The sequence below is a fragment of the Tripterygium wilfordii genome, chromosome 7, assembly GCF_013401445.1.
Source record: "Tripterygium wilfordii isolate XIE 37 chromosome 7, ASM1340144v1, whole genome shotgun sequence".
NCBI lineage: Eukaryota > Viridiplantae > Streptophyta > Magnoliopsida > Celastrales > Celastraceae > Tripterygium > Tripterygium wilfordii.
The window spans coordinates 13539134-13611222 of NC_052238.1; the positions used below are offsets into that span (position 1 = coordinate 13539134).

General features: G+C 34.7%; 4 protein-coding genes across 4 annotated transcripts; 1 reads left to right on the forward strand and 3 right to left on the reverse strand.

Moving 5' to 3' along the window:
• Positions 1-5444: 5444 nt before the first annotated feature.
• Positions 5445-15620, forward strand: LOC120002271 (RNA polymerase I-specific transcription initiation factor RRN3). Its single transcript, XM_038850960.1, has 16 exons — positions 5445-5672; positions 6150-6333; positions 8036-8119; positions 8225-8296; positions 8373-8444; positions 8527-8763; positions 9140-9250; positions 9334-9447; positions 11422-11544; positions 11654-11722; positions 11893-11999; positions 12853-12936; positions 13039-13126; positions 13990-14109; positions 14318-14502; positions 14914-15620. Exons 2-16 carry the CDS (start codon positions 6220-6222, stop codon positions 15212-15214), a joined length of 1881 nt encoding a protein of 626 aa, XP_038706888.1. The 5' UTR covers positions 5445-5672; positions 6150-6219; the 3' UTR covers positions 15215-15620.
• A 6711-nt stretch (positions 15621-22331) lies between these two features.
• On the reverse strand, positions 22332-22907 carry LOC120002619 (spore coat protein YeeK-like). The gene has a single exon (XM_038851379.1). The coding sequence runs from the start codon at positions 22905-22907 to the stop codon at positions 22332-22334; it is 576 nt and encodes a 191-aa protein (XP_038707307.1).
• Positions 22908-27814: 4907 nt separating this feature from the next.
• Positions 27815-28423, reverse strand: LOC120002620. The gene has a single exon (XM_038851380.1). It carries the CDS (start codon positions 28421-28423, stop codon positions 27815-27817), a length of 609 nt encoding a protein of 202 aa, XP_038707308.1.
• A 26970-nt stretch (positions 28424-55393) lies between these two features.
• On the reverse strand, positions 55394-71996 carry LOC120002753 (ctenidin-1-like). The gene is made up of 2 exons (XM_038851547.1): positions 71336-71996; positions 55394-55627 (listed from the first exon to the last, which is right to left on the reverse strand). Exons 1-2 carry the CDS (start codon positions 71899-71901, stop codon positions 55609-55611), a joined length of 585 nt encoding a protein of 194 aa, XP_038707475.1. The 5' UTR covers positions 71902-71996; the 3' UTR covers positions 55394-55608.
• Positions 71997-72089: the final 93 nt, after the last annotated feature.

Consider the following 72089-nt stretch of genomic DNA (forward strand, 5'->3'; position numbering starts at 1 on the left):
CGATCTTTCATGCAAAAGAATCAACAAAATGACGACTGTTGGCCATGTTTTCACAATTTCAAGCACGAAACCTGCAAGTCAATGAGGTGGAGCATACCACAGCCTTTTAGGACACCCACATCCACTTTTAAGAAGGAGTACGACTAGAGAGATACTACCATCATCCTCATGTTCATGAGAAAGTTTCAGTTATAAAGATCACTAACACAATCACTCAAGCAAGAAACAAGAAAGCAATTTTCCATGTCGTACCCCGATAGAATATGTGAGGAAAGTACCAAAAAACAGGAGATGTCACCATGATCATCACCAGTATCAATCAGAGTCCTCAGGCTCAACATCTTCAAATTTTTACTACTTACTTGGAGGGTAAATGATACATTTGTGAAGGTAACTTTGTGCTTCGATTATACAATCTTTTGTATATTCCGATTTCTTTACTGTAATTCAAATCACGATAGACTTCGATTTTGTTTACCATGGCTTTGTTCGATTCATGTTAGCTTGTAACAGTTTGTTGTAGCTCTAGATACCAATATTTCACGGTTACATATTTTCTTGTTCTTGATGCTTGATGATTTCTTTATTTTTTTCAAAAAAAGACTACTAAATTATGACAACTTCATTTTTTCAAGGTTTGGTGCTCTCAATTTCATTTGTTGCTAATGATTGAGCATCACTCTTTGTCTTTGGATCTTCACTAGTATCAGCCAAGTCAATAAAAGCATCTCTAACTTGTAAAGTTTGATATCGTATTGCTTTAACACTCTCAACACGACTTTCCCAACGTGTTTGTGAAAATGGTTTGAGAGTGAGATTTTCAACATAAGACATCAAAATATTCCACCGTTTTGTGGATGATGCAAATAATGAATATATGCGTTAAACAACTCCAAAGAAAGATATAGCTCTTTCACAAGAGTTGCCCATATCACAAAGTACAAGATTAAGTCTATGACAACCATAAGGTGTGTAAAATGCTCTAGGATTCTCCATAAGCAACCTATTTTGAACACCTTTGTGTTTCCCTTTCATATTTGATCCATTATTATATCTTGACCTTCTTATGTCACCAACATTAAGATCAAAAGTATTTAAAATATCTTTGAGCATATTAAAAAGCCCTGGCCCCGATGTATCATCTACCTTTAAAAAATTCCTTAATTTTTATTGGTTAGACAGAAATATCCACACATCGCAATATTAGAGACATTTGTTCTTCATGACTTATATCAGGAGTACAATCAAGTTTAATAGAAAAATATTTTGCCTTCTTTACTCTTCCTATAATTGCACTTTTAATTTCATTGGCTTAGAGTAGGATCAACTCATTTTGTATTTTTGTACTAAGATAATGGCAGTGAATTGATTTATTTTTAACTCGTTGAATATGTTCTTGCATAGTTGGTTCAAACTCTCCAAGCATCTCAATAAAACCTCAAAAGTTTCCATTTCTCCCTTCATAAAGCTTCTCCCTATGACCACGAAATGCTAAACTATTTCTTGCAAGAGTATTTACAAGGGCTATTATTCGTATTAACACTTGTTTCCAATGCTCTTTCTCCCTATCTATTTGTTCTTGCACACTTTCATCAATTGTTTCAAGTTTATATGATGCAGCGCGACGTGGTGGGAAGAACACGTACTTGGACCGGTTGATTCGACACACAAATACCAGATTTAAGGCTTCAAAACTTTGTTTATTCTAGCAAATACCAAAGAATTGGAAAAGACTAGCCGTCTCTTAATTTTATTCAATCAAAAACTGAAATTCCTCAATGAGGGTTACAACCTTAAATAGTAAATTAAACGAAACCCTAGACATTTCTAATATGAAACAAATTCCTAAAAGTAAATATATAAAAGTACTCCTAATAAAAAAGATACTAGACTCCTAGAAAAATAATACTAATTGATTTACAAACAATTGATTTCCTAAAATACGAAAATAAAGTATTTAATTGAAATATCTCAATCTCAATCTACATCATTATCCCCTTGTTGGAGAAAACTCGACCACGAGTTTTAAAGAATTGCAATAAGAAAACTCTGGATTTCTTCATCATTGTTATTGCAACAAAAGAAAAAGCCTCCAACTCATGGCACTTTAAACTCTTGATTAAATTCAGAAACAACATTAATAAAGAGTCTTTTCCACGTGGGTCGTCAAGCCATTCTGGAATAATAAACTCCACATGTCGTATCTCTACAACAAGTCTTTGATGAAATCCTTCTTTAGCAACAAATTTTGTAGGTTTTTTCACACCAACAACTTGTTCTAATAGAACCTCCTCTATATCTTCAGGATAATCAGCACTGGTTCAGCCAAGTATGACTCTGACTTCCAATTTGCCTCCGAGTCGTCAACATTGTTGTAATCATCGAAGATAGGATCTCCAACTGGATCGAAGATCAATTCTTCTACAAGAACTACCTCTGAATCGAAAATATCAAAAACATCTCTTCCATGATCGTAGACCTCCTCACTCAGAACCTATCCACCACCACGATTTTCATGTTCATAGGCCTCCTCTTTCGGAAGCCGCCTACTACCATGACCTTCACAGACTCCATCAACTCTACCGTCGCGTACCATGATTGTGAAGGAAGACCTCGCTCCGATAGCAACTGATGCAGCGCGACGTGGTGGGAAGAACGCGTACTTGGACCTGTTGATTTGACACACAAATACCCGGAACAAGTCTACTTAAATCTGTTAATTCGACACACGAATATCAGATTTAAGGCTTCAAAACTTTGTTTATTCTAGTGAATACCAAAGAATTGGAAAAGACTAGCCGTCTCTTAATTTTATTCAATCAAAAATTGAAATTCTTCAATGAGGGTTACAACTTTAAATAGTAAATTAAACGAAACCCTAGACACTTCTAATAGACAAATACCTAAAAGTAAATATATAAAAGTACTCATAATAAAAAAGATACTAGACTCCTTGAAAATAATACTAATTGATTTACAAACAATTGATTTCCTAAAATACCAAAATAAAATATTTAATTGAAATATCTCAATCTCAATCTGCATCATTATTCAACCTCACTTGCAATTCCATCCATTTGGTCATGCAAACTAGGTGTTCACTACTAGTTTCATGAGCTTTAAGTCGTTCACTAAGATGTTTTGTTATTGAAGTTGAACCAACACATTTAAAGTTATTTTATTTTTAACTCTTCTTCGAAAATGGTGAGGTTTTATTTATATGTATAATTATATACCTCACTTAATTATATACATATTGAATGTTGATTATTGAAAATTGAAAATAGAAATTTAGAAGTTCAAGTCAAAAAACCTAAACCTAACTTTACCCAGTTCGTAACTTTACCCAGTTCGTAGTTCGCCACTGCCTCTTGCCCTCTTCGGCTCTTTTTGCCTTCTCCGGTTAGCCACTGCCTCTTTCCCTCTTCTTGCCTTCTTGGCTTTCCTTAACTGTCTCCGAACATGATCACACACATCTATATGTAGAGCATCAGATGCGCAACCTCCTCTCTGGCTTGCTTGCTTTATCTCGATTCTTTCTTCATTATTTCTTCTCCATTTCCTTGTCTTGGTCTCTTTCCCCCTCTAGTTCCTTCTCTCACTACTGAATTTGGTGTTGCATGTGTTATGCTTGATTATGTTTATGTGATTGTGCGAGTTTTTCTTAATCTTGTGGTTAATTTCATTATTGAAGTTGTTTTATGAATTAATTGTGTATCATTTTCTGTGGATCTGTTGATGAATGTCAATTTTTTTTTGAATATTGAATTTCTATGCACATCAGATTAGTTGCAGTGCCATATATGACGGTGGTGGCGACTGGCGAAGGCAGAGCCAAGTCAATGAACTATTAAGTATTAACATATATCTTATAAGAAAATACTGAGAATGTTTAGTGAGGTTGTAAGTTGGAGTGTAGAGGGTGATTGTAGTTCGAAAACCTGTTGTTATTCTTTCATTTCTTAAATAAAGAGAGGCAGATTTTGAATCAAAATCTTGATCTTCATCAGAATATTCATCTGTGCTATTCTACTCTCTCTTTTTTGTCGGTTTCCAGGGACAATTGGTAACAGGTTATGTGGGGTTTATTTAAATGGATGGTTGAGATTCAATGATAAAATCTAACGATTCTGCACGAAACTATCTCAACACGGGATTGGACATAATAGAATTGTGTTAAACCCATATCTTTTGCAGCCTAAAGCCTCTCTCACGCTGCTCGCAGACTATTGATCGTCTTCCATTCGTGTCATCGGTCTTCTCTCCCCATCTCCACGGTTGTGAAGATAACTTTGTGCTTCGATTATATAATCTTTTGTACCATCTGATTTCTTTAGTGTAATTCGAATCACGATGGACTTGGATAGATTTTGTTTACTGTGACTTTGTTCAATTCATATTAGCTTGTAATAGTTTGTTGTAGCTTTGAATATGAATATTTCACTGCTTCATATTTACTTGCTGAAGTTTTGATGGTTTTAAATTTTTTTAGGGCAAATCAACAAAACGACGTAGTTTTGATGTTTTGTTTTCTTTTTAAAGAAAAAGAAATAAAAAGAAGCCGCAGCAGACAGACTCGCGATTGCTCTTCTTCTTCTTCTTCTTCGGATTGTGGTGAGTGGGTCTACAGAGGATAAAAAGGTATAGTCTTTACTTATTTTCACTTCTTTAAACTTTTTTCTTGGATTCTTTGTGTCTAAATTGCTCTTGTCAATGAATCTTCTTCTTGGATTCTTAGCTGGTGTTTTAATTCTTTTGCCCTTTTTTCTTATGTTAATAAAGTCAGTTTAAAGCTTCTAAATCTTATTTTTTGCTTTTTTTTTTAGTTTTAAGATTCATAATGGTTTGTTTGTTCTTTCCGCATGCTTTGCTCGGTAGCTAAAGGGAGAATTTTTAATAATTAATCATGTCATTGTCATGGCTACTAATTGTCACGGAATGATGGACATTGCTTTACTACTTTATGAGTTATGACTTTAAATTTAATTTTGTTAGAGCATAAGATATGTTATGAGTTGTGAATTATGATTATGACTTACAAGTTTAGTTTACTTTTGAATTTTGTAGTGTGGTTGATGTTATGACTTGTCACTTATGCGTTTGTTATGTTGAATTTCTCTATTTTTAGAATTATTTTTTTTTAATTCTAATTTTGCGCATTTCTTTGTTCGGGCGTGCGCTTTAAGTGCTTCTTGCGCCTAGATGATCACTGTTGCAAAAATCGGGCTAGTCGGCAACTAGTCGCTAGGTGGCACTTGCCGCTTCGACTAAAGGCTAATTGGGCACTTAATCGTTAATCGGGCCTAGTTGGATCTAGTCGAACCTAGTCGGCCTAGGCCTTTTTTTTGAGCATGGGCCTTTTTTTGAATGAGCTTTTTTTTTTGCCCCAATTTTCTTCTTTCGGCCCAGTTTCTCATTCAAGTCCAATCACAACAGCCCAAAAAACCCTCTTCTAGTCTTCTGCTGCGCGACTTCACCTTCCAACTGCAGATGCTTTGAACCCTAAAATTCGCATACGTATGTTCTTCGCTTGTTGCGCTGGGGATTCGACTCGGTTCTGTGCTATTCACTTCAAACACTTGTTCTATTCTTTGCTGTCGCTTGTTCTAGTCTCTGCTGCATTCTAGAGGTGTTCCTGTTCGTCGGTTGTTCTAGTCTGCTGGTCGACTCAGGTTCTGTATTCTATCTGCTACTCTTGTACCCTCTCGTATTCTGTACTCTGTCTGCTAGTCTCTGCTGTTGTGTTCTTCGATTCAATCCTTTGAAGAGTCTCTGCTCTTGTGCTCTCTCTGTTGTGTTCTGTATTCTGTACTTGCATTATCTCATTAGTTCAATCAAATACACTCATATATATATATATATATGTATATGTAAATTGATTGGATGATTTTTTTGGTTTATATTGTGTTTTTTACACACACATATATGATATGTATTGCATATATCTATTTATCTATTTTTTTAATTGAAAAAACTCAAAGCGATTAATCCGATTAATCCTCGACTAGTCCCCGATGAATCCCTAGTCCCCACGAACCGCCTAGCGGCCAACTAACGATTTTTTGCAACCATGTACGCGATATAAGACCCTTTGTGACTTGAGTGCGCCTTGCGCCATTGACAACTATGGTTTTTGCTTGTTTATGCAGACCTGGTGCTTTTACACTTTTGGAGGGGGAGAGCAAATTTGGTTCTCTAGTCGGTCAGCTTCAGAAGGCCATGCGTATTGAAATAGCTGATTACAATCCAAGATTTCACGAAATGGATGATATTGATTACAGTGAAACTGAAATTGTCAAATATGTTAAGGAGGCGCTTGCATCAGTTCGATTGGTACGTATATGGCATGGCATATATACACACATTGCTTAGTTTTTATTTTTTGCTAGCTGTTATGGTTGAAGTATAACCACAACTAATAGGTCAATGTTTAATTCCTTGAAATAGCCTCTCCTCATCAAAGTATATGTTGTGCTGTAATTTTCATAGCTTAGTTACTAGTTTATCTGCTATTGGGAGGGCTACACTTGAGCTGAGCCCAATGCGGCCTTTGTGTGTATGGGTTCTGCTAGTGCTAATTAGTATATGCTGAAGTTCGAGTTTTACTTGAATAGAACTGTATTTTCATGCGTGAGTTCGATTCAGTTGAAGTATTTCCATATATATTCTCCATTTGACATCAGTCAGATTGGAAATCTTAAAATGGGGGAAATAAATAACAAAAACACAAACATTCTGAAGCATCCTATAAAAATTCAAAATGTACTAGCAGAATAGCAGATAACTCTATCCAAATTTAATTCAATAACTAAAGTAGTCTCCTTTACTATAATGTATTCGAATGAGTGAAATCCATTAAGATAAGCTACTAGCAAAGTCTTCAAAGCATCAGCTGAAAATACTCGACTTCAGAGAACCATGTAACCCTCTAATCAAAACACAGGGAATCGCAGCACCAAACACCACTACACCTTAGGGAAACAAGAAGTTGCAAAGAAGCCAAAGAGACCCTTGAAATCTAAGGCACAAGCAACGGGACTTCCTAGGTTAGGGAAGAAACAAGTGAAAACGTAGAAAACTTCCTTGAATCTTCATATGGCCCATCAGTTGATGCATATCATGCCAGCTCCTTGGAATTAACTGCCAACAAACTAGAGCTAGGATTATGGGTCTGAGGATGAGAAAAAATAGATTGACCTATAAATTACCTGAATGAAATATCCGAATCTATTGAGGGGAGATTTGGATTTGATTCTGGTCTTAATAGAAACAATGACAAAAGGTGTGCTGAGGGAAGAACAGGGTTGGATTATTTGTTTGTTTGTTTGTTTGTTTGTTTGTTTGTTTTTCGTTTTTCTTTTTTTGTTTTTTGTTTTTCCAAATATTGATGCTTAATTATTATTTATTTTGTTAGTCTTTCAGCAAATTATGTTTTAGATATATGACTATAATTAACCATGTCTATTAAATAGAGTCTATTTGGATCCGACATACTGTTTTTAAAACTTCAATTGTAAAATTTCTTTTGATATAACATATGCCAACAAAAGCATTGCTTACAGAAAAACTTCTTACAGAACAACTTTGAATTTTTTCACGTAATTGCAAGTTTCTTCGGAATGTGTGCTATTTATTCCTCTTGGTATAGTGTTTTTCCATGATTATATTCTTGTTTACTCTGTCTTTGGTTTTTGCCTTTTAACAATCGTGGTCGTCATTTTACAAAATTCTGTATCTTTACTATCATTATAAGTCTTCTTTTGGTTGTATAGGTATTTGATAAATTAAGGGGGCTTGGGGAGAATGATGTAAATTGTTAGTTTTGGTCCTGGATTGGACTCGCTCCCTGATGAAACAAACTTGCCACACTAGCATTCATGAAGTACTTTTTCAAGCTAGTGTTTATAAGAAAATGTTTATTTCTTGTAGAGTATCTTTGACACCTGATAAATGCACCTGTTATCAAGTATCTTTTATGTTTTTGTGGCTTTTCAATTGGTTAGAAACTTCACTGGAATTTTGATTTGTGCCTTAGGGTGATAGAGAGAATTACGATCATCTTGTTGGGGTTTTGCATCATAAGGAACGTCGTGCTCCTGATGAGGTTGCCTTGCTTGTGGTAGGTTCAAAAGCAAAATTAAATTTCAAGGCTCTTTTTACTCTTAAGATAATTAATTAGTTTATTATGTCAATGCATTATGCCCTTTCTGTATCCACTCTGCAGACAAGTTTAAAGGCATTATCTGGAGCGGTTTCTCATATCGACATGATTTGCCACAGCTCTCTTCTTTCGTCTGTAAGTTTTTTTGTTTACTGTGCTTTGTTTATCCTTGGAGTTGTTGTCTTTTCTATTTAAAAAACTCTTTCTTCAGATTTTTGGAATGAGCATGTGGAACTATGGCCCTGATATGTTGGATGCATTGCTTGAACTGGTTATATCCCTGGTATGTGAGTTGATGATTGTCTGCAATTGCACTCTAAGGAATGTGAGTGCAGTTTTCTTACTATATACATATTGACTTACAGGCTGCTTCTAATGCAAAACTTTTGGATTCATGCTTGGATATGCTTGTAAGCAATTTCATGCCACCTTACTATCTCCTGGATGCACTAAAGGAGCCTCGTGGTCTTGCAAAAAAGGAGCAAGTTCTTTCTCGAGTCCATACGGCTTTAAAAGATATTGCTGCTTTGGTTCCTCTTGTACCCATGAGATTACCGCCTATAGTTGCACAAAGAATGCCAAGTGTCTATAAGAAGGACCATGTAAGTTCAAATTGATCGAGTTGGATACTTAAAGGATGATTGAGCTTTAAGTAGCTTTGGTTTGTACAGATATCAACTATTTTTAACTATTCGTTGCATGCTGTCTTCGTAAGTCACATATTTTTCTATGCGTGTCTTGGCGTTGGACAAAAGTAGTCAGTCAATTGAAATATTTTCTATTATAAGTCTTAAAAATCTTGGTGCTCCATTTTCCTTTCTGTTTCTGAGTGTCTGGCTCTGCTGTTTTTGATTGCAATATATTGTTAGTGATTTTTGAACATAGCATGTTTGCTTCCTCTAAATGTTTTTTTATACTTATTAAGATATAGATTTTGATCTCGATTTAAATCTAAAGGCTTGTCCCTCGTGATTGTAGTTGATTCTGATATATATAGAGAACATGCTAAAGTTGGAGAGCGACTCAATGGGTGAACTTGTTGGAAGCACAATGCTTATGGCAGTGGTGGACAGGTTGATAGACCTAGATGTATGTATATAGCAATTGCCTGATAAATTTACATTTGAGAATTATTGTCCCTTATTTTCCTAGTATGCTGACACTTCTTACAGGTTGAGATCGGGTTGGAAGAAATTTTGCAAGATGATTCTTATAAAGGCATATTTGAACTGGAGCTAGAAGAAGGAGATGAGGCTATAGATTATGATGGTGAAGATGATGGAGAGGTATGACGCACTTTTAATTGGCCATTTCGTAATCACTTTGTCGATAACCAGACCACACAATCTGCACTTGGGGAAAGTTTTTTCTCTGATTTTTACCATCTAGAAACAAATAAATGCAATTGTGGGTTTGGATACTTTTCAATTTTTAGCTGAGCCTCACAAGAAGTGCCAGGTATTTCCAATCCATTAATGCTCTGTATTTTGTTGACTTCGATATACTCGGTAGTGTACGAAATGCTGCACATAGAAACTATAATTGTTTTACCAATTACAAAAGAAATTCAGAAAGTGAAAAATACGCTTCAAAAACCAGCACAATCTCTGTGAAAAAGGGGAAAAACCTGGTTGAAGAGAGCAAGCCTCAACAAAAGGCCGAAAACAGGTTTGAGATTCTAAACGTGTATGAGGAAGCATAGGGTGAGATTGACACTGAACTCCAATGATTGAGGCCAGTGTTTTGAAATGCGTTTTTGATGCGCACTTTGAGGTGCAAATTGATGCGAAATGCAACCAAAAGGAACCGAATCGTATGTATTATATGATTCCCACTATGCATACGTACTCTGGATGAAAAGCGTAAAAATGCATTGATGCTTGTAGAGAGGCGTTTGTTTCACAGGTTTGGCCAAAATTACATGGTTTTACCAATTTTTGTGGATAAAGAAAACAAAATCGAGAAGAGACTCGAAAGTCAAAACCATCTTGCTTGAAATTTGGTCGAGATTTGATGTCAAAAGCAAAACCTTGCTTGCCTGAACCCATGGGCACTCTCCTCTGAATCTACCTGAATTGCAAATCCTAGCTTATCAGGCCCTGAATCAAAATCAAGATGCACTGGGTTGGAGAACTTTGCAAGCTGCGAGTCCGAGTGTCCGACCACCTGAATCGAATGGAGAGATCGAAACCCACCTCTGAGTGCGACCACGGCAGAGGAGGAGGTAGAGAAGGTTTCGCACAGCTCCATGGCAACTCCTCCGTTTCTCCACAGTTTATCTCAATTGTCTCTTTGCGCTGTGGGTTTCTCCACAGTGATTAGGTCACACGTAGATATGCTTTGGTCGACTAAGTTTTGACACCAAACGGCACAATTTTACTCAAAAACTCTTTAATCATTTTTAATTGTTATTCAATTGCAATTCATTTGTATATATACTGGCTGAGAACTAATATAATATTCACTTGAAGATAATGTATTTCATAGCTAGTATACATATAATATTAAAAATGACGAATAAATTATATATTCTATGTATATATATAATATTACATATTATGTATATATATAATATTACATATTCTATGTACATATAATATTACATATTATGTGTATAACTGTATATAAAATTCACTGTGTGAGAATGACTTGCTATTAGTCTGTATCATTTTTTTGTATTACATTTGTATATTTTTAATATAACAAATATTTTACCCGGAAAACTTACGCATCAATACTTATGCCTCGCCTTGAAGAGGCGATAACTCATCGGCTTACGTTTTCGCATTTTTGAAAACATTGGTTGATGCAATTCATCATAATCTGAACCAGGCGAAAACTTGTGCTCTCAGGACTTGGCTAATGGCTATAGTCCCTTGCCCTCAAAGGAAATGCCTAAAGAACTCTGGAAGAATCCAGCACATAAGTACATGTTATAAATTAGCGCATGTGGGGTCTGTGGATGAGTAGATGGTATACTGCAGGTTATTATTTGATAAGTATGATGAACTTTTCTTTCTTTCATTTTCTTAAATAAAATTGGGATATTTTCTTTCTTGGTGAACTTATTTGGCTCTAAGCTTTAACTATCTGGATGGCTTCTCATGCTACAATACAGTGGCATGGTAATTTTATAGCATCAGTGAAATTGTATCCTTTTGATTCTAATTATGTGGCATGCCTCTTGAAATATCTCTTTTTTAGAGCCTTATATAAAGTTTAGTTTGATATCATAAACTAATGGTGAGTTTTTTTACCAGCTTCCAAGAGCTTTAACCCATAAGTTTTTAAGTGGAAATGTAATTGCTGAGATACTAGATAGCTTGATGGTTCTGACTTTTGAGCATCTTGAATCCTGTGAAAATTCTGGTCGTTTGGCTAAGGTATTTTCCAAAGTTAAATATATCTGTTGAACATTGTTGTACTCTCCTGTTTTCATCTCATTGCTTTTTGATATTTCTTTTCTCAACGTGATTTGTTTGGTATGATTAGGTATTTGAAATTCTTCTCAAGTCTTTCCAAAAAACTGTTATGACTACATACAAGTCAAAATTTGCGCAGGTATGTTTTCCCCTTATATATTTTCTGGAGTTGATTAACCTCTTATTGTGCATCTTTATTATTATTATTATTTTTTGTGTTTCGTGAAAGGATAGTGTTCTAATTTAAGTGTGAATATGTATGTTGTTCTTTCCATTTATGTGAGAAGATGTTTGCTTTTTTATTTGCAGTTTGTGATGTTCTATGCCTGTGCTCTGGATCCCGAAAACTGTGGCATTAGATTTGCAATGACGCTTGCTGATATTTTTATTTTGGATGCTTACCCTCCAGTTACCAGGTAATTTAAGAGGTTTCTGGAAATTCCTGAAACCAAGAAACCAAAAAGGGAAAGGCAAAGGCAAAGAGTTCTTTCATTTCCATTTACTTCAATAAATCTCCTATAAGTGAATACTTTGGTTCTTTGTAGCATGTGGAGGCATTAATCAATTCTAATTTATGTCGAATATATTACCATGCATTTAGAAACTAATATTTCCTCGTCTGCTTTCAATTTTACAATTTATGAATTCTTTCATTTTCCAGTTCTTCATTCAGTTTCCTTCATGGCTGCTTTGACACAATGTTCTGTTCTTTTGGTCCCCTATGTTCTTTCAGAGTTGGTGTCTCAATTAAATTTAAGACTTCAGCAAATATGTCAATATAGTTGCAACTGTATTTCTCAGGCTTATGTCCGAACTAACAGGTGTATGTGATGTTAAACTAAAAATATTTCCCTCTCCAAGAGTTCTGATGAAACAAACATCCCTATATTATAATGATCCAAACCACATGGTGTTGTGCGTTCTTGTACCATGATGATTTGTGCTCTGGGTGGCATTGGATATGCTTTTCCCTTGTTGGAATTCTCTATTTAAAGGTAAGGAGGTGTGGGGGAGAGAGTAACTCTAAATTCATTTCTGTTCTTTGGTTAAAAATGAAGAAGGGCAAAGGAAAATTTTTCATTTTAATCTGCTATTTTATTTTCAGTGTTATATCTTAGTTTAATTAAAATTTGGATATCTTTAAATTTGTCTGAAACTTGAAGTCTTTTTTGCTCTAAAGTCCTCTAGATAGAAAAATGGTGATTTGGAGTTTTATGATTATATCACGACTAGCGGGTCACTGTACTCATATTCAATTGCCCGATGCAGGATGAGTGCTGTGGCATATCTTGCTAGCTATTTGTCTCGTGGGAAATTCGTGTCAGCATCAACTGTGGTTACCATACTGAAGAGGTTCTGGCCTTTTACCTGTTAATTTTTAATGATGCGATCCACTTTGTGTTTTTAAGACTACTTACATGGTAAATGTGGCTCATTTGTGCATTGTGGTATCAGACTTGTGGATTGGTGCCTTGATTATTGCACAAGTCAGGACGGTGCCATAAACCCAAAGGCACATAGAGTGTTCTATTCTGGGTGCCAGGTATGTTCAGCTTTTGTAATAAGCTTGGAGAAAAGTTTGAATAGTAATATATTGAATCGATGGAATGAGAAGAGGGGGTGATATTTCATTAACTGAAATTTGGAATAAAAAATGAAATGAAACAAAGTTTGATTATGTTTTTGAATGGGGAAATAAAATTTGATTTATTTTAGTAATTAATAATACATAACCTGAAAAGAGAATGCACCTGCTTTGGGTGCCTAATGCTTTTTCGGTCACCTAATATGTAGGTGCCTAAGGTTTATTTCAGCCTTCCGTGTGTCAGTCCCTATTTTATTCATCATTTCTTTGTAGGGCAGTCTTCTGCGCAAAGGGTTCATGATTTTTTCTGAAAATGGCAGAGCACTTCTTTTAGATTTTCTTCCCAAAAAGGCACTTTGTTTTATTACACAAGTCATAGTGGTATTTTTTACGAGTCATGGTTACTACGTGGTGTATGTGGATATTTTTTTAAAACTTTTAACTTTGGCGTTACCTTGACAAGTGAGTCTATTTTTGTTTGTGTGTAGTGTGTGCCTGTATTCCTATTTAACTACATGATACTGAACCTGTTGTATGTTGGAGTCCATGATCTGCCTATTTAGTACCTCTTTTAATGTTGCATGGTCCCAATGAGACTAAAGTGGCATGGTTGGTGTGTTCCCATTGTTTACGGCGGCACTTTCCCAAAACATCTGCAGTATTTGTCCTGATAAGAGGCTCCCAAGTTTATACAATCAACATGATCTATGTTCTCTCTCACTTATTTATGTGGGATAATATGTAGCTATCTCTGAAAAAAGTGCTTAAAAGGCAGTTGAATGTATTTCTGCAGTAATTTTATTATTTGATCCCATACACAGGCAATCATGTACGTGCTTTGCTTCCGTATGAGATCAATGATGGACGTTCCTCGACTCAAATCTCAGCTTCTCGTAATGCCTATTGAGTTGGTCTTGAAGCATAGACTGAACCCATTGGAGGTGAGGCATTGTGGTATAGTACTTCAGAAAAGTATCGTGCATGGGTTAAAGTGTCCTACTGGCCTTCATTTTTTTTAATCTTGATTGAATGATTGTCCACAAGTAGTCATATATATATATATATATTTTTTTTGAAACTTTGTAGTCTGAATAATTCTCAGATTTAGTCAACTGATGCTTCTAACTTTCGTTCCGTTATCGACAATAGGTCTGCCTGCCATCTGTAGTAGCAGAGTTTCTCCGACAGGCCAAAGCAGCTCATTTATTCACCGTGTCTCAAACATTTATTTTCAATGACTTGCTAGAGTCGGAGAATTCCAGGGACTTTGGTGGACGTGAAAGGCTGGACATGTTCTTCCCCTTTGACCCATGCTTGCTGAAAAGATGTGACAGGTTTATATTTATCTTTGGGATTGATTAGTTGTCTTTTGATAATTCATCTATTTCAATTTGAGTAGGTTTAAAGTACACTTTAAAAGATGGACTATAGCACTGTTGGGCTGTTTGGAACAATAAAGTGCTGCTCAGTCTTGTTCTGTTGAGTATTGGGGATTTGTTCCCCCCCCCCCCCCCCCCCCCCCACCCCATAAAAGTCCTCTTTGTTTCTTCTTTAATATTCAAACCCACTTTTTTTTGGGTTTTCTGGTTTCTAAAACTGTCAGTCAGGTTGTATGGAGTGATGATCTGTTTTTGTTGAAATACATGCAGTAGGATGGATCGCACAACCTTAGTGTTCAACATTTTGCTGATAGTACTTGTAACTCTTTTTTGTTTTTTTACTACTTTTTGAAATTTTATATGCAGCTTCATCCGGCCAAACTTTGTGTACTGGTCTATGGTCAAAACCACTTATGATGATGATGAAGTCAATAGCAGTGATGAAGAAGACGACCATGAAGATTCTGCAGATTTGAATGAATTAAATATCATGGATGAAGGGATGGGAAGGAGCTATGAGGAGCAAGAAGTTGATCTTGATTATGCATTAGACAAAATGTCGATCACACCTCGTAATGGCTTAGGCGGCAGGTTTGGAGGTCGATTTCATGGACAAATGCAAATGCCCTCGAGAATACGACCTTCCACTAGTCCCGAGTCATTATGATCATAGAGGTGCTTTCCTTTCATGCCCCAAAAGATTGAGGGGTGCTATTTTGCTGACACCAACTGGTTTCATTCACAGAGCTGTTGGTTTGTTATGTAAGTTATTGCGGGCGATTGCCAGGAATCCAAAAGTTTTTGGTAATAGCTGTAGTGATGTTATCTTATTAGTTATTACTCATATCGTTGTTGTATAATAGCACTCAGTAATTGATCACTCGATGGATAATTATAGAATTTTCCTTTGGAATTTTTGAGTCAGGGAACCTTGTTTGCAGCTAAAATGGTGGCTGAGATGTTGGTGCTGTTTGGTGGAGAATGGATTCATTACCATCTTGAACTTGTACGAATCCTTGTGTGAATTCTTGATCTATAGATCTATTAGGTACACAACTATTGCTTTGTACCTATGGGGTGGTGAGTTTTTAATTTTGCAGGTAAAGCTGAATCAATCATTGTTTGCTGGTACAAATAAAAGAAAATGAAACTCGTGTTAATGAATCTGGTAAATAAAGTATATCTATCAATTTGAATTAATTAGTAGCATGAATGAATATTACACAAATCATTTTTTTTTCTTCTAAATTGTCACATAATACTTCTTTGCTAGGGACACTCTTTATGATATTCAATAAAGGAGCAATCACTGAGTTCTTTCTTTGGGGGACAAGATCTCGAACTAAATACAGTAATCAAGCACAACAGGAACATTTATACAAACTAGTTGTATGCGTGCGCTTCGCGCTACACATAATTAATTTAAAAAATAAAGATTTTTGATAATTTTTCGATACTTTATTACCATGATGAACAACAAAGCTTGAATTGTAGAAAATGAGGATAATTGTAAGATGAACAAATAACTACAATACATTTTTCTTAATATGCTAAGAAATAATTTTTTAAGAGGGAGCGATAAAATTTGATACATAAGGAAAAAATATGTTTAGAGTTTAGCAATTCTTGTTTGTGTTGTTTTTTTTCTCGAAAGTGGCAAAGGTCACCAAAAACATGTGTATGAACAACTTTCCATGCATAGTAATAAATGAACAAATCATGCTCATTCTAAACCTGAGTACTCAATAACGTTAACAAAGCGAAAATACGTGTTCCCATTTATCCACACGACTAAAAGGTAAAACTAAAAGATTTTTTAAAGTTACCAAGTTTGAAGTGTAATACACTTCATAAAGATTTTAATTATAATGCGAGTACATTCAGTAACAAGATAATAACACTGCTATATATAACATGCCATTATTGAATTGTAACATATGGTTGATCACGTGAGGCGAAAAAGGCGTGATGATTGAAAGCCTTTCTTAACACAACTTCAGTATTATTTTATTATATGTGGCAAGAGTTTGAACCATACATAAGCAGATGTGGCAGCTTCTAAATCACTTCAGTATTTTGTAATACACTTATCTTAATTATATGATTATGATTATGATTTTTCAATTGCTTAGTCGTTACTTTTCATTATTTTACCCTTTTTTTTTATTACTTTTTGTTGTTCCTAATAGTATTTATTCACATTTAATTGGTGCTTAACCGGTACTTTTCATTATTTTACCTCTTTTATTACTTTTTGTTATTCCTAATAGTATTTATGCACATTTAATTGGTTGATCACATGATGGGTTTAAAGTAATTATTATAATTTTTTAAATGTATTTATTATTTATTATTGCTTCTTATGTCAACAAGTCACAATTCTTCATATTATGTCAGTAAGTATATATAATATATAATATAAATTGTTGTACTCCGTACATCACGGGTGAGCATCTTCACTTCCTATGTGGTCTTCTCCGCAATTCACGGGTAAAGAGAGTTGGGTCTCCGTTTTACATATATAAATTGATACATTCAATTGATATAAATTCAAAATCCATTGAATTTATAATTATGTATACGACATTGCTTAATTTGCATCTAGAGAAAATTATTTTATATACTCTTTTTTCCATTTTAATTTAAGTATAAGTATCCTACCATAGATTATTTGTCGATAGGGCTACCAGCAACCTGTAAAGAGAAGAAAGATAAAGACGTTCGTGAGTTCTAGACACTGGAATGGTGTTGGTCAATCAACCTCCGATGGTCAAGTTAACAAAGTGATGCTAGAAAATAAGTAGAGAATAACAAAAAGAGAGAGGGAAAAAAAAAAAAAAAAAAAAAAAAGCACGGCGTGGAATGCTCTGAGGAGCGCCGTGATGAATGGGGTAGTCTGATGGTGGGCCTAGAAATACAGAGCAAGAGAGCGTTCATGGTAGAGTTTGATGATACTAGAATTCGGATGATCTACTCTGTAGTCCCAAGGTTCTAGTTATAGAAGTTAGGAGACTCGATGAGTGGCTCCTGAGGTTGAAGAAGGTCTTCCTCCAATCTCAGGGTTAGCTAACCATTAGAGACCCGATGGGAGCAACAACGTGAGTAGCCTCAAGATTTTGCCCTTTGACCCATGAGGCATTGGGCTGATAATACTATGTTTCAGTTCTGTTAAGAATCAAGCAAAAACAAACTCGCAGTCAATATAATTCATTGAACGTTTTAGCTGACGGTGGTAATAAGCTTTTGGTTGAAGATGTGTGTGGTTGCAATCGATAAAAATTAATGTCTAGTGCAAGTTAGAATTTGCATAGGTTTGGGTTGTCACGTACATGTTGTAGCCAAATTTTAGTTGACTTGAGTAGATCATGCAATTATTAAACGAAATGAGGAGTCATTGTGTGTCGACTAAAGTTTTGTGAAAATGTTGGAAATTTTGAAGTTGTGTTGTCGTGCTTAATTAATGACATAAGATTTTAACTTGCAGTTGACCTATATTGTAATCTTTATGAACCAGCCGGTGTCATGTTGCCTTGAATTGAGAATTAGGTCATTTGGAGTCGACATGCCGATCGATGTATGTTGACTTTCCTTGTAATTAAGATGTATGTAAATGAGAGTCCTACATTATAGGAATTGATAGCTGAGATTACGGTAGTGATTAGGAGAAACTATAGGAGTGAATTATAGGAATGATTGTTTCCACAATTATCTTTGTAATTATTAGAGATTCTCTACGACTGTATAAGAAAGCATGTCCCGGTCATGTAATAATAAGTTGCAATAATATTATTCTTCTTCCAGAACTAACAGTTCTTGTTTGTCTATCTTCCATCTTTATTTGTTTGTCAACTATGTAGACCATGCAATTTCCTTTGTACTTGATGGTGTTTCTAGAGGTGCAATCGGCAACTACTTATCAATCGGATCGGAGATTGACTTCGTCTTCATTCTAATGATTTCGACTGTGGGTTTGGTCGCCAATTCTTATTCGAAAAGATAGAAGGGTGCCGTGAGGGCATAGTCGACATGGAATTGAAGCTGCATTTGACAAAGCAATGCTTTCCTATAAGTCCATAAAATCTGTATCATCTTGGTGAACAAAATGGTAATCCAGTTCAATGTGATGTGTACGAGCATGAAATACTGGATTAGCAGCCATATAGGTTGTCGAGAGATTGGCACAATAAAGAAGAACTGGATATGGACTTGCATTTGATGTGGAAAACCCATTTACATCCAACTGTGTTCTGGTAGGAGGACAGTGGAACCAAAGACCAGGTGTTATTTTTGTGGAGGGCAATAATCTGGTCAGACAATAGCAGAGGGCCATTTAGAACTCTTGGATGCCTGAGAATAGCATGTAGGTTATAATTCATCAATTATAGAAGAGGATACTTAATATTTGTGGAAGGGGAAGGGGTATCGTTGAAGTGAGGTATATTAAGACTATCCTCATTAGGTTAACTATAATCTTGGGTAGGAACTATTTGTGATTCAATTTACCTTGGTAAATAAGAGATTAGAAAAGACAAAGAAACTGCCATTGTCTGATAAAGAAAAACTTAGATGGCAAACAGATAAAAGTTTAAAGATCACACCATTAAACTTACAACAGTAACATGCAATAGATACAACATCCAGCAAACTGAAATACATACTTTATATTACATCATCCACCAAGTGAACCTGCAATGAAAACTAATTCATATAGGAGCTAGCACAACAAGAGGAAGGGAGGGAGGGGGAGGGCAGAGAATAACATTCTTCCCCAAGAATTAAAGAAGGCCGGAAAAAAGAGAGCTCTCCAAACACTTTGAAAATGTCAGCTACCAACACTGTAACAACCTTACCTCATTCATCGAACCAAATTTCTCTGTTTTAGTCACTAAAAAATCATTTTAAAGGTTCACCACAATTCTATTGCTCATCACTAAAATGAACAAGGATATAAACAAATTCAAACAAAAATCAAGAAAATCCAAATCTCATGTACAATACACAGAGGAGAGCAAAGAACAACGAGGTTTTGTGTTCCAATCGAAACAACAAAAGAGATAATGTGAAGACAAGAAGTAGAAGAAACAAAATTGTAAGAGAGATCAACGGAGTAGGAAACCATAGATTGTGCGAGATTCATGCCAGATAGATGGCGTTCTAGACGAGAGATGAAATAAAAATTAATTTTTTTTTTTTGTATTTTTGGGATACAACGGGTATACCACCTAAAACAAAATTACCCATTTTGGGTTATCGATTGGATTTGCTCTAAAACACCTAATTTTGGTAGCATAACAAATTATTTAGGGGTAATTGAACCTGAAATTAGGGATGTAATTGAAGTATGCAAAAGTTTTAAGAATCAAAAGATTAATTAAGGAGAGTAGAGGGGCCAAAGTTTGATTTCAGAAAAGAATTACTAGTATTTGGTATCATGTTTCTACAATGTTGTTGTCTTGTAATTTTCTCACTCAAATATCTATCTCATAGGTAACCGAGCTTTTATTGAATATTTACCCCTATTGAATTTTTTTTTACTCATCCATTCTTTTGTTTTCCTATTTTCATACGGGTCACTTTTTTTTGTTTTTTTTTTTAAATATCACTTAGAATGACGTTTGCGATTGGAATCGAACTTTGTACACACACATATGTCTAATACAAACGATTACTAATCAAATCAACTCTCATTGGTATACGGGTCACTTGTTGTTTGAGGGGATTTTAGTCTATTTCATGACCCATGTTGAGACAGAATGTTACACGCCACGTGACTTCTTATTGAGTATTATAATTATGACAAATGTTATTGTTGAAGATATTTTAAATTAAATTAATATAATTATTAAAATTAAAAGTAATATAATTCTATCAAAACTCTGAATATGAAAATGACATATAGCCCATCAGTTTGTAGCCCATGGAGCCGAATAGGTTTATTCCATTGATTTAATTAATGAAATAGTTTTATTTTCACTCTTTTATCCAAAAATTCATTATCCAAAATTTATTGTTGTAATATAGATTATTGTTTTTTAAAACACAATCTAGAATTTATTATTTTAATTATGAATTTATTTTTTTTTGAAATTAAGAAATTCCATTGAAAAAAATAATGGAATTAAGATTTACCTGATAAAACTCATCGATAATGCATCTTGTTAGAAAGAATTTTATGTACTGATTCTGAATATGTAATTTTAAAAAAAATCTAACATGTATTTTGAGGGTTAAAACGTTTTAAAATTTCGTTTAAGAGACTTGAACTCCCATGGACTATCACTATATGGACTACATAGCACTGCTGATATGAATAAGATTGATTTAATTAAGCTATAGTTAGTATGTAACTTAATTATTTAAAAAATTTACGCGTAATTTTTTTTTTTTGTATAAAAGTATCAACAAAGTCAAGAGATGTTTAATTTCTGTCATTTGAGGTAATTCTTAAAAATTACTTTCATTATTTTTGAAAATAATAAGCCACAATAATTCATTCTATGCCAGAATAGTTATATCTAGCGCTGTGATAGTAGTAGCCTAAGAAATTACAAATCGAAGCCAAGAAAAATAGGTATCATAACTCAAGAACAGCAAAAAAAAACACAAACAATAAGCGGATAACACCGAGATGACAACAACATATGTTGATACTCTATTTGTTTAATGAAATTGACTATTGTCTTAGGAAAAAAAAAAAAGAAGAAGATATTATTGGATTTTATAGCTTAAATACTATTTATTTATAATTTTTTGATATGTTTTTAGAAAATTTGTGGTCCCCGAATCCATCTATAATATGGCATACATGTTTGGTGTTGAATTATGAAGTTAAAATTGATTCTTGTTAGTTACAAAATTTTCGAGAAAATTTCCTTTTTTAAAAAAAATGCCATAGACAAATTTTATTTTCATTAAAATTGAACCTTGGACACTGTTGTCATCAAAGAGTGTCCCAAGGTAGTAATGAATTGCAGGTGTGCTAAAGTTTATAGTTTCCTACACTAATTTGAAGGAAATGTACTGAATGTAAATTAGAATTTTATCTAGACGATTGAACGAATTATCTTGGGATCTCAATAGTTCTAGGTTCCCCAACTCCATTATAGTGCGTTTTGTTGAGATTGGAAGAAGAAAAATAAATAGATAGACACCAAGTACAATCTACATAACGATAGTTGGTATTAAAACTTGACAAGAAATATTTGCAAATACAACGTACTTTGGAATGAACAACATAATGTTTGCTCGAAATTGATAAGAACTTGAAAAGCAATTGGAATGGTAGAATGCTTGAAAATGCCTTTGGGCTTGAGTTTTTGTGTTTATCTGTGTGTTTGTGTGTGCCTTCTTTGTCTGTCTACCAGTTTTTATATATGTATCCTCTCTTGCACGAAAATCTCCATAACCCACTATCTTGCTACAGTTATTCCCTTATTTGCGTCATGTTCTGCCAGTTAGAAGTTACCACCACCTTATCATATCAACTTTATTTCTAATTTGCTATTGTGATGGGGAAGATGTGAAATATGATCAAAATTAATTTAACCAATTTTATAAAATTATTGTGTCGCAAAATCAAATTTAACGTACCAAAATAAGCCTTACAAGAAACTAAATAAGGTCATTACATTGAAAAAAGAAGAAGAAGGTTCATTACATTATAGTTGTCTTATCCTGTTATTGGTTGTAATTGGAAAAAAATAAAATAAAATGAGAGTACTTTATTAGTTACCTAATAAAAATTAAAATAAAAACAAATAAATTAAATGACTTTAATTATTACATCAAAAACCACCAACGGGGCCGTGATGACCACCAATATCATGGCCTCCAACATGATGATGAGCACCTCCGTCATGGACGTGATGATGATGAGCACCGCCGTCATGGATGTGATGATGGGGCACATGAGCATGATGATGAGCACCACTGTCATGGACATAATGATGACCACCACCATCATGAGCATGATGATGACCACCACCGACATCGCCATGATGATGACCACCACCATGGTCGTGGCCGTGGCCACCATCACCATCACCGTTTCCTCCACTGTCGCCAACACCACCATCATTTTCGCTACCACCATCGCCATCATCTCCACCGACGTCTCCTCCTCTATCACCACCGTCCTCTCCACCACCATCGCCTCCACCGCAGCAGTAGCAACTTATTGAATGCCTCTTCTTTTTCTTGTTAGATTCATCATCACCACAATCTCCACAAGCGAATACTACCATCGATATGATGGTCACTGATATGACAATCATCCAAAGCAACAATAAGACCCCTGTAGATCCTGCAGCATCCGCTACATGTTGATCCCCACTCAAGGCCAACAAGCCTCGAGTGCCCATTTGCAACTCCTAATTTGTTTCCAATCGATCCTCCTAAATGTATGTTTGTGATATATATATATTTATAGTCAGATATCTAAATTTGAGCCAAAAAAAAAAAAGAATCTTCAATAAACAAGTAATAAAGAACGCGTACAATTGATGTCTGTGAGAGTTGGCTAGTTGGCTCTGATAATGTCGTTATGAATTGGGACTTATTTGATGTCTGTGAGAGTTTCGGAAATTTCGAGGAAGTTACTTATTTGATGTCGTGATATACATATTTTTAATCTAATCTAACATCTAGAAAAAGGAGAGAGGAGATGCCCAGTACTTATTACCATACCTGCCGACATTTTTGACTGTTTGCCACTAATTGTGAAATCTATGGGCTAAATATATTTTTGAGAAATTCTAAAGGCATACGTGTTTTTGTTAGGTTGACATCTATAATAATAAGTCTCGAGACTAATATGTTTCTTTTTTATGCATTTTTTTTCAATAAATACAAATATTCTTACTGGTTCACTCACATCTGTCATTAAAAAAAAATAACAGTTTTTAAATTTGTTCACGTCTTTGATGCAATCATATTAAATAATAAATAATAAAGATTCGTTCACATATTTTGATGCATTTATACGTACTCACTCAGTTATGGAAAAGAACAATATTTCTTTGTATTGTGAATGTTTTTTTTTATTTATATACTTACAATTTTTTATTTTTTTTTGTTAAGATGCATGACCTATCAATTACTTGAATATTTACACAACTTTTATGCATCTATATAAATACATTCACATAATTATTTGAAAAAACATCAATTATTTTTGAAATCGTAAATGTTAAGAGTAATTATTTTTATTTAATAGTTAATATCGCGGACAAGTGGAGACACAAGTCCATGTAAAATACTAATTAAAATCTAAAATGGGTGTTCGACCCCATTTTTACCTCACTCGAATTGCTTGATAAATGTAGATCTTCAGCCCATATATAGCTTCAATTATTTATCCATAATTCTAACACAAGATACTATTTGAAACTATGATACAAAATGAGAAGAAAAATACTAAAGATTGTATACAATTTGGTAGAGAAATATGCTTATAAAGGATGTGATGAAGGAGTATAAACGGTAAAAATATTACAACCTTCACTATTTTCGTACAAATATGTATAATCAAATTAAATTATTGTACAAAAAAGACTAAGCAATGAAAAATCAAATCAAATCAAAAAATATATACAACATAAAATTAAAAAATGTTGTTACTGCCAATAATTGAGTGAGTACATATAAATGAATCAAAACACGTGAACAAATCTTAATTATTTTTATTTTTATTTAATTATTTAATATGACAGATGTTATTGAAAAATGCATAAAAAAGACATGCTAGTTTTCATACCTATTATTATAGGTGTCAACTTAACAAAAACATGTCTGCATTTAGAAAATTTTCCTATAATTTTTCATTCTTCAACTATAAACGTGATTTCATTTTCGTCATTAAACTACTTTTGCTCCCAATGTGTATTATACTTATATTCCATTATGTACAAATTATGTCAAGTGAGATGTCACATAAGATTTTTTCGACGTCGAAACTTTTTTAAGAATGAATGAAGTACTTTTCCATAGTTTAAGGATGAAATTAAGAGAAAAAATAGTTTAAAGATGAAAATAGTTTTAGTTGAAGGATGAAAAATTATATTTGATCGAAATTTATGTGAACTCATGGATTTGTTTGCTAATGAGATAGGAGATATGTGAAATTAAGAGGGTGTGAAAGCAATTGATGCTTAATTAGGTATACATTAATTCAGTCCCAATTCATAACGACATTATTAGAGCCAACTAGTCAATTATATATGTACGTGTTCTTTATTACTTGTTTATTGAAGATTCTTTTTTTCTTTTTTTGCTCAATTCTACTTACATTTGGTGATGGGATTTGTCACCAGTCAAAAACTTTGACTTGGTGATGGGATTTGTCACCAGTAAACAATCTAGCTAGTTTTCAATGTCAATTGAAAACTAGCTAGATTGTTTACTGTTGACATCAGCTAGTTTTTTTGACATTAACTAACTTGACTGGGTTTTTAGAATTATAAATTTTTTGAATAGTCGTTTGATCGGGTTATTATCGGCCAAATTGACTATTGATTTTTTGACAACCACCAATCAATCCATTTCTACGTGGCCGAGACAAATTATCAATTCGACTTTGTAGGTCAGTTGACGATTGATTATCAGTTAGAAAAATGGATTTGTTTTTTCAAATACAATTAAAAAATATGCTTCACATTGGAATCGAACATTGGGCATACATATGTCTAACCTAACCAATTGTCAATCGAACTACCTCTCGTTGGTCAAAAAAATGGGTTGGTAATGAATTAGTTGGCTAGTGAAACTAACCCATTCACAGGCGTAGTTTGGCATGTTGTACCCTGCTGAGGTCAAATTAGGTATTAGGCCCAACTCTAGCTTAACAGACCCAAGTCTTAAGAATCCACAGGCCCATGACCTAAAATATGCATGAGCGTAAATAAGATTAAGGTTTAAACTTCAATTTAACATGCCCAAAACTTAGGTGAACTGTTAGCCTAACAAGCCCACGACTTAGATAACTACTAGCTTAACATCGAGGTTCGATATTACTAGGCCAATAGCTTAAGAAGTCTTCAAATATCGCTTCTGAAGGCTTAAGAATCTCTTAATTCCAACTATAACATGGTCACAAGCTTCATTAGATTTCACAAGCCAAGTGCTCGTCCCAACGTCAAACCCATGACTTCAAGCTGCCACCTCATACTTGAGAAGGCACGCCTTTATTAGAGGGACCTCGAGGCGGATTTGAGCAATTCATATTGTATGGCTGATGGATTGCCACATTTTATCATCGTAGGGCTATAAATAAATTAGTTTTCAAAAGCCTGTACTCTTTGTTATCCAAAAAATGTCAACCACAACACAAATCTAACCATTTAAAAATTATACAACTCATCAAATCTTTTATTAAAATATTTAATTTATTTTCAGTATAACTTTCGTTTCTCCTTCTCCTTCTCCTTCTCCTTCCAATCCTCAAGTCCAAATAGGATCCGTCCAAATCATTGGTGATTTGGTGACATCAGAATCTCCATCAATTCTCTTCCTTCTTTCTTCTCTGATACACAAACCTAAACATCCCAACTCAGTCTCATAACTCTCACCAAAAGATTTCCGAATCCCGGTGAGAAAAAGTTGTCGCCGACTGAAATCCGGCCAAATGTGCTAATAGTGCTTGAGAGTTGCAGGAGTTTACGGCGACTTGCAAAATCGACCAAAAATCCAATGATAAGTGGGAGGAGATTGTCAAAACTTGGTGAGAATGAGTTGCCAACAAAGAAGAAATCCAGCAAAGGTGATAAATGGCAGATCTAAATTGCATTGAGATGGATTTGAAAAACAAATCCTATAGACATGATTTTCTTAGACACCGTTACAATTTTTATCAAAAATAATAAAAAACCCAGTAATACTCATCTCAAAAGCATCCCAGCAGAATGTGGCATGCAATTGATTGGGTGTGATTTTCAATGGGTCCCTTGGTATGATGTCACCATATCCAATGAATGCATGTCAAATACTACTTGGATGTTTCTGGGATGGTTATTACTAGGATTCTTAGTATTGTTAAATTTTTATTTCTAACTGATGTGTAAGAACTTATAGCCCTTAGATTCAATCAATGGTCCATATTTAAGAATTTGAGACTCTAGAATTTTCTACAAATTCTAGAGCCCCCAAATCCCCTTGAGCCACCCTTGAGACGCTCACCCATCTTGTGTCTGGCATGGACATCAACACCCAGCCTCAAGTCGTAATATTGAACTTTCTTCTACGACTTACATAATCTAACATGTTCATCAAAGCCCCTACAACCGGAATCTCCAGATCCACTACTGATATGTTTGATACGAGAAGGTCATCCCCAATACCCTTGTTCACAAAGCAGTCCAGTTGTTTCCATACAATGCTTCGGTGCGTTGATATGTAAGGGACCATTCCTTTAATCTTGAGGGTTCGTTTTCGATGAAGTTAATAAATAGTTTATGCTTGCAAGTATCTGGGCAAGCTTGGTGTCTAAGGCTCCACCAGTAAAACATTTTAATATTTTCCAATATTACCTTTAACTTTAACTTATTATTGCTAATGCATATAATTTTCGGACAATATTAACAATAATCATTAGCACAATTAATTTAAAAATAATGTAAATATTAATTATTTCAACTACTACTCATTTTAGCTACCATTCATTTTAACTACCACTAAGTCATTATCAGTACCTCGCATTTCATTTACCACTCATTTTTAACTACCTATAAATAAGCTCATTGGTCATATCACCTCCGCTCATGTTCAATATTTTTTCCCCGCTTCACTCATTTCCACTATGTTTCTCTTACAAGTTTGAACATTTATATGGTTCGTCATAATTGTTTGGTTAATATGTTACTCGAGGAGGTCCCATCAATGATGATTTTTCCATGCTCGCAACTATAATCGTGAAGGAGGAAGAAGAGCATCCCTTGTGGCACGTCGTGGTTCTAGATAGGCCATGTTGTAATTCATCGCGGTCGAGTTGAAGGTCATGAAAGACTTTATCATGACTATTTTGCTAAAATGCTCATATATACCCCCACCTATTTCGAAGCAGGTTTCGAATGAACCGTTCTTTATTTCTCCTTATTTGATCTGCCATCGTAGGGTATGATCCATATTTTGTACAAGAGAGGTGCTCTCAGCGTGTTTGGTTTGTCTCATCTTCAAAAGTTAACAACTGAACTAAGGATGCTTGCTTATGAAACATCTATAAATTCTGTAGACAATTATGTATGAATTAAACAAAAAAACACTACCATTAAAAGCCTTAAAAGGTTAGTAGAATCTGACTACTAACTGCACTAAAGTTGTCATTTAAGCCCATAAGAGATTGCATTACTTTCTCATTTTCTCTCTTAAGTAGAAGAGGCTTGACAATGTCATAAGGACGCTTGCATTTAGGAATGACTTGATAGTCTTGGAGCTCATTCCAAAGACTCTTCATTTTGGTATGATAATCTGAAACTGATTGATTACCTTGCTTCATGTTTGAAATTTCCTTCATCACTTCATAGACTCTAGTAGCATTAGACACTGAAAATCTAGCCTTTAAATCTGACCACAATTCTTGGGTTGTTTTCCAAGTGGAAATGCTCTGTAAAATCTTACCATTAGCTTGCTTCCACAATTGATGATTTTGATCTTCAACTTCTGGTATAGGTAAAGTACCATCAATGTACCCCACCTTATTCCTGGCTTCTAAAGCATTCGTGAAATTTGCACTCCAGACTTGATAATTAGCTCCATTCAGCTCCAGGGAAATTAGTTTACTCACTGAGAAATCACTAGGAAGAAGATTAAATGGATTTAGGAAAGGATTTGTTGGATAAACAGGTGCTGGGGTTGGTGGAGCAAAATTATTCATAATCTGAGGCATGGTATATGTATGTGGTATTGTATAAGTGGTACGGGTGGGTGGTGTAGGGAGTAGAGGTGGTATGGTATTATTTGGTAGATGAGTGGTAGGGTAATGAAGGGTGGGAGTGTGAGGTCCTAAGCGGCTAAGCCAGAGGTGTTGAAATTGATGGTTGAAGATGCTTGCATGTTCCTTATCATTTCTGACATTTCTGATGAAGTCAATGTAGGCATGGAAGGTTGAAAAGAAGTAAATCCTACATTGTTTGGATGAGCTGCAGATGCAGCAATAGTTGAGGAAATGAGTTTAGCATTCCTCAAAAAATGAGGTACCTTAGACATGGAGTCTAAGGTCATAAAAGCTTCAGTAGCTACTGGTGGTGGTGGAAAATCGGTACTCTGCGATACCATATTATACTTTGTAATAACAAAGTCTTTTGAATATTTGCAGGTCTTGTGAATCAACAAGAAGCAGAACAAGATGAAGAAGAACAGAGAAAGAAAGAAAAGAAGAGAGAAGAGAATTCAGATTTCATAGATTCAAAAACCACACACAACGGCTATGCCATTGGAGCCTCAAATAGGGAAACCAAGTACTGACATATACAGTACAAGGAAAAGACATAAAGAAATGTAATTGTAATGTGTAAAAGCCAAACAAGTTGGGCTTGTTATAATAAAACCAATAAGTAAATCAAAGGATAACAGACCCACAAGAATAGAAACAATAACTTGATAAGCCCAAACTAAAAGAATGAGAGCCTTCAAGAAGAAGGCCCAATCTCCAAAGGGCAGGAGCCATAAGCTGGACGAGAAAAACTCAGAACCAGAAGACAAGGACGAGAGGGGAAGACTGAAAGCAGCAGCGGATATGTGAAGTAGTCTCTCAACAACATCAAGATTTATCGGATTTTTTGTTGCATGATCACTGAAGCGGGTATTGAACCCCCCTACGATCACGAGCATTTGCTTTGCCTTTTCGAATGCTTTTTTTTTTCTTTTGTTTTTCTACCAGCTGGTCCTTCGAATCCAACAGAAGTTCTTGGTACACTATTCTCTTCATCTAGACTGACAACATCAAGAGTTATCGGAGAAGAGGAATGTAGACTTGCATTCTTCGTGTTCTTAGCTTTTTGTAGAAATCTTCATTATCCACTTGGGGTGATGTCTCAACTCATAGAAACAGTGTGAGAAATGGAACTTCTAAACTCTTAAGCATCTGTGTAGCTAGCTGCCATAATCTGTCAATAAAGTGCCACAATAATATGACTTTGCTAATAAAATTGTAAATATAGTAAATATTACTATACATGGCCCTTGGTTTTCTAAAACAATGAAATGGCACTCCAAATGACCCTCCCAATAAAAAAATACAACGAATAATGTCGGGTTTCATAGGAACAATGAATCTTTCACTGAGCTCATATTAAAATGGAATATGACTACAAAACAATATTTATAATTTTTTTTTTATTTCAAATGGTTGTAGTCTTATTCCCACACACAAACTATCCCAGAATGGGAATGATATTTTGCCTAAAACAATCACTAGTGGTAGGCAAGTATAAAAAAACTGCAAAAAGCTATCTAAAAAAGGGACAATCATAAAATAGTCAAAAGAAACTGAAGTGATAGGGATCCAGTAAAAAGCATCACAGTTATCCCAGTAATGGATGTGTCACTCTTTGGTTCAATCACCACGTTTTGTGGGTCCCTACACTTACATCAATCAAGGGACAAGATCCACTATTGGGATAACTGAGATGTTTTTTATTGGAATCCCTAACATTTTTGCAAAAGAAAACCCAAACATAAAAACCCTTTTGAAATATAATACCACTCTGTTGTCTTCTTTCGATTTTCACATAATGTCACATAATTTATTTACTTCTTTTTGTAGTCTATCTCAACAATGCTGTGATGAAACATTGGTTATGAAGATATTATCATCAATCTTGTTGTCAATGAAGTATTTTTCTATCTTTTTCCAATAGACTTTTAGTTTTTGTTGCGTTCTATGCACCACATCTAAACTAGTATTTAGGTACGATGAAATGAGCAACAAATCATCCTCGATCTCTAGCAAAGTTGGATCTCCATTGGCCCTTCCTGGTATTGGAAGAGGTATCGGTAAATTGAGGCATTTTAAGACTATCCTCATTAGGTTAATTGTAAATAATTTATAATCTTGAGTAGGGAATTTTGATTAAAACTTTAATAAGGATTATTGATTACCCTGTATCGTAATGACAATTGTATTCATATTACATTACAATGTTTGGTATCCATTTAATGTAAAAATGTAGTGTAATCCAATTGATTGGTAATGAGATTCATTACAAAATGAAAGAATCACAATACCAACTAAAATTTAGTATTTTGATTATAAAACCAAGTATTTGTTCTTTGAACAAATATATCGCTAATGATTATAAATTATTTACAATTGTATTTTGATATCAACAAATATATTGCTAATGAATATAAATTATTTACAATTGTATCTTTATATCTCATATATATTTACACATATATATGAGGAATTCTCTTATGTGCATTTACAGTGCGAATTTAAAATTCGTACAACTTTTAAGGATGTACATGAGTTAAATGACAAGTGGAGCCCACTATTTTGAGTCCCACGTGTTCTAAATCAATGGTGAAAATATATGTTTGCATATGAGAATTCTGACAATTTGATTACATGTAATGGAAATCTAATTACCATCGCAATACAATAAACTAATCGGGGCTTAAGAGTGATCATAGACGTAATAGAAGGGTAGTTTTGATAATTGGCATGCACTTTCTAATAAGATGGTGGGTGATACTATATACACTTCCATTTTTACTTCTCACACCCCTTTTTACGGGATTGGAGCCTTCATGATTTCTTTTTAAAATCAACGAAGACCACGATTTGACTTTGTCCCGCAAATCATTATAACTTTATGAATTCATTATTTTTTTAATAAAAAAGATGGGATCCACGTTTATATTATTATTCTTTTGCACCTTTTTTTATTATTTTATTTATTATTTATCTTAGCATTTATTTACTTAACAATTTTATTAATTTAATGTATATTATATATTATTTTACTTAACATTTTTTTAATAATTTGACTAAAAAAATAATTTATATTTTATTAATAAATCGTATTATTAATACTTTGAGATAATTATTTTAATTTTGATATAAAAATGTTTAATAATTTATACCAAAAATTAATTTAAATAAAATTTATATTTATTAGATTAAATTTAATATTAAGTTAAGCTCAATTTTTTTTCACATATTTTCTACTAGCATTGAAAATTAATCTTTTCGCTCTACCAAAATGGACCCAACATATTTACATAAATTTAAGCTCAATTTTTTTCTCCACAACTTTTTATTAGCATTGAAAATTAATTTAACCACTCTACGAAAGGCACCCCAGTAAAACTAGTTTACATGCTGAGATCGATGACGAAAAATCAAGAAAATTAATTAAAAATTAATTTAACCACTCTACGAAAGGCACCCTAATAAAACTAGTTTACGTGCTTAGACCAGTGACGAGAAAAAAAAATATCATTTAATTTTCTTAATAAATTTAAGTTTACCCAAGTGGGTGACAATGGGAAGCCAATAAGAAGAAGACAGAGAGAGTGTGTGTGTGTGTGATGAGTGGTCTAGATTCTTTGGTACAATGATATGATGATGATCTTGGTAGGTAGGTAAGTAGGTAGAGGTAGGATGGGGTGCTTTGGAACAACTTTACTTCTCCATAATTCATGCCCTGGCTTTTTCAAATCCCTGGTCAAATGCGTGTGCATATGTCTCTACAGTTTGTGTGAGAACACAAGAAAAAGTACATGATTCTCAACATTATAATTGTCTCAACTTTTTGTATGTCTTGATCTAGAGAGGGGGTTTCAATTATTCAATTATCTACATAAAGACTCCAATGCCTTGACTAACTGAATCACTACTCCTCTTGCAAGTGCTATTTACTTTCTATCTTGAAGCCTCTAGGAAAACTTCACTGCGATGAGTTCCCTAAAGTCAACCATCTCTCCTATGGTAGTTGTTCCAGTTCACAAAGGTTCAATTAGTCTCGTGTTTTCTTCTCTCGGGATTCATTAACCACTTAGGAAGGACTGTTAGCAGCGGATCTGGAAGATCGGATCTTCCCTTCCATGAGACTCCATCCATGTTTCATCAATCTTTCAAAGATGCAATCTGCATCGTCACCATATATGCATGCATGGTATGGTCTACACAGTAATTGCTTGCTTCATTGAATGACCCAAAATCACTGCAGAAAAATTCCAACTTCCCTTGTCCTTTCCTCTCTTTTCTTTTCAGCTCTTTCAAAAAATTTCAACATTTTCAGCTCTCCTGTACAGCCTCATTAAATCTTTTCATAACTTTTTTTTGAAAAACAATACTCTACTTTCATTCTTTTGAATGTTTCAAATTGTTAGTATTGAAATGTTATTTATTTGTATTTTAGTTAAATATTTGGCAAAGATAGCTATCATATTAGTGAAACCAATGAAAATCAATGAGTGCCCCAAAACATATATATGTATAAAAAAAATTATTGAAGCATAAAAATAACAAAATAAAAATATTATGTTTGCAGTAATAAAAATAAAAATTAAATTGAAATGAAAATAGAAAATGAAAATAAAAATAAAAATAAAAATAAAAATTTATGTGTATATTGAAACATTTTTATGCTTGTGGTCCTAAAAATAAAATAAAAATTTTAATTAAATGTAATGTGATGTGATACACCTCCAAAATTATTATATTCAAATTAGGGCTGTTACTGGTATGGTAAATTATCCATTGGTATACCATTACCGATCAATTGGTTACCGAAAATAGCAGAAGATTGGTATACCGTTACCAATTGTTCGGTACGGTAAATTTACTGATGATTTCGGTAACGGTAACGGTAAGCAAAGTTCAAAACCGGTAAATTTCCCGATTACCGACATATATATTAAATATATATTAATATTATTTTTAGTTTTAGTTTTATTTAATTATGACCATTAGATTGATCTAATTTAATCTAGACCATTGATTATTTTTAGGGTTATCATTTATATATCACTCGTAGCAATTTCATTAACTTTAAAGCAGCATTTGCTACATAACAAAATGCTTTGTTGGTATTGATTACATGCTTTTATTCTCCATTTTCATTATGGTCTTTTATCTTTATTTATCTTGTTTCTTCGAGCTTTCATGCTATGGAGTTTAAAACACTTCGGATACTAAAAATATTAGAAATTAATGAAATGAAAGATTTTCCGTTATAGATTGTTGGAATAATGTTATGTGAATTCTCCTTTCTTGTTTTCTCCGATTGATAGGTATTTTCTCTTATTCACATGTAGCACAATGATCCTTCTCATTAATCTATCATTTTTATTATTGGTATTGTAGGCAAGATGAAAGTGTTGTAGTTTCATATAATGACTATTATGCACAATGCTACTTGATGCATTTTTTTTCTTTCTCTTTTTTAAATAAGTTTAAGAATTGGTAAATTTACCAATTACCGACTTACCATTACCGATAGATCGGTATACCGACCATCGGTATACCGACTTTTCCGGTAACGGTAACGGTAACATTTTTTGAGTTACCGAAAGAATTGGTATGGTAACGGTATTCCGTGTTTGGTAACGGTAACCGTACCAATAACAGCCCTAATTCAAATTGTAAACTCTACAAAAAGATAAAACATGCACAACTTAATTGACGTGGAAAGTGAAGGGGCCAACTCATGCCAACGACAAATGATGGATTTGGATTGGCCTGACAAGTGGCACGAATCCAGTGGCAAATGCTGACTCGCTTCTGAGGCATTTTGATAGCCGACCACAACCTCATTCCTAGTCTATGATTGATTGAAGAGAGAGAAAGAGAGAGACAGATTGATGAGTCAAACATGAAATGATTTGACATGATGTGGGGGGTGTAAGAAGGGGGTAAGAATAGGGTTGGAGAAGGGTTGCACTATTCAAACCCTCCCTACTTTCAACCCCCTACACCTTTAATCAATTTTGTCAAATCAATAGCATGTCATGCCATGCATCTCATTATTGTCATTTGTCAGACTCTCTTATATATAAATGATACATTCACGTTTTTGTCTAGTTGTCTTCAGTCTTCGTCCCCGCTATATATATATATATAGGACAGAGAATATATTCTCTGTATAGGACAGAGAATATATTCTCTATCTGTACATGTGTACACATATATGTCTGTATGTACACGCCAAGCACTATTAAAACCCCCTACTTTAACCCCCTATCTTAGACCCCTTTTTTGTCATGTCATGCTAACATATATATAACTTTTCAATTATATCTATCTATCAATTATATATGGGTATCCATTGTATATTCTCTGTCCTAATATATTCTCTGAATAGGACGGAGAATATATTCTCTGTATAGGACAGAGAATCTAGACAGAGAATATATTCTCTATATAGTACAGAGAATATATTCTCTGTCTGTACATGTGTACACATATATGTCTATAAATTGAGAAGAGTTCGCAGAGTATTTGAAGAAGCTGTAAGAGATAGCAGTAGTGTGTGAGAAAAAAACGAGAGAGAGTCTTAAAGTAGTTTGTTTTTGAGATAAAAGGAGACTGAACCTATTGTGGATATGGATTACTTTAGTGATATTTTTGACTACCACTTGTCAAGTTGTTCAAATGAACAGGTAAATACATATACTGATGTAAATTATATTGTTGTTTTTTTTGTAAATACTCAGTGTAAATTATATTGTTTGTAGGGTGATTTTATCTCAGCCGAAATAAAGCAAGAAGACGAACATGCGGACGAGATGGTCGATAATATCAAAGTTAACAATAGATGTGAATTTGAAACTGATCAAGTGTTCAAATCGCGGCAATCGATGATCGAGTGGGTTCAACAAACTGGACACAACTTGGGATATATCATCATCATTAATAGATCAGATATTGGTGGGTTCGACAAAAAACACAGATTACAATTCAAATGTGATCGCGGTGGCAATTACCAGAGCAAGAAACCATCAACGAAACAGACTGGCTAACGAACAAGCCATGTACGTGAGCGAAGGTCATACTGTACCGCTTGATGCCATTGATAAATTTTGGAGAAAGCTTGATCTAATGCAATGTCAGTCAATTGAAGAGGATGACATTGACTGTAACGCTGATGTACAAATGTTCACAGAACATTTCAAGCAGCAGCCAAGACATGTAAAAGTCAGTTGGCTAAGGAAATTGAGGGAAATATTCAGACCTTCATCAACTTCTCTTCGTGAATCGGCTGTGAAGACCAACACTAGAGGGCGTCCGTCCACAAAGAAAAAGGTAGCCACCAGCACTCGTAATAATCCAACAGCATATGTCATTGATAGGAGTGATTTTGTTCAGCCTCGGGAGCCTCACAGACACAGTTCTTCATCCGGAAGCCCCGAATCGAAGATTTTTGAATACGATTTTTTCCAATCTTATGAACCAGAGAGACACAGTTGCTCCTCAATTTACAATACTCAGTCTCTCTCTACACAGGAAAGTTCGATGTTAAGAAAGGAAAACTACTCTTTACGATCCTATATTGATCAGTTTCCAGCTATACTGCATCCTTACATCAGGGACGTGCATGATGTAAAAGCTGATGGAAATTGCGGCTTTCGATCGATAGCTGTGTGTCTTGGTCATGGGGAAGATGAATGGCCCAATGTTCGGTATAACCTGATGGCAGAGTTGGAAGCATTTTGGAAACAATATGTTGAAATACTTGGCGGTAAAGAGAGGGCATACAGTGTTAAACACTCAATGAACTTTTTTCAAGATGATGTTGCAGCACCATTTGAGCATTGGATGACAATGCCAGATATGGGTCTATTGATTGCTTCTGCATACAATGTGATAGTGCATGTTCTTCATCATGCAGAGAGTTGGACATATCTACCACTACGTACAGCTCCTCCATCACTCTATCTACGCGTTGCCATTGCTATAGGGCACATAAATGGTAATCACTACGTCAAAGTTGGTTTGACAAGGAATTATCCAATGCCTCCCATCACACCCGAATGAGTTCACTGTAGGCATACTTGTGCAGCTGCATGGGCGACTCCGTATGCGGAACGATTAAATGCGTACACGCACTCATATGGATTCATCAAATCTTCATCTGAAACTTTTATTCATGTACTTAAATAAATTATTGTCTATGTCTTACAAATTTATGAAATTAATATCAAAAAAATATAATTTCTCTTTTCTTTACACAAAAATTAAAAAAATAATAATAATTTAAAAAACCAAACAAAAAATCTTAATCAAACGTAATATATATATATATATATATATATATATATATATATATATATATATATATAAAAGTATATATCTATATATATGTGTGTATGTATGTATATATCTATATATATGTGTGTATATGAGATGAGACATGATGAAAAGACATGATATGACAAGACAAATACTGACAACCTAGGGGAGGGGGTTTAAAATAGGGGGGTTTGTTTATCAATTTCCGTTGGAGAAAGGAAATTAAAACAATGACTTGACCGTTTGCCATGGAAGTCTGACAGTTGGCTCGCCGAACGCAGGTAGCCCATAGCCAGAGGAAATCTCTATTTGATGATAATAAAATAAATAATCATATCTTCCACCTCCACTAACAAAACTATAATTAATGGATCCAAGTGTTAATTAGTTTAACACATAATTTCAGAATAGTACTCTATATATGGATCACATGTGACTCTTATTCTTAATTATTCCAAGTGGCAATGAATTCGAAAGTTAGATCAATAAACAAAAATTAAATCCATCGATATTCGACTTCAGAGCTCGTGAACAGAGCAAGGTTTTTAAAACCGGACCGGTCATCAAATAGGAAAAGTCTTCAGTTTAAGGTTTAAAGGTTCAACCGGGGTTCAAACCGGTTTTAACGTAATGAATTATTTATATATATATTTATATTATATGTATATAATATATAAGAAAACTTCATACAAATACAATATATTCAAATAAAGTATCATTTTAAACAAAGAAAGTCTCGTAGCCTAGTGGTTAAAGCATTTTTAAATGAACAAAAGGTCATTAGTTCAAACCATACAAATAACAAAATTAAAAAATATTTTATTAACTTTAATAAATGAACCGAACCGGCCAAAACCGGTCCGGTTCTGACCGGTTCAACTGAAGAACCGGCCGGTTCAACCGAAAACATCCCGGTTCATAAATTACCAGTTCTGACACCTCAACCGGACCAGACAAGTGACTGGTCACCGGTTGGACCGGTCCGACCGGCCGGTCCGGTCTGGTTTTCAAAATCTTGGAACCGAGTTCAATTTACTTCATATTTTTATTTATTTATTTATATTAATGATATCTAGTAAATTTACTTCATATATATTTACATTTATTGGAAATTTTTCACACGAGACATAATATTATATGTTGAGGAATTCGCCTGTGAACCTAACTTTTAAGATTCAATTTTTTTTTAACTTTGGAAAAATAATATTTGTATTGTGATTGTTTTTAAGAACTCAATGATATTTTTTTTTGAAACAAAAAATAAAATGCTACTTGAAACTTGTATGAAATGTCTTTTGTATTATATCCAACGATCCAGAATTATCATGCAATTTTCATGTTGAATTTGATTTTTGTTTTGAAAAATAAATATATCGTTGGGTTCGAAACACCAATTAAAATACATATATATTTTTTAGAAAATTAGTGATGAGTCCCTCCACTAAAAGTTTTGTTCCAATAAGGACACTCCAATAAGTTTTGTTCCATAAGGTCCATCAAGTTTAAAAAATATTCCATAAAGGATAAAAAGTTAGAAATATATGTTTTATTGATAAAAATACCATCTTCTTCTCATCTTCCCTATGACACCCAAATCTAAGTTTCCTCCTCCGGCGACTATTTCGGCTAGCCAATGGGTGGGGATGGTGCGCCTATGTCTAGGTTACACTCATGTGATGGTTGCTTACGGCGACTGCATCACCGGTGGCCAAATCAAACACTTTTCATCACGGTTGGCTGCGACTTCAAGGTCAAAATCTGGTGAATTGAACAGCTAATGCCAGTGAATGCTAGCTAGGGGTTGGTCGTGGTGCTCCGACGCTTCTGTTTGGTTGGTCGACGGCCTTCATCGGTGGTGGCCCACCATACCCACGAATCTGCGTAAAATGTTATATGTTTCAAATGTTATCAGTTTTCTCATATATTTTTTTATTACATCTGTTTTATTATATCTATTTAAATACTAAAACACGAGAATTTCATTTGGTAATGTCGTCATAATGAAGATTACAACACAAAATTTTCGTTTAAACATATATAATATCATCCTATCCAAAATAGATATAATATATGCAGATCTAAACAGATATAATATATGTAAATATGAAAAATTAGATCTAAAAACCAAATTGATATTCACTCATTTTATTAGATCGAGTTCTAGATCTGATGCGCCATAGTCCATTGATTCGTTTGATAGTGATGATCACAGGCGTTGGCAAGACCGAGCTATTTTTCAAACAGTGGTCCATGAAACTCAAGCGATCATTGATGGTCGGTGATGATTCAGCTTTGGCCGGCTGACCTAGAGCTTCATCTGAGTAGTTCGTTAAGGTCCATCAAGTATAAAAAATATTCCATAAAGGACAAAAAGTTATAGACATTTGGTTTATTGACAAATATACCATTTTCTTCTCATCTTCCCTATTTGACACCTGTCGCAACCGGAGTCACGATGCGGACCGGCGATGAAAGGATGGAAAATGATTTAGAGTCGCCACCAATTGATTTAAGTGCAATTGGACACTAAAAAAATGGTCTGCAAACCAGAAAATGGGTAAGGAGGTCTATTGAGTGTGGGGAAGGTGTTAGGTACCCCACAACTCCCTAAAAGGTTACCTAGATTGATCTATGTGCTTTTTCCTGAAAATTTGTTGTACGTCCCAATTTGTTTTAATGAATTTTTCATATGCCCGAAAAATCATGTATTATCAAATGTGGTGGAATCGTTCCATTACTATTAGACCAAGGCTTTGTTTTTTGAAAATCTCATTTTTGATGGGTTTTATTGAAAATCAACTGGGAAAAATATTGGATGGAATTTGCAAAAAGGACATTGGGTTTTATACCAAGGAAATGTCTCAATCACATAATCAAAGAACAATGAATAAAACAGAAAGAACGATCTAAATTCGTTTGACGAACATAAATGATACTTTAATTTGAAAAGTTAACATAATTAAAGTTTAGGCAGGAGCTGAATGTTATCGAGTCCTCCTCCTAAAGAACTTTAATTTAGGTATCTAGTAAATTAAATTATCATGCTTTTTATGAATACAAGTGATATTTTAATTTAAAGAGATAACATAATTAAAGACTAGGCAAGAGCTGAATTTTATCAAGTCTTCCTCCTAAAGAACTTTAATTTAGGTATCTAGTAAATTAATTTATCATTGTGTTTACGAATACAAATAATACTTTAATTCAAAGAGATAACACAATTAAAGTCTAGGCAAGAGCTGAATTTTATCAAGTCCTCCTCCTAAAGAACTTTAATTTTGGTATCTAATAAATTAATTTATTATTTGCTTTTCGTTTAGATGAAGATCATAATTAAAGTCTAGGCAGGAGTTGAATGTTATCAAGTGATGTAGCATCTATTAATTTGTTTATGAAAATTTGATAAAAACGCGGTTGTTGAATTGACGGATTGACAAAACTAAGCATACAACCTAACATATAATCTAACAATGTATTCAAAATAATTTATCCACTACTCCTACTCATGCATCTTTGATATTCTAAATTTATCAACCCCTAAACATGCGTACCACTAACATTAAACATGCATAAAATTCAACTACACTACTTTTCATTATTCTCACTACTCTATTACATATTTATATTTACAAAGATATATACAAATAAAAACAAAATAAAAATATATACAAAATATAAAAATACAAATATGACCCATGGAGCCCGTATGTTGCTCAAATCCAGTCCAATCTCCAAATAAACTCTCCGGCCCCAAACGAAATCAAGTTCGGCCCAAGTGGGATCAAGCCCGGTCCAAGCCCAACATCAAATACAAGGAAGGAATTATCAAAATTAGATGCTCAAATGTAATCAAGATCCAAATTAAATCAAAACCACATTATGAGATTCACATATATATATATATATATATATATATATATATATATACAAAAAATTTATGTCACCTATAAACATATCTTCAAATCAAATCTGGACCAAACAAAATGAAATCCACATTTTTTAACCGGACATAGCTCCTGGATAGTTTCTCTTTCACGAAATCAGTTCATCAGTCATCAACATTTCGGTATAATTTCATCAAGACTAAATATCAAAGCTAGATATCACAACCAGATGTGAAAAAAAACCATATCTCCACACAGTGAGCAAACAAGGACGTCAAAGCCAAATATTAACACAAAGAGCAAACAGATCTCCAAGCCAAGAACATAAAAACCAGATATGCTTCAGAGAAATAGAACCGGAAAGATGGACCCAAAGAGATACAGAGGTAGCACCAAAGAAATGGAACCAGAGAAATAGAAATAAAGAATGATATAAATGTGTGTAGATTATTACCCTTGTAGAGAAATAGAACTGAAGAGAACGAAACCCTTTTCTTCTTTGGTCTTTCGGAGCACCTTGACTTTTCTTTGTTCTCCTCTGGTTCTACTCTCTCTTTACTTCTCCCTTTCTCCACTAATCACCGGTGGCTTCCCTTGGCTGCTTTCTTCTCTATTTCCAATCACCCAAAAACCGTTGTTTTTTCTCTCTTTTTGTTCAACAATTTCTCTTTTTGCTCCCTGTCTCTGTTGCCTCCTTCCCCCTTTCTTTTCTCTCTCACAACCCTTTTTCCCTCTCCAATTGTCCGGCTGCTACCTCCCTCTCTCAATCCAAAACCCCTTTTTTCATTTTCTTGTGCGGCTCCCCTATTCCTTTCGTTAACATTTGGCTTGTCCACAGCATCCAAGCTGTAGTACCCGGTTTTCGTCCGGCCAAAAAAAAAAAATAATAATAATAATGCAAAAATTCAAAATTCAAGAGCCCGTTTCATAGGCCCACGTACTTACAAAAAATTCAAAGATTGTTTCTTGATTTAATTTGGATCTTGATTACATTTGAGCATCTAATTTTGATCATTCCTTCCCTGTATTTGATGTTGGGCTTGGACCAGGCTTGATCCCACTTGGGCCGGACTTGACTTCGTTTGGAGCCGGAGAGTTTATTTGGAGATTGGACTGGATTTGAGCAACATACGGGCTCCATGAGTCATATTTGTATTTTTATATTTTGTATATATTTTTATTTTGTTTTTATTTGTATATATCTTTGTAAATATAAATATGTAATAGAGTAGTGAGAATAATGAGAAGTAGTGTAGTTGAATTTTATGCATGTTTAATGTTAGTGGTATGCATGTTTAGGGGTTGATAAATTTAGAATATCAAAGATGCATGAGTAGGAGTAGTGGATAAATTATTTTGAATACATTGTTAGATTAGATGTTAGGTTGTATGCTTAGTTTTGTCAATCCGTCAATTCAACAACCGCGTTTTTATCAAATTTTCATAAACAAATTAATAGATGCTACATTAAAATCAATTAGGAGGAGGACTTGATAACATTCAGCTCCTGCCTAGACTTTAATTATGATATCTTCATCTAAACGAAAAGCAAATAATAAATTAATTTATTAGATACCTAAATTAAAATTCTTTAGGAGGAGGACTTGATAAAATTCAGCTCTTGCCTAGGCTTTAATTACGTTATCTCTTTGAATTAAAGTATTATTTGTATTCGTAAACACAATGATAAATTAATTTACTAGATACCTAAATTAAAATTCTTTAGGAGGAGGACTTGATAAAATTCAGTTCTTGCCTAGACTTTAATTATGTTATCTCTTTAAATTAAAATATCACTTGTATTCATAAAAAGCATGATAATTTAATTTACTAGATACCTAAATTAAAGTTCTTTAGGAGGAGGACTTGATAACATTCAGCTCCTGCCTAAACTTTAATTATGTTATCTTTTCAAATTAAAGTATCATTTATGTTCGTCAAACGAATTTAGATTGTTCTTTCCGTTTTATTCATTGTTCTTTGATTATGTGATTGAGACCTCCCCTTGGTATAAAACCCAATGTCCTTTTTGCAAATTCCATCCAATATTTTTCCAAGTTGATTTTCAATAAAACCCATCAAAAATGAGATTTTCAAAAAACAAAGCCTTGGTCTAATAGTAATGGAACGATTCCACCACATTTGATGATACATGATTTTTCGAGCGTATGAAAAATTCATTAAAACAAATTGGGACATACAACAAATTTTCAGGAAAAAACACTTAGATCAATCTAGGTAACCTTTTAGGGAGTTGTGGGGTGCCTAACACCTTCCCCACACTCAATAGACCCCCTTACCCATTTTCTGGTTTGCAGACCATTTTTAGTGTCCAATTACACTTAAATCAATTGGTGGCGACTCTAAATCATTTTCCATCCTTTCATCGCCGGTCCGCGTCGTGACCCCGGTTGCGACAACTGGCGACTCTGCTAGGGACATTGGTCTTTATACCAAAGGGGTTGAGCCGATATGATTGATTTTTGTGCTTTTCTTATATAGCTTTTTGTTAGTTCCTATTTGTGTTTGTATATTAAATTTGAGGAATTTGATAAATTTGTTCAATGTTATAGATATCTTCATCAGATATGGGCCTTGTGAGATTTAAATGTTAGGGATATTGGTTTGTATGCCCCCGCACACACATTCACTTATCACTGCACACACATAACCCTATACCCGGGTTACTTAGTGATTAGTGAAGGTTGACCTACCACTTTCATGGGATTCACTTCCCTGTATGGGTTATGAAGCATGAGCTAGTGGAAAGCAAGGAGAAATGGTAGATAATATTACTGGTGTCAGTGGAGTTACCCGAAGTGGGAGATGTTACACGAGAAATGAGCCAGAAGGGAATCCGGTAGTGGATTTTGAAGCTGAACGCAAAAGAAAAGGGAAAGCAATACCTGAAGTTAAAGGATCAGATTCTATTCTAGAAGAAGATCTTTTTGTACGCCCAGAAGAGAAAAAGAAAGTTGTAACTGATGTGGAAGTCCAGGAGTTCCTGAAAATTATTCGACAGAGTGAGTACATGATAGTGGATCAATTGAAGAAAACCCCTGCAAAGATTTCGATCTTGGAGTTGATAATGAGTTCTCAACCGCATCGACAAGTCTTGATGAGAATGTTAAATCAGGCATATGTATCAGACAAGATTCCTACAGACTCTTTTAATGGCATTGTGGGAAATGTGTTGGCGTCCCATTTGTTGTCCTTTACTGAAGATGATATTCCGCATGAAGGGATGGGACACAACAAAGCTTTGCATATTTCAGCCATGTGTCGTGGAAAGGAATTGGTAAGTATCTTGGTGGATAATGAGTCATCCCTCAATATTTTACCAAAGGAGACTTTTGAAAAGCTACCGATTGACAGATCTTATTTAAAGCAAGTGCCGTTGGTGGTAAGGTCATTCGACGGAACACGTAGAGAGATTATGGGAGAAATTGAAATACCTTTACAGGTTGCAAGCGTAACTTTCAATGTGCCGTTCGTGGTAATGGATATCTCACCAACCTATAGTTGCCTGTTGGGACGACCTTGAATTCACATTGCAGGAGCCGTTCCCTCATCGTTGCATCAGATTCTCAAGTTTGTTCATGATGGAAGGGTTTATATAGTAAAGGGCCAGTTAGAATGGATGGTTGCTAGTTTGTCTAATAGTTTTCCTATTGATGCTCCGACGGAGGGGATTGAGAGTTCATTCCAATCTTTTGAAATTGCTAGTGCTAGCTATGTGAAGGAAGGACTTTCTCCCTTAAAGCCACAAGTATCCAAGGTTACAAAGAATGTAGCAAAATTTATGTTGAAAAAGGGGTTTCGCCCGGGAGAAAGACTTGGTAAGAATCGACAAGGAATTAAGAAGCCAGTAGAAATGGTGAAACATCCAGAACGTTGGGGCTTGGGTTATAAGCCAACTAGGATTGACAAGAACCATGTGCAAGCAGAAAAACAGGCGAAGAGGTTTGCTCGTCTGGAAGGAAAGGAGCTGGAAGTTGAAAAGAAACCGATTCCTTGGCTTTATGACAGTTTTGTGTATGGAGGGATGCGGAACAAGATAGGTTTGGCTGACACTGGGGTAGTTTTTGGAAAACTGCCAGTTGAAAACTCGACTGATGTAACTGGGGCAATTTTGACAAATATATGTGATCAGTTTGAGGAGTTCCAAGTTGCTGTGGTGGAAGAGGAACAGAGTTCGGCTGCTAGACCTTGCTTTGTCATCTCGCGTCCTTCAAATTTCAAATTAGGCGATTGGACCAGTCTGGAGCTCCCAGTATCTCTTAAGAACCTGCAAGAGTAATCCCGAGTGCACTACCATCGTGGGCCCAGCTCACGGCCTTCGTTTGGGTCTTTTGTAATGAGCATGCTTTACTTTGCTTTCAATAAATCTTATAGTATGGCGATTGCATGTTCAATCTTTGTACATATTCCCTTTTCCATGAAATGAAAGTATTTTGACAGTCATCCATATTCATGTTTCTCCATTTCCATTTAAGTTTTGTTCTCCATTCTCAAAACCATTTTTATTCATTTCTTTCACAGGATTGAAAATGATGATAACGAAGATGACGAACTTAATGAACCAGATTTTGATGCACCCATTAGTAATGTTGAATTTGACTATGAAATAGAGGAAGAAATTGAGATTTTACCGGAAATGTTAAGACAAGTCAATCAGGAAGAGAAACTAATAAAGCCACACCAAGAGATAACTGAAGTTGTTAATTTGGGAACTAAAACGGAGAAAAAGGAGGTTAAGGTAGGAGCTGCCTTCGAAGGAGAGAATAAGAAGAAATTGATAGATTTATTGTATAGTTACCAGGATGTCTTTGCATGGTCTTATCAGGACATGCCCGGCCTTGATACAAGTATTGTTGTGCACAAGTTGCCATTGATTCCAGAATGTACCACAGTGAAACAAAAGCTAAGGAGATTGAAAGCAGATATGCTTTTGAAAATAAGAGATGAAGTGAAGAAACAATTTGATGCTGGTTTTTTAGCGGTGGCTAGATACCCTAAATGGTTGGCAAATATTGTACCTGTTCCCAAGAAGGATGGAAAAGTACGGATGTGTGTCGATTATAGAGATCTCAATCGTGCAAGCCCGAAGGATAATTTTCCACTTCCCCATATCGATGTTTTAGTGGATAATACAGCTAGACATTCAACTTTCTCTTTCATGGATGGATTTTCTGGTTACAATCAAATCAAGATGGCACAGAAAACGACTTTTATTACCCTATGGGGAACTTTTTGTTATAAAGTCATGTCGTTTGGTCTGAAGAATGCTGGTGCTACTTATTAACGGGCCATTGTCACTTTTTTTCATGACATGATGCATAGAGAAGTTGAAGTATATGTCGATGATATGATAGCAAACTCCAAATAAGGTGAAGATCATATTGTGAATCTTCAGAAGTTGTTTGATCGATTAAGAAAGCATCAATTGAAGTTGAATCCAGCTAAGTGCATATTTGGGGCAACCTCGGGGAAGTTGTTAGGTTTCATTGTAAGCAGGAAAGGAATTGAGGTAGATCCTGATAAAGTGAAGGCGATCTTGGAGATGCCACCCCCTCGGATAGAAAAGGAAGTTAGGGGTTTCTTGGGAAGGTTGAATTACATTACCAGATTCATTTCACAGTTGACGGCTACTTGTGAATCTATCTTTAAATTGTTGCGTAAGAGTAACTCTACTGAGTGGAACGAAGATTGTCAAATAGCATTCGAAAAGATCAAGCAATATTTGAAAAGTCCTCCAGTGTTGATGCCTCCTGTGGCTGGCAGGCCGCTTATTCTCTATTTGACTGTCTCAGATAGTTCGATAGGATGTGTGCTCGGACAGCATGATTCATCGGGAATGATAGAGCATGCCATTTACTACTTAAGCAAAAAGTTTACTAGTTGTGAAACAAATTATTCGATGTTGGAGAAAACGTGTTGCTCTTTGGTTTGGGCTGCACATCAACTTAGACAATATATGCTTTATCAAACGACGTGGTTGATTTCCAGGATGGATCCTATCAAATACATTTTTGAGAAACCTTCTCTTTTAGGGAGGATAGCTAAATGGCACATGTTACTACTAGAATATGATATTTTGTATGTCACACATAAGGCAATCAAAGGGAGTGCAATAGCAGATTATTTGGCAGATGGAGCAATTGATGATACTCAGTCTATGGATTTGAAGTTTTCAGATATTGATGTCATGACTGTGGTGATAGAAGAGGAGAATCAGAAGGATTTGGCAAAATGGACTATGTTGTTCGATGGTGCTTCTAATATCATGGGATGTGGAATTGGTGTAGTGTTAATATCACCTGATGAGAATATTATCCCGTTTTCAGCTAAGTTGTATTTTGAATGTACTAACAATGTGGCTGAGTATGAAGCATGTACGATGGGAATTCAAGCTGCTATCGATATGGGGATTAAGAGGCTACAGGTTTATGGTGATTCACGGTTGGTGATTAGGTAATTGAATGATGCATTGGGAAACCAAAGATGACAAGCCCATTCCATATTACCAGCATATCAAAAAGTTAGTCAAGTTTTTTGATTGGGTTGAGTTTGATCATATCCCAAGGGAAGAAAATCAAATAGCAGATGCTTTGGCAACTTTGGCGGCAATGTTTGATGTAGACCCAAAAGGGGAAGTGCATGTGATTAAAATAGAGAAACGAGAAGTTCGAGGTTGCTATTCAAATTTGGAGGGAGAGCCTGATGGTAAACCGTGGTATCATGATATTCAACAGTACAGTGAAAAGAAAGAATATCCATTATGGGCATCAGAGAATGATAAGCGCACCATCAGGAGATTGGCAGGATCTTTCTTCTTGAGTGGAAATGTTCTTTATAAAAGGAATGATGGGATAGTTTTCTTGCGTTGTGTTGATATGGCAGAGGCTAAACAAATTATGGAGGAAATTCATGAAGGAATATGTGGGACTCACTCCAGTGGATATGCAATGGCACGGAAGATTATTCGTGCAGGGTATTATTGGTTAACCATGGAGAGGGATTGTATAAGTTACGCAAACAGATGCCACAAATGCCAGATTTATGCAGACAAGACACATGTTCCCGTTAATCCATTACATGTGTTGACATCACCATGGCCTTTTTCAATGTGGGGATTAGATGTCATCGGTCCAATTGAGCCGAAGGCTTCTAACGGGCATCGGTTTATTCTGGTTGCTATCGATTATTTTACCAAATGGGTGGAGGCTGCTTCGTATTCTAATGTGACAAGTAGCGTGGTTGTTCGGTTTTTGAGGAAATAGATTGTTTGTCGATATGGAGTCATAGAAAGAATTATCACTGATAATGGCACGACTTTCAATAGCAAAATGGTGAAGGATTTTTGTGACCAGGTCAAAATTCATCACCACAATTCGACTCCATACCGTCCAAAGATGAATGGGGCTGTCGAAGCGGCAAATAAGAATATCAAGAAGATCATCGGGAAGATGACAGAGAATTACAAAGATTGGCATGAGAAGCTCTCTTTTCCTTTATATGGTTATCGAACATCAATACGCACATCTACCAGGGAAACTCCTTTCTCTTTGGTGTATGGTATGGAAGCGGTTTTGCCTATAGAAGTGGAGATTTCATCCCTTCGAATAGTTATGGAGGCGGGTTTGGAAGAATCAGAATGGACTCGAATGCGATATGAACAGTTGAATTTGATTGAAGAATGAAGATTACGAGCAATTTGTAAAGGGCAATTGTATTAAAGAAGATTGATGAAAGCACATAATAAAAAAGTTCGACCTCGTAGTTTCAAGGAGGGCGATTTAGTGTTGAAGATGATCTTGCCACCTCAAAAGGATCACCGAGGGAAGTGGACACCTAATTATGAGGGATCATATGTGGTGAAGAAAGCCTGGCATTAATTTTGACAAGAATGGATGGAGAAGAATTACCTAATCCGGTGACTGCAGACACCATCAAAAAGTATTACCCATAACAAAAAAAAAAAAAAAACTCGCTAGATTGAAAACTCGAAAGGGCAATCTAGGCAAAAATTAGAGTTAAAAAAAAAAAACTAAACTCGCTAGATTGAAAACCCGAAAGGACGATCTAGGCAAAAATTAGAGTTAAAAGCTCGCTAGATTGAAAACCCGAAAGGGTGGTCTAGGCAAAAATTAGAGGAACAAAAATCCCGTTGGAGTGAAAACCCCTTGTGGGCGCTTCAGGAAAAAATTAGAGAAAAAGAAAAGTCTCTACAAGAGTGAAAACCCTTCTTGGGAGCTTCAAGTAACGTTGATATCAGAAAGGTGTGGAGAAAGCAACTAAGGGGAATGAGGCAGAGGCCTTTTTGAGAATTTGATAGCAAGACTATGCATAGTTGAACTGGTTATGATCAGAGGTATCCATGATGAATTTGTGAAGGAGAAGATTGATATGGAAGTAGTCAGATTCAATAATTGCAAAGTGGGGGGCACACAAAACTGGGGTAGTTTTGTGCGGAATCAAAGTTATCTCATTTTATATCCTGTGAAGGTTTCTGCTATTTCCTTTATTTCTAACCCTTTTGAATCATATATATATTTGATCAGTCTCTCCTGTTATCTATCTATTCTAAATAAAACTCTCTGAGGTCATTCAATTCATTTCTGAATTCCTTATTCATTGCTTGTGTTCTTCACGATTTTTTTTGCTTGTATATCTTACCTTCAAAAATCTCATGTAGTACAAGCATTGCCATACTATTGAATTTATTTGGAAGTTAAGTAAAGTAATAAAAGAATCATGATAAGTGTATTAGGACATTGTTCTTAGCAGGAACTTGAGAGATTTTGGTGTTCTTGACTGTAAAGGAGCTAAAAGAAATTAAACGGCGTTAAAAGGCATGGTGGAGCCGAAGAGATTGTGGTGTTCTTAACTCTAAAAGAGCTAAAAGAAATTAAATGACGCTAAAAGGCATGGTGGAGCCGAAGAGATTTTGGTGTTCTTGACTGTAAATGAGCTAAAAGAAATTAAATGGCGCTAAAAGGCACGGTGGAGCCGAAGAGATTGTGGTGTTCTTAACTCTAAGAGAGCTAAAAGAAATTAAATGACGTAAAAGACATAGTGGGGCCCAAGAGATTTTGGAGCCGAAAAGCTTTTGTTTGGCGTTAAAGGTATGTCGGATTTGATGGAAGCAGTAAATCGATGGAAAGACCAGACAAAAAGAAAATGAAAGATACAAGAATAAGCGTAACATGGCAGATTGAAGATAGGATGGAATCAAAAGATGCAGTCTTCTCATGATGGATGATTGTAGGATGATAGGGGTGATGGTGCTTACGACAAGTAACCAAAATCAAATTTTCAAAATGAGAAAAATAAAAGAAAATACAATTTTCTTCATGCATTCATACACTCATGGATATTTTCTTGCATAAATTCAAACAAACATTTCTAGCCAAGCTGGGAATGGCTGTAGTGATCCCATGCACTTTCTTTTCTTGCTGGCCAAGCTGGGAATGGCCGTAGTGATCCCATGCACTTTCTTTTCATCAGCCAAGCTGGGAATGGCTGTAGTGATCTCATGCACTTTCTTTTCTTGTTGGCCAAGCAGGGAATGGCCGTAGTGATCCCATGCACTTTCTTTTCATCAGCTAAGCTGTGAATGGCTGTAGTGATCCCATGCACTTTCTTTTTATCAGCCAAGCTGGGAATGACTGTAGTGATCCCATGCAGTTTCTTTTCTTGCTGGCCAAGCTGGGAATGGCCATAATGATCCCACGCATTACCTTTTTCAGTTCCCGTACGAAACTCGGTTGACTACACCTTTGTTTGCCTTTTATTTCATAAAAGACATACAAAAGGGGGCAGCTGTAGTACCCGGTTTTTGTCCGGCCAAAAAACAAAAAAATAATAAAAAAATAATAATGCAAAACAAAATTCAAGAGCCCGTTTCATAGGCTCACGTACTTACAAAAAATTCAAAGATTGTTTCTTGGACCCATAAGCATACAAAAATCTTAAGGCCCATTTCTTGGACCATAAGCCCATAAAAATTCAAACCTAAGCCCAAAAGATCTAAACCCTAGAAAATATCTAAAAATAGGATAATTAAATAAATAATAAACAAAAGAAAAACCTTAAGAGGGAAAGGTGGTACCTTTATTAGGGTTTCACAAAAGTAAGGAAAAGACAAAAATGTAAGTTTTAAGAGTTTTAGAAAAGGAGAGAAAAATAGGGTTTTTGGGGGCATTTTGGGAGAACCGCCGGTGAGAGAGAACAAGGGAGAAGAAAAAAAAGAAAAAGCCGCATGACAAAAGAGGGGAGAAAAAGGGTTTTAGAGGTTTGGAGAGAAAGGAATAGGGGAGCCGCACAAGAAAATGAAAAAAGGGGTTTTGGATTGAGAGAGGGAGGTAGCAACCGGACAATTGGAGAGGGAAAAAGGGATGTGAGAGAGAAAAGAAAGGGGGAAGGAGGCAACAGAGACAAGGAGCAAAAAGAGAAATAGTTGAACAAAAAGAGAGAAAAAAACAACTGTTTTTGGGTGATTGGAAATAGAGAAGAAAGCAGCCAAGGGAAGCCACTGGTGATTAGTGGAGAAAAGGAGAAGTAAAGAGAGAGTAGAACCAGAGGAGAACAAAGAAAAGTCAAGGTGCTCTGAAAGACCAAAGAAGAAAAGGGTTTCGTTCTCTTCAGTTCTATTTCTCTGCAAGGGTAATAATCTACACACATTTATATCATTCTTTATTTCTATTTCTCTGGTTCCATTTCTTTGGTGCTACCTCTGTATCTCTTTGGGTCCATCTTTCCGGTTCTATTTCTCTGAAGCATATCTGGTTTTTATGTTCTTGGCTTGGAGATCTGTTTGCTCTTTGTGTTAATATTTGGCTTTGACATCTTTGTTTGCTCACTGTGTGGAGATATGGTTTTTTTTCACATCTGGTTGTGATATCTAGCTTTGATATTTAGTCTTGATGAAATTATACCGAAATGTTGATGACTGATGAACTGATTTCGTGAAAGAGAAACTATCCAGGAGCTATGTCCGGTTAAAAAATGTGGATTTCATTTTGTTTGGTCCAGATTTGATTTGAAGATATGTTTATAGGTGACATAAATTTTTTGTATATATATATATATATATGTGAATCTCATAATGTGGTTTTGATTTAATTTGGATCTTGATTACATTTGAGTATCTAATTTTGATCATTCCTTCCTTGTATTTGATGTTGGGCTTGGACCGGGCTTGATCCCACTTGGGCCGGACTTGATTTCGTTTGGGGCCGGAGAGTTTATTTGGAGATTGGACTGGATTTGAGCAACATACGGGCTCCATGGGTCATATTTGTATTTTTATATTTTGTATATATTTTTATTTTGTTTTTATTTGTATATATCTTTGTAAATATAAATATGTAACAGAGTAGTGAGAATAATGAAAAGTAGCGTAGTTGAATTTTATGCATGTTTAATGTTAGTGGTATGCATGTTTAGGGGTTGATAAATTTAGAATATGAAAGATGCATGAGTAGGAGTAGTGGATAAATTATTTTGAACATTGTTAGATTATATGTTAGGTTGTATGCTTAGTTTTGTCAATCCGTCAATTCAACAACCGTCTTTTTATCAAATTTTCATAAACAAATTAATAGATGCTACATTAAAGTCAATTAGGAGGAGGACTTGATAAAATTCAGCTCTTGCGTAGTCTTTAATTATGTTATCTCTTTGAATTAAAGTTATTATTTGTATTCGTACACACAATGATAAATTAATTTACTAGATACCTAAATTAAAGTTCTTTAGGAGGAGGACTTGATAAAATTCAGCTCTTGCCTAGGCTTTAATTATGTTATCTCTTTAAATTAAAATATCACTTGTATTCATAAAAAACATGATAAGTTAATTTATTAGATACCTAAATTAAAGTTCTTTAGGAGGAGGACTTGATAACGTTCAGCTCCTGCCTAAATTTTAATTATGTTATCTTTTCAAATTAAAGTGTCATTTATATTCGTCAAACAAATTTAGATTGTTCTTTCCGTTTTATTCATTGTTCTTTGACTATGTGATCGAGACCTCCCCTTGGTATAAAACCCAATGTCCCTTTTGCAAATTCCATCCAATATCTTTCCAAGTCGATTTTCAATAAAACCCATCAAAAATGAGATTTTCAAAAAGCAAAGCCTTGTTCTAACATTAATGGAAAGATTCCACCCCATTTGATAATATATGATTTTTTCGGGCATATGAAAAATTCATTAAAACAAATTGGGACATACAACAAATTTTCAAGAAAAAGCACGTAGATTAATCTAGGTAACCTTTTAGGGAGTTGTGGGGTGTTTAACATCTTCCCCACACTCAATAGACCCCCTTACCCATTTTCTGGTTTGCAGACCATTTTTAGTGTTCAATTGCACTTAAATCAATTGGTGGCGACTCTAAATCATTTTTCATCCTTTCATCGCCGGTCCGCGTCGTGACCCCGGTTGCGACAACACCCAAGTCTAAGTTTCCTCCTTTGGTGACTATTCCACCTAGCCAATGGGTGGGGATGGTGCGCCTATGTCTAGGTTACACTCCCGTGGTAGTTGCTTGCGGCGACATCATCTCCAGTGGCCAAATCAAACACTTTTCTTCACGGTTGCTTACGACTTCAAGGTCAAAATCCGGTGAAATCAATAGCTAATGTATGTGAATGTTGGTTGAGGATTGGTCGTGGTGCTCCAGTGCTTCTTTTTGGTCTGTCGGCGGCCTTGATCAATGGTCGAACTGAGGTGGTCAACCATACCCATGAATCTGCATAAAATGTTATCTGTTTCATATGTTATATGTTTCATATTTTATCTGTTTCATATGTTATTTGTTTTCTTATATATTTTTTATTACATCTGTTTTATTATATCTATTTAAACACTGAAACATGAGAATTTAATTTGGTAATGTCATCACAATGAAGATTACAACACAAAATTTTTGTTTAATATCTGCAGATATGAAAAATCATATATAAAAACTAGATTGATATTCACTCAATTTATTAGATCTAGTTCCAAATTTGATTCGCCATGGTCCGGTTAGTTGATTGGTGGTGATGGTCACCGGCATTGGCCGGATCGAGCTATCTTTCAAACAGTGGTCCATGATTTCACGAAGCTTTTCCTGTCACTCAAGTGATCATTGATGATCAGTTATGATTGGGTTTTGGTCGGGTTGACCTAGAGCTTCATTTTAATAGTTCGTTCGTCGAAAATGATGGTTAGACAGCCAACTTCAGATATGGTGGTGCAAGGACGAAGAGGAGGAAGAAGAAGAAGGAGGAGGAGGAGGGAGGGTATTTTGGTAAGTTGGTAGGCTTCGTCATTTTTTTAAAATTGTTTTTAGGTTGTCCTTATTGGAATACAACTTTTAGTTTTTGTCTCTATGGATAAAAACCTTGTATTTTTTTCAAAATTTTTTTCAAACATTTGAACCCTAAAAGCTAAGACTTTATAAGAGAATTCATCGTTATATGCTAAACAAAGCTCAAATTCGAATTTCCACCCAAATTTTTAGTCGAGCTTATTGGATCCAAACTCTACTTAATTTGATTGTAATCTAAAAATTGAGTTGATCGAACTAGAAATAAACCTCGAGCCACACGAAATTGACTTTAGTAAGTCAAGTCGAGCCTAAGCGTTGGCATTGGGCGAGGCTAGCTTGGCTTTTTCAGGCCCAAGCTTGACCTGGGCCCAAGCTCGATTTTGATCATCGAACTTCGGGCTAGGCCTGAATGGAAAAATCAAGCCCAAGCCTGGCCTGGGCCCATAAAGCTCTGGCATTAAGGCTGGGCCCGGGCTTCGAGCCTTTGGACTCGAGCCTCGGGTTTTGACAATTTTTTAATTATTTTTTGAATATACACTTGAATAATTGCACTAAATTTTTTATAGAATTGAATAATATTGAACAATATTTTTTTAGAGGGTGAAATTGCGTCATATATATTATATGTACATCAATCTATTAATCATTTGCATCAATATCATCTCTTTGACTATAAATACATAATTATTAAGCTACAATTTATTATTTATGACTATTCATTCATCAACATCGATAGAACTATCATCAATCCATTATGGCCTTGACAACTTTAAGTTTTTAATTTCTTCAATAATTTCAGCTTCGCGTATAAGTTCTTGCATTATTTGATTTGTCAAACTCTTTTTTTTTAAAGGATATAAGTCTCCCAACAATTCATTTCATAAACAACAAAGTTACATCTAGCGCCGCGATAGCATCTTAAGAAATTACAAACCGAAACCAAAGAAAGTAGACACTAAGACTCAAGAACAACAAAGAACACAAGCAATCACCCGACAATACCGGGATGACAACGACATATGTTGATACTTGTTATATATTTGTTTAATGAAGTTGACTATTGTATTAGGGAAAAAAGAGAGAAGATATTATTGGATTTTATAGCTTAAATACTATCTATTTATAATTTTTTGATATGTTCTTAGAAAATCTTTGTGGTCCTCGAATCCTTCTATAATATGGCATATAAATATTTTCTGTTGATTTGTGAAGTTTAAATTGATTCTTGTTAGTTAACAACATTTTTGAGAAAACGCCCTTTTTTAAAAAAAAATATCATTGACAAATTTTTTTCTCATTAGAATCGAATCTTGTATATACATACGCCTAACTTAGTTAATTGTCAACCAAATCACCTCTCTTCAGTATACCTTCCTCTTTCAATTTCTATTGTGATAGGAAAGACGCGAAATATAACTAAAATTAAAGTAACCAATTTAATAAAATTATTGGGACACAAAATCAAATTTAACGTACCAAAATAAGCCTTACAAGAAACTAAATAAGGCCATTACATTGGAAAAAAAGAAGAAAGGTTCATTACATTATAAAATGAGAGTACTCCATTAGTTAGCTAATAAAAATTAAAAAGAAAAACAAATAAACTATACGACTTCAATTATTACTTCAAAAACCACCAACGTGGCCATGATGATGGCCTCCAACATGCCCATGATGACCACCGCCGTCATGCGCATGATGATGGTGGCCCACATGAGCATGATGATGACCACCACCATGGCCATGGCTGTGGCCACCATCACCACCACCGCCATCATCTCCTCCTCCATCACCACCGTCGTTGCCACCTCCTGAACGACTCTTCTTTTTCTTGCTAGATTCGTCATCATCACAATCTCCACAAGCGAATACCACCATCGATATGATGATCACTGACATGACAATCATCCAAAGCAGCAATAAGACCCCCATAGATCCTGCAGCTTCCCCTGCATGTTGATCCCCACTCAAGACCAGCAAGTTTCGAGTGCCCATTTGCAACTCCTAAGTTGTTTTCGATCGATCCTCCTAAATGTATGTTTATCTAGATTTTATATGAGTAATTCTCAATGTTGAAGGAAGTGATACTGATTTGATGTTTGTGATATATATTTATAGTCAACTATACAGATGGGGTCTGAGTTTTGGAATTTTCAAACAAGTTGTACTGATGTGATGCATGTGATACACATATTTCTAGTCTAATCTAACATTCTGAAAAGAAGATAAAAGATGTCCAGTAGTAAGTACTATATCTGCCTACATGTTTGCTAGTAATTGTGAAATCTATGGGCTAAATATAATTTTGTGCATTTTTTCAATAAATATAAATATTTTTACTAATTCACTCACATCTGTCATTGAATAATTAAATAAAAATAAAAATTATTAAAAAATTCATGTCTTTGATGCAATCAAATCAGTCATATTAAATTATGAAGATTCGTTGTGTTTTGATACATTTATATCTACTCACTCAATTATTGAAAACAACGACATTTCTTCCTATTGTGGCGCTGTTTTTATTTGTATACTTACAATTGTTTTATTTTTTGCTAAGATGTTTGAAATATCAATTATTTGAACATTTACACATCTTTTATACATCTATATACATTCATATAATTATTTATAAGAACATCAATTATTTTTGAAACCGTAAATGTTATGAATGATGATTTTTATTTAATTGTTAATATTGTGCACAAGTGGAGAGACAAGCTCATATAAAATACTAATTAGAATCTAAAATGAGTGTTTGACCTCATTTTTACTTCACTCGAATAGTTTGATAAATTAACGTAGATCTTCATAAAAGATATGCTTATAATCGGTAAAAATATTAAATAATTAAAATATTACAACTTTCATTGTTTTCATATAAATATGTATAATCAAATCAAATAATTGTAGAGAAAAGATTGGGCAATGAAAAATCAAATCAAAAAACACGTACAATATAAAATAAAAAATATTGTTATTTTCAATAATTTAGTGAGCACATATAAATGAATCAAAACACGTGAACGAATCTTAATGAAACAAACTTTAACTTTTACAGGCTACACGAAACATAAAAAATACGAAATGAAACAAGTAGCGCTTTGTCAAACTCCTTCTTTACCAACCATTCCATTTCCGTGGCCCAATGAAAACTTCCTATTCATACATAAAAACACTAAGAATTTAGACAAAAAATGTAAGCACAAAATAAATAATAAATAGATCATGCATGTTGGAATAATCGTATGGATTCAGAAGGTTCTGAGTATGATTTTCATTAGGAGCAATACCCTTGTGCCCATGTGATTTTTGTGCTTGTGCGCTTGACAGTCCAAGTTTAGGTTAATATCGGATATCAAAATGGCAAAATTGTATGGTCTCATTCTCGATTACAAAAAAGAGAGTATATGACTTACCAATCTAGTTGCACATGCATGAGATCCTTTTCTCCATGATATACAAGGACCTTGATTCTATTCTTAAGTAAATTTGGAATTACAATTAAAATTGGAATTACTGTGTCTTATCTCTTCACAATAGTCCCTTTGCAATGCTCTAAATACTGTGAGATTCCATGAAACAAATGTTCTGCGCTGAATGCCAAAAGCATCTTGTACTGATTGTGTATTGAGAAGTGACTCCATCTTTGAGTAGTCATAATTGGAGGGAGTTTTTTACCCAAATAACACTCTCCCCCATAATATATCCCAATATAACATCCGCGGGAAAGTATATCCCAAAATAGCACTACAAGCCACTGTCAGTGGCGTGTTCTTTGTATGTTTTTAACGATCACACCATCAGAGATGGAGTGATTCATTCACGCCATCTCTGATGGCGTGAATAATGTATAAAAATTAGTCACTGTTTGCTTTGTAAAGGTCACGCCAACAAGGTTGGCGTGAACCTTAAAAAGAAAAAAAAAACTCCATATAAATGTGTGTGTATGTATATATATGTGTGTGTATATATATATATCTTAATGCATAAATGTATAGATATATACATATACATGTAATATATATGTGTACATGAATTTTCTTATATGGACTAAAAGTGTGGATCAACTTTGTAGACTTGTTTTTTAACCATAGATATGGTGGGTCCCATAATAAATATGTGGCCCCCACTTATGTTGTGTTTTATCACAACCATTGGATTTTGATCCACAAAGTTGGTTCACATAGGAGAATTCTCATATATATACATACATACACACACACACACATAGAGGAATTATCCTATGTGAACCAACTTTGTGAACTTCAAATTCAATGATTGTAATAAAACAAAACAAAAGTAGGGACCATAAATTTTCTGTGGGACCCATCACATCTATGGTTGAAAAGTTGGTTCACACTTTTTGTTCACATAGAATAATTATTCTATATATGTATGTATGTATGTACATATGTATGTATATAGATGTATATATGTATGTATGTATATATGTATGCATGTATATATATATATATATATATGTATGTATGTATGTAGATGTATAGATATATAGATACATATATATATATGTATATTTTTATGATGATCACACCAACACAGTTGACGTGATCATCATAAAAATATGATTCACGCCAACAATGAAAATATCCATTAGTCACTCCATTGCCAATGGAGTGATCAACGTTAATTAAATCACGCCATCTCTGATGTCGTGATTGTTTAAAATTTTCAAAGAACACATCATTGGCAGTGGCGTGTAGTGTTATTTTGAGAAATATTTTTACTCGGATGTTATATTGGGACATATTTTGAGTGAGAGTGTTATTTTGATAAAGAACTCTAATTGGAGGTACCCACACGTCGCTTCCTAATATCGAAAAACTGTACGCCTCATGTTAACATTTTGTGTGTATATATATATGTACAAATATTAACATGAAAGCCACCTTTCGTAGGTGTGATTCAATTGTTATTAACTAGTTTCTCACACATGGAAAATGCAATATACCATGATCACAAAAATATACAAATAAAGAATACTTTAAGGTTCCATTTGGAACTCCGTATGGGATAATATAATTTTCCTATCCAATGTATAATTTAATCATTGTATAAGTTAATCATATCCGGTGTTTGGAAATAATATGATATTAGGCTTGTATAATATAAGATTTATGGTAATATGTCTGGTGTATCCTCAATTAAAGTGAGAGTGAGGGTCTTTTTTGTCATTTGACATGTTATTTTTTATACTAAACGCTCCGTATAAAATAAAAACGAGTGGGAGGTGTTCTAATATTATATGGCCTATTTCGTATAAGAACCACTTTCGTAGAAAGTTATATTATCCCGAGTATTTTAAAAATCGTCCAAACACCCGATAAATTTATTAAAAGATAATTTTATACTATACGAAGTCTTATCCGCTCATCCAAACGAAGCATAAAATTATAAGCTGTACGCACCACAATCTTGTATGGATTCTTAACATTCTGGAACCAAATATTGCACTATGTGCGAGTAATTTGTGTCAGAAAGTAATCCATTAATTTTAGCAAAATAGGGTATGGTTGGTAATTGAATTCCAGCATTCGTAAGTCCGTTACCAGTAGCAAATCCCTACAAAACTATAGATTTGAGCGCATATAATGAGAAAATAATATCAAAAAATTATCAAGTGAGATTAAAAGAGCATGCCTTGAGGTTTATAAGAAGACACTCATTTTTTTTTATTTTCTTGATGAATTCGAGAAGTTAGAGCTGGAGCATAGTATCCCGCATAAGAGTTCCCAGTTATGAAAAATTCATTTGTGACAAAATCATGATACTCCTCCACGAACTTCTGTGATTGAAAACAAAATTAACAAACATCAATACCATTTTTTATTTAAGCATTGAGAATAAATCAGATGAGAGCATAAAAAAAAACTTTAAGAAGTTATTATCATTAGTGACACTGGTTAGGTCACTTCTTGTGTCACTAGCATATATAAGTTGTATAACTAAAACCCGTTCCGATAGGCTGGTCAACATATATAATATTTGACATCTGCATCAACAAAAATAAAATTTAATATGTTTTAAGAGAGTAATTTTAAAATTTTGAGATATAACACAATATATTTTGATGAACTAATTGGTCAATATAAATTGACATTTAAAAAATAGCGTCTTTTATATGCATTTGATCATTTTATAGTAATGAATTTGGATTAACAAATTCCTTGTGGAATTGAAGTGTGTTTTTATATGTGGCAGATTGGGCTTCCTCGAGCGGGCACTCGAGGAAGGCTTAGGCACACACAGACCAGATTGTCCTTCCTCAAGTAAAGCTTGGGCCTACTCAAGGAACAATGGACCTGACTTTTTTTTAGTTATAAAATCAAATTTTTATTAGGTTTTGAGTTGGAAACCAAACACGAATTGGGATTTCCTTCTCTTATATTTTGTGTAGCTTATAAGAGTTAAAAGTTGTTGGACAGATGTGTGAGTGTGTTAGTTTATCTTATTGATGTTATGGTGTTGGATATCATGATCTTGACCTAGTTAGGGGGAGTAAGTCTATTTTTGGTTTATTATTTGGATAATCTGCTTGTGTTTGAATCAGTTGACCTCTCTTTTCAGCTTTTTGGTTTTTGATCACTCAATTGTCAAGGGAGTGAGTCTTGGGGTTTTTACCCCTACTATTAATGACAGATTGAGTGCTCAGACATCGTGTGATTATTGCTTATTATTTCTATGCCTTGTTTGGTTTTGTCTGCTTATTTTTGTTCATTGATGTATCCTCAAATAGCCTATCCTACTAGATAGTTCTAAGTGACTTGATGTAGGTTGTAGTGACTGTGCTCTGGATTAGGGCAAACACGATCTAAGTATTCCAGCTCAGCATTGACATGGATCAGAAGACTTATGGGCTATCGCGACTTTTATAAAATACTAGAGTAGAGTTATCTTTAATTAGAAACGCTTTGTCTAGGTTTTAATTGGAGAAATACTTGTATTGTAAGTTTCCTAGTTTCGGTTTTAAGGAAGGTGCTTAAAATTAGGTAGTGTGATTGAAGTCAACCTAGGAAAGTTGGATCTCAGAAGATTTGAAGTCTAAGACAATTAAGATTCCTAGGAAGTTATACCGAAGTCAGTGCACAAATACAAAGCAGTTTATTTCAAACTTCGGAGTTATTTGTTTCGTATGTTTTGATAGTTAAAGAAGAATCCTGGAGTGAGATAGCTTGCCGGTGGCGTATCAAATAATTTCTTCTCAACATGGATGCTTTGTTTGCACCCAGAGTTTAAACAGCTAACATAATTGCTGCGTCTTAGGAAACATACATTGATAGTTGATGTACTAAGGTATCTTAAGGTTAGATCCTTTGTAATTTTTATTCATATAGTGGATTGTTTCTAAGGTTGATTGCTTGATAGACTCGAGGTTTTTCCCTGCTAAATTTTTCTCGTTATTCTAGTGTGTTTTGGTTGTTGTTTACTTATTTCGCAAGTTCCATAATACTTGACTAACTGTTCTTGAACAAGAACAAACTTTCATAGAGTGTGTTTGGAACGAGGGGTTTGGGGGAAGGGAAGTGAAGTGAAGGGAAGGGAAGAGAATGGAAGCCCTAGGTTTAACGCAATCTCACAACATTGAGAAAATGATGAAAGGTTTAAAGACTTTGGCATTAGAGAAGCAAACAATCCCTTTCTACCACACCTAACTCTACATAAGAATACTGAAAATGGAATACTCTCAAGTGATTGGCAGCATCATGTACATCGTGAACTGTACAAGACCTAATATTGCATATTCAGTTAGTAAACTGAGCATATATATATGTAAGTAATTCAGGTCATGAACATTGGCAAGCGTTACTAAGCATGTTGGGATACTTGAATAAAATAAAAAATTATGCATTGCATTTTGGTAAGTATCCAGGGATACTAGAAAGGTATAGTGATGCTAATTGAATTTTTGATAATCAAAGTCTACTAATGGATATGTGTTTACTCTAGGATGTGCCGTAGTATCTTGAAAATCCACTAAGCAAACATTGATTTCGCGCTTGACGATGGAATAAGAGTTCATCACCCTAGACAAAGCAAGAGAAGAAGTAGAGTGGCTTTGTCACTTTATAGAGGATATTCCACTGTGGCCCAAACATGTGCCTACGATTTGCATACATTGTGATAATCAAGCTGCAATTGCAAGGACACACTATTGTTAGGTAGTTACTCTCTAATGGAATAATTTTCATAAACTTTGTGAAGTCCAAGGAAAATATAGCAGATCAGTTTACAAAAGGGCTAACGAGAGACCAAATTAACTGCACATCGAGGGGAATTGGGCTAAAAGCCTTATCTCACTAGAAGAGTTCTCTTGATGGAAACCGAACCTAGAGATTAAAGATCCCATGGACTAGATTCAATAGGACAATGTAAATTTTGAGAAACTCAGGAGTTAATCTCTTCCTCTTCTTAGATGCACGAGTGCATCCTACAACGTTTATTAAGGATACACTATGCATTTAATGATTCTTATACCTTGAACATTCAAGTAGAGTATTGTAAGATATTCTTAATAGGAGATAAACTATATGCATGAATAGTTGGCCATCTCTATGAAAGTTCTGAAGGCTAGACTTTCTAAAGCACACATGAATTTCAAGAAATTCAAGGCCAAACGAACGAACACAATCGAGAATCGAACTTGATCTAAAGAGACATTGTGTGAGGTCTATTGTCTGGGCTTACACAAACAATTGGTGATTCAAGGCTTTAGTCCATCGACTAGTTAAGTGGGTCCGATAGACTTTCACTAAAGAAGGTTCAAAGCGAAAGCTACCTATCTTTTTGCAGTGTTTCTTCCTAGGAACACTCAAACTTCCCAAGTCAAAATAAAGTGTTTTGTTGATCCATTCATGTGGAGGATTGTTGGAAAAACATAGGGTGAATGGCTCAATAACCCAATGACCCACTCCATGGGCCAATGGGCCGAACTACACATGCGCGGGCTGGGCTAGACATGAGAATGAGATAAATACAAAATATTATTATATTTTTGTTAAGGTTTGACTAGAGTCCTAACTCAATGAGAATTGGTTGGGCGATTAAGTTGCAAACCCTTATCTCTTATCTCATAAAAAGATAAAGATTCATCTCAGATCAAATTCTAATCTCATAACAAGAGATACAATTCTAATTCATGTAAAACTTGCAGTTAGAAAGGAGTTCTACTCATCTCAAACTATGAGTCTATATAACCCACATGATGGATGACCCCTTAATATATATCATACGTGTATAGAAGCTTTCACTCTCAAAAACTATTTTCCGTACAGAGCTCAGAAGCTTTCTCTCATAATATTCTTTTCATCAGTTTTTATTCTTGAGTGCTGTCGAGTTCAAGGTTGTTCGACTAAGACCTGAATCCACATAGTGCTGCATCAAATCAGATTAAAAAGTGTTGTGTCTTGGGAGGTGAAGCTTACAAACCTGCTAAGCACCACAATAGGTGGGAGCTATCGTCTTAAGGAGATTCGAGTTCCTCGTACCTCACCTTACAGAGTCGTATACCATGATCTGTTTCTGTTTTATGTTATTTAATATTCCAATATGTACTTGATCAATATTGTGCTCAACAAAATTTCTTCTTTGCTTCTTCTGTTATTTATCTCCTGCATCTATTGCTTTATTACTGCATACGACAACAAATGGAACTTCTAAACTCTTAATCATCTACTTGGCATAGCACAATAATATGACTTTGCCAATAAAATTGTAAATATAGTAAATATGAATTTGGTTTGATTAATTATTATTTTCTTTGTGCTATGCCAAGTGTTGATTGTTGTGCTTAATTGATGATTGAACTATGATGCTTAGCTACCATCTAGGTTTGATTGTTTTGATGCAATTTGTAGTTGACGCCATGCTCGGATTGGGAATACCATCTTGCAATTTACCATGACTGCCTTGACATAGACGCCATATACTAGGATTCATGTGATCACTACATAAGTTGCCATAGATCTAATTGCGTTCTTGCTTGTTAAACTAGTCTAGACGCCATGGATAGTTGCAAATTAAGAATAGAAGTAGTAAGTTAGACACCATGACTATTACATGAATCAGGGGACTTGGTTTTTGACATACATGAAGGAATTGATAATTGACGACTAAAGGATTTAAGTACAATAAAGATGGTGAAATCGAAACCCTAGCTCACCCATTTGTTTGTTCTTTGCATGCTTTTTATAATTTTCTCTTTTAATTTCATAATTTTCCAATCATAAATAATCTTTTGTTTTTATTCGGTGATGTCTATGGTGAATTTTGGAATTAGGATATATTAATACTCAATCCTCGTGGATTCGACACTCGTATTTGCTATGCTATACTACCATTGATTCGTGCACTTGCGAGTAATAAACTTAGTTTTGAATCGCTATAATTTAGTAGTTTGAAATCTCACATCACTAACGGATATGTGTTTGCTCTAGGAGGTGCCGCAGCTTGAAAATCCACTAAGCAAACATTGATAGCGCTTGACGATGGAATCAGAGTTCATCGCCCTAGACAAAGCAAGTGAAGAAGCATAGTGGCTTCGTCACTTTATAGAGGATATTCCACTATGGCCCCAACATGTGCCTATGATTTGCATACATTGTGATAATCAAGCTACAATTGCAAGGACACAATACCGTTAGGCAATTACTCTCTAATGGAATAATTTCAATAGACTTTGTGAAGTCCAATGAAAATATAGCATATCCGTTTACAAAAGGGCTAACGAGAGACCAAATTAACTGTACATCAAGGGGAATTGGGCTAAAAGCATTATCTCACTAGAAGAGTTCTCTTGATGGAAACCTAACCTAGCGGCTGAATATCCTATGGACTAGATTCAATAGGACAACATAAATCTTGAGAAACTCAAGAGTAAGCACTCAGGAGTTTATCTCTTCCTCTTCTTAGATGCACGAGTGCATCCTACAACGTTTATTAAGGATACACTATGCGTTTAATGATTCCGATACCTGAACATTCAAGTAGAGTATTGTAAGATATTCTTGATAGGAGATCACCTATATGCTTGAATAGTTGGTTGTCTCTATGAAAGTCTTGAAGACTACACTTTCTAAAGCACGCATGAATCCCAAGAAGTTCAAGGCCAAAAGAAGGAACACAATCGAGAATCAAACTTGTTCTGAAGAGACATTGTGTGAGGTATATTGTCTGGGCTTAAACAAAGAACTTGCGATTCAAGGCAGCTTTAGTCCATCGACTAGTTAAGTGGATCCGATAGACTTTCACTAAAAAAGGTTCAAAGCGAATGCTACCTATCTTTTTGTAGTATTTCTTCCTAGGCACACTCAAACTTTCCAAGTCAAAATAAAGTGTTTTGTTGATCCATTCATGTGGGGAATTGTTGGAAAACCATAGGGTGAATGGCTCAATAACCCAATGGGCCAATGGGCCGAACTACACATACGCGGGCTGGGCCAAACATGAGAGTGAGATAATACAAAATATTATTATATTTTTGTTAAGGTTTGATTGGAGTCCTAACTCAATGAGACTTGGTTGGGTGATTAAGTTGCAAACTCTTATCTCTTGTCTCATAAAAAGATAAAGTTTCATCTCAGATCAAATTCTAATCTCATAACAGGAGATACAATTCTAATTCATGTCAAACTTGCTGTTAGAAAGGAGTTCTACCTCGTCTCAAAGTATGAGTCTATATAACCCACATGATGGACGACTCCTTAATATATATCATACATGTATAGAAGCTTTCACTCTCAAAATTTTTTTTCCGCATAGAGCTCTGAAGCTTTATCTCATAATATTCTTTTCATCCGTTTTTGTTCTTGAGTGTTGTCGAGTTCAAGAGTGTTCGACTAAGACCTGAATCCACATAGTGCTGCATCCGTTTTTGTTCTTGAGTGTTGTCGAGTTCAAGGGTGTTCGACTAAGACCTGAATCCACATAGTGCTGCATCAGATCAGGTTAAAAGGTGTTGTATCTTGGGAGGTGAAGCTTACAAACCTACTAAGCATCACAATAGGTAGGAGCTATCGCCTTAAGGAGATTCGAGTTCCTTGTACCTCACCTTACAGAGTCAGATACCATGATCTATTTCTGTTTTATGTTATTTAATAGTCCAATATGTACTTGATCAATATTGTGTTCAATAAAATTTCTCCTTTGCTTCTTCTGTTATTTATCTCCTGCATCTATTGCTTTATTACTGCATACGACAGCAAATGGAACTTCAAAACTCTTAATCATCTATTTAGCTGCCATAATCCGTCAATAAAGTGCCACAATAATATGACTTTGCCAATAAAATTGTAAATATAGTAAATATTACTGTACATGGCCCTTAATTTTCTAAAACAATGAAATGGCACTCCAAAAGACCCTCCCAATAGAAAAATACAACCAATAATGTCGGGTTGCAGAGGATCAGTGAATCAACAATGAATCTTTCAATCAGGTTATATTACAATGGAATATGACTACATAAAATACTAATTTTTTTTTTAATTTCAAATGGTTGTAGTCTTCTCCTCACACACAAACCATCCCAGATTCAGAATGATATTATTACCATTCTTGTTGTCATTGAAGTATTTTTTCAATCATTTCCCTATGGGCTTCTTAGTTTTTGTTGCGTTCCATGCACTACATCTAAGCTAGTATATAGGTACGTTGAAATGAACAACAAATCATCTTCTCTTCCAAAGATAGATCACCCTTCCTGGCATTGGAAGGGGTATTGGTGAACTCAGGCATATTATGACTATCCTCATTAGGTTAACTATAATCATGAGAGACAAATGTGTTATTGGTGTTTGATCCTTTGCTTAAAAACTTAGTGAAGTAGGAATTGTTTTGTGATTCCATTTACCCTGGTACAGGTACAAGTAAGAGACTAGAAAAGACTAAGAAACTGCCATGGTTTGTTAGACAAAAGTTAAATGGCAAACAAATGAAGTTTAAAGATCACACCATTAAACTTGCAACGTACAGTAACATGCAATATATACAACATCCTGCAAACTGAAATACGTACTTTATATTACAATATCCACCAAATGAACGTTCAATGGAAACGTACATAATGGTGTAGCCCCTTAAAACTAATTCATATAGGAGCACAACGAGGAAGGGCCGGAGGGAGAGGGATAGGGAGAGGGAGGGAAGGGGGGAGGGAGAGAGAATAACATCCTTCCCCAAGAATTAAAGAAGAGCTCTCCAAACACTTTGAAAAATGTCAACTACCACCACTCGTAATAATTTGAAAAATGGATAGAGAATACATGTTGGCCCAACAAACACTTGATATAATATTGTTTCACATTGAGGCAAAGGCCCATGTGGGTTTTGTTTCTAAGAAGGGCCTCAAGTGTTAAGAGGTTGGGTACCTCTTATTAAGTGAACGGAAAAATAACATATTAGTGTCCATTTTATGAAAGTTGGACACTTAGGTCAAAGAAAAAAACACTTTGACATATAAGTAAATATTTTTTACAGAAGTACCTATTTTAAAAATTAATAATTACATAATCTCACTTTTTCATTCTTTTTCTATAGGCATGGATCTAAAAAATACCTAGATCTAAGACACACTACAACAGTGATGTCTGTTACGGCACTTATAAAGCGTCGGTAATAAGCAAAAAGCATCGTTAAAGGTAATTCTCGGCGCTTTTCAAAACGCCGAACAAGTACTATAAATATTCGTGTCGTTAATGATAAAGCGACGCTTTACGTGAAATGCCGATATAGTTAACGGTGCTTTTTAAATCGCCATAAATGAAATAAAAAAGTGTCGTTGTCTAGAATGTAGGATTGTTATTCATAAATTGGAAAACCACCGTTTAATCATAAGTTACAGCGCTTTTCATGCGTCGCGAAAGTATTTTTGATTTTTAATTTTTTTAATTTTAAATTTAACGACACTAGAGAAGCATCCTAATAAAAAAAATTCATTTTTTAAATTTAATTTTCCGACACTTTACAAGCGCCTTACATAGCTAAACCTTCAACCAAAATAGCATATTAAATGGTTTCCCACCCTACAGAAATCCAATAGCAGCTAAAATCAAAATATACTGGACAATATTACAACTGCTTCCATTCTCCACTTCATAACAGAAAAAACAATCATTGTTTCATACAAATAAACACTTCAATTCTCTTCTCAAGAAGTGATAATATCCCAAAAACATACATATATATAAAAAAAACTAAACTAGCTAGCTTGTTCCCAAAAACATACATAATACTACTAGCTTGTTCCCATGTTAATCAAAAGGTAATATTGATATGCTCCATTGTGCCTGCCATCCCTAAGTTCTCCACTTCATCATGCAGCAGGCTAGTGCTTCTAGCCCTCGTCCAGTAATTGCTGAGAAAATTAAAGCAAGTTAATTGAGTTTCATCCAAAAATTTCCACTTTGTGATTATTTCAACTAGGAAAATTTAAAGCAAACTTGAAAGCCTTTGTGGCTTGGACCCTATGAACCAGTAACACATATTATAGGACAAGGTTCATAAGGCAAGCCAGTTCATCATACATTCACAATAATAAAGGAATAAAGTTAAATTTATCATGTTAAAGGTTATTACCATTGCCCCTTTCAGTAAATCTCATTAGATATATAATAATGGGAAACCCTAAACTCTAAACAACCCTTATTCTTAATTAAACCGCAATTGATAACCTTTACATATATAAACCTATACCTAAATAAACAAGTTATATATATTATAGCTAGCTAGCAATCAATATTGATCTAATCATGCATGTAAATCTTTTACGTACGTACGTATACTATCTAGCTATGTACATATACATATATATACCTATATATATTAACAAGAAAATATTATTTAAGGTATACTATATATAATAATGGGTACATATTGACTTCTACTTGTACATATAATAGTAAGTCATGAAAGATTATTGGAAAAAGTATATTACAAACCAGAACGACGCTTCGGTGGACATCGTCGTAAATAGCATCATTTGACGGCGCTTTTTCTAAAAGCGCAGTAGTATTTTATTATTTACGATGCTCAATTATGATGTCGTGAAATATAATATATAGGACGATGTTTTTACAATAAAACGTCGAGATTTGACAATGGTTTTTTGGTATGTGCCGCGACATCTTTCGCACCAACTAATTAGCGTGATTTTTTTTAGAAAACTACGAGTTTTACTTTAGCGTCGCTATTGACATCCTGTAACGACGCTCATTTTGAATGTCGCAATTGAGTTTGCACGTTACGACGCTTTATTAAATAAGTATCGTAAAATGAAACAAGCGTCGGCGCTCCTTCAAAATCATCGTGAATGACTCAATTTCTTGTAGTGATACCTACTCTCCATCTCCACCATTGTCACGTTTGTCTCCATCTCCACCACTGCCACTATCTGCCTCCATCTCCACCACCATCGCACCTCCACAATCATCTTCTTCATTTTCTTATTCTATTTATTTTTATTAGTGTTTGTCTTCATCTTGTTAGATCTGAGATCGTAATATGAGATCTAAGTCGTAATCTGAGTCCATATATGAGATCGTATGTTACTGTTTCAATGTTACTATAAATATGAGATCGTATGTTATTGTTTCAATGTACGTGAGCAAAACGGGTCAACTTCGGGCCTCCCTTTTCGGTGGTCATTTTGGACGAAATCTTGCTGGGCATTGTGCGTCTCAGTGAGGGGAGTCTAATGGCAGTGGTGATGTAGCGAACCATCTGTGAAATCGTCTGGATTTCAGACTTTTGCTTTCATCTTACTGTTTGAAATAGTATCATGAACTGATATATAGTGGGGGTAGTGATGTAATTGGCATTTTAATGGGTGTTTATGTGTCCATGTGTTTTTTGAGTGTACCTAGATGCCCAAAAGTCTCCTTAAAGATACCGGCCTGAAATTTTTCCTTAAGTGAATGGAACTCTCACATCTAACCGATGTGAGATTCCTAACACTTCCACGCACTTGTGGGCTCATACGAGACCCAACAAGTGGATTAGGATCAATTTAATTCAACTACAATTAGTATGTAGCTTAATTATTTAAAAAATTTACGACTACTACAGATTTTTTTTATGTATAAAAGTATCAACAAAGTTATGAGATGTTTATTTTCGATCATTTTAGGTAATAGAAATCAAAATAATGAAAATAATTTTACTTTAAGTACTTAATTTAATAGATAATTGCCTTTGATTTCTATTATTTCTGTTTTATTTCCGTTGTTTTTTTCGTTTTTCTTTAATTGATGGAAGGTATTTTTATAGTTTATTTTCGTAAAATTGACTTTTTTTAATAGGTTAACTGTATAGGTAGATATTTATTTTTTTAATGATATTTTCTAAAATATACAATTTGAAAACCTCGCATGACTATAATCACTGCTTTGAATTTATTTCCAACATGCCAAACATCCGTATCAACCAAATTAGAATAGTCTGGATTACCTAACTTTTATTCAACTATTCACTTATGTTATTATTTAAAAAAAAAAAACATATAAGCCCCCAATAATTCATATCATGACAGCAAAGTTACATCTAACGTCACGATAGTAATAGTCTAAGAAATTACAAATCGAAGCCAAGAAAAGTAGGCACCAGAACTCAAGAAAAACAAAAAAAAAACACAAACAATCACCGGACAACACCAGGATGATGATAACATATGGTGATACATGTTATCTAGTTGTTTAATGAAATTGACTATTGTATTAGGAAAAAATAAAGATATTATTGGATTTTATAGCTTAAATACTATCTATTTATAATTTTTTGTTATGTTTTTAGAAAATCTTTATGGTCATCGAATCCATCTATAATATGGCATACATGTTTGCTGTTGATCTATAATATGGCATACATGTTTGCTGTTGAACTGTGAAGTTTAAATTGAATCTTGTTAACAAAATTTTCGAGAAAACGTCCTTTTTTTAAAAAAAAAATTAGCATTGAAAAATTTTATTCTCATTAGAATCGAACATTCGACAAACATATGCTTAACGTAGTCGATTGTCAACCGAGTCACCTCTCGTTGGTATACCGTCCTCTTTCTAAAAAAAATTGAGGAAGTGGATTCTCATTTGCTATTGTGATAGGGAAGATGCTATTACCAAAATTAATGTAACCAATTTTATAAAATTATTGTGCCACAAAATCAAATTTAACGTACCAAAATAAGCCTTACAAGAAACTAAATAAGGTCATTACATTGAAAAAAAAGAAGGAAGGTTCATTACATTATAAAATGAGAGTACTTTATTAGTTAGCTAATAAAAATTAAAAGAAAAAGACATAAATTAAACGACTTTAATTATTACTTCAAAAACCACCAACATGCCCATGATGACCACCGCTGTCATGGGCATGATGATGATGACCACCACCATCATGGGCATGATGATGATGGGCACCGGCGTCATGGACATGAGGCTGATGATGACCACCACCGTCATGGACATGATGATCAACCACATGAGGATGATGATGACCACCGCCATCATGAGCATGGTGATGACCACCACCATGGCCGTGGTCGTGGCCACCATCATGGCCGTGGTTGTGGCCGCCATCACCACCACTATCGTTTCCTCCACTGTCGCCACCACCACCATCATTTCCGTTACCACCACCGCCATCATCTCCACCGACGTCTCCTCCTCTATCACCACCGCTCCCTCCACCAATACCGTTGCTTCCACCGCGGCCGCCTCCGCCACTTATTGAACGCCTCTTCTTTTTCTTGTTTGATTCGTCATCATCACAATCTCCACAAGCGAATACCACCATCGATATGATGATCACTGACATGACGATCATCCAAAGCAACAATAAGACCCCCATAGATCCTGCAGCTTCCCCTGCATGTTGATCCCCACTCAAGAGCAACAAGTTTCGACTGCCCATTTGCAACTCCTAATTTGTTTCCGACCGATCCTCCTAAATGTATGTTTGTGATATAATTTTAGTCTTATTTCTAGATTTTATATGGGTAATTCTCAATGTTGAAGGAACTGGTACTGATTTGATGTTTGTGATGTATATTTATAGTCAAATATCTAGATTAGGTATGAGTTGGGTGCATCTAAATGCAC

Excerpts from the sequence above, each read along its gene's own strand:
- LOC120002271 (XM_038850960.1), top strand. The coding sequence starts at position 6,220 with ATGCGTATTGAAATAGCTGATTACAATCCAAGATTTCACGAAATGGAT. Across the intron at positions 11,723-11,892 it reads ACAAGTCAAAATTTGCGCAG|TTTGTGATGTTCTATGCCTG; the intron begins GTATGTTTTCCC and ends TTTTATTTGCAG. Across the intron at positions 12,937-13,038 it reads GTGGTTACCATACTGAAGAG|ACTTGTGGATTGGTGCCTTG; the intron begins GTTCTGGCCTTT and ends TTGTGGTATCAG.
- LOC120002619 (XM_038851379.1), bottom strand. The coding sequence starts at position 22,907 with ATGGGCACTCGAGGCTTGTTGGCCTTGAGTGGGGATCAACATGTAGCG.
- LOC120002620 (XM_038851380.1), bottom strand. The coding sequence starts at position 28,423 with ATGCCTCAGATTATGAATAATTTTGCTCCACCAACCCCAGCACCTGTT.
- LOC120002753 (XM_038851547.1), bottom strand. The coding sequence starts at position 71,901 with ATGGGCAGTCGAAACTTGTTGCTCTTGAGTGGGGATCAACATGCAGGG.